The following is a 72,089-nucleotide window of genomic DNA, read 5'->3' as shown; positions in this document are numbered from 1 at the left end:
TAGTTGGAGAATGAAAAATCCATCATCTAGACAATATTCATATTTTTCCTCTCTCCATCAATCTTTCTCCAGAATTAACTTCTTTCTTGTAAGCAATTCACTCACCCAGCGCATCCAAGCAAACACAATCCATCCAATCATAATCAGTGATCATGCTCCAGTTTCCTTATCAATAAAAACTCAAACACATGTCAAGTCTCCCACAAGATGGCGCGTCAATACATCACTCTTGGAGGATCCAGATTTTATCACATTAATCCAGAGAGAGTGGACATCCTTTCTGGAGATGAATGACTCTCCAGAGAGCTCACCATCACTGGTGGGAAACAGGAAAAACAGGAAAAACAGTCATCAGAGGAATAATAATTTCATATTCATCACATAAGAAACAACAGCAAAAGGAACAAGAAACTAGCTTAGAAACAAAAATCAAACACCTAACACACCAACTAATCAGCAATCCCTGTGAACAAAAACAAAATGAATTAGCTCAACTTAAAACCTAATTGGAAAGCATCATATACAACAAAACACAATTCATTATTCAACAGCTGAAATATGAAAACTTTCAGTACAGTAATAAATCAAGTAAATATTTGGCTAATCTATTACAACCTCTCACTAATTAATACCGATCTCAAAATTATTACAAAAACATTGGCAACCAGAATAGAAACAGTCGTTCCACTTATAATCCATCCTGACCAGACAGGCTTCATCAAAAATAGACACGCTTCGGACAATATCCGTAGACCTTTTTATTTGATCAATACATCACAGCAAAAACACAACAAAACCATAATTGTATCACTGGACGCAGAAAAAGCATTTGACAAAGTAAACTGGACTTTTTTATTTTCCACCCTCCACAGGTTTGGCTTTGGAGAGTCATTCATCCACTGGATTAAAACACTGAACACTTCACCTTGGGCTACAGTTATCACAAATGGGATTACTTCACCAAGCTTCACACTCCACCAGGAAACTAGACAAGGATGTCCACTCTCTCCATCTCTATTTGCAGTTTTCATTGAACTACTCGCCACAGCCATACGACAAAACAATAAAATCAAAGGAATACAATATACTAATTCAGTACATAAGCTTGGCTTATATGTGGATGGTTTATTATTACACCTACAAGATCACATCATTACAAGAAACATTCAAAATAATCAACAACTTCTCCACAATCTCACACTATAAAATAAACTGGAACAAATCCACTGTTCTACCTTTAACTGAAAATGCCTGGGATTCTGCAGCCCAAGAGCCCTCTCTCCCACTCCACATTGGTAATATCAAATACTAAGGCATTAATATTTCCTCCAGGCTGTCAGAGTTGTTTAACCTCAACTACACCCCTCTGCTGAAAAACATAGAAGATGATTGGACCAAGTTACCACTTACTCTTATTGGACGCATTGCAACAGCTAAAATGAAAACCCTTCCACAAATTAATTACCTATTTTCATTACTTCCCATTACCCCCACTGACAACTGGTTTCAAACATTAACCTCTTTAACAACTCAACTCTACTGGAAAAATAAAAAAACACAAATCTCACTTTCAACATTGCAGAACACAAAATCACAGGGCGGCCTAGAAGCACCAAACTTCCTTCATTACTTCTTGTCAAATCAGCTACAATATTTACTCAAATGGATCCATAAAGATAATTACAGGATACCATGGTTACAGATGGAACCAAATTAATGTAAAACCACTTCACTCACAGACCTCCCATTCCTACCACAATCAATCAAGAAACAGGACTACTACAAGAACATCACAATTTCCTCAACTCTGACAGCCTGGTGGAAAGCCCACAAAATCACCAAATCATCACTGGCACCATGTAGGTTCACCCCGATTTGGCACAATCCGGACTTCCAACTGTAGAACACTTCTGTTCACTTTCCATCATGGCACCAAAAAGGAATCACTCACCTCCACCACTTATTTGAAAACAACCAGTTCATATCATTCAATACACTTATCCAGAGGTATGGGGTTGGGAGAGACCAATTCCTCCAATACCAACAACTAAAATCCATTATTAAATCTAAAATCAACATATCCAATAACACATTACAGCCTTCCCAATTAAGCGAAGAAATCTTTAAAATTACAAACCCAAAAAGAATAATTTCAAAAATGTATAAACTTCTTTCATTGTCAGACACCTCCATAACACTCTCAACCTCAAAATGGGAAAAGGACCTGGCTCTATCTCCCAACCCCAATTTCTGGCCACGTACATGACCACATATCAGACCACATATCCAACCAATAACAGACATTTTTTTTAATTTCATTCACTTTTCCATTCCTTTTTTTGGGGGGGCGGGGGGTTGTTTTTTGTTTTTTTGTTTTGCTTCTTCCCTCCCCACTCCCTCTCATTTCAGTGATACATATATATCATTAATGTATCATGATAGGCTAATTATTGTTGTTTAGAAACTAAATATCTTTATCATTATTGTTATTATTATTATTATTATTGTTATCACTATTATTGTTATTCCAGATATGATCAATTGCACTATTATTATTATTGTTGCTGTTGTTGTTATTATTATTATTATTATTTTACCCGAAAGGGTCTGAGAGTGGTCCAGCCACGAAGTGGACTAGGTTTGGGCCATCTCCAAAATGGACAAACAAACAAACAAACAAACAAAAAAAGACAGAGAGGGGGAGAAGGTGAAAGAAGCAAAACAAACAAATAGGAGGAATACCCCTTTGCTGGTCTCAGCTGGTCTGGTCCTTGGGCTGTGGCTGTGTTGCTGGGGGGGGCTAGCTGTCGTGTGGGAGGGTGATGGTGTCCTCCCTTCCTTGGACTCTGTGTGTTTGGCTCCACCCCCCATAGCCATTTTAATTTAATTTAATTAATATAAACTCAAATAGATATAAATTGATATAAATTAATATAAATATCTAATTATTTAACCCATTTTTCTGTTACTGTGGCTGCCTCTGCCGCTACTGCTGCCACAGTGTACTATAAAACAAGACTATTATCATTATTACTATATATTGTTGTATTGTTATTATTATCATTATTATTATTATAATAATTATTAACGCTCTCACTTTTTCTTTCTCCCCCTCCCTTTCTCCCCCTCCTCTCTCTCTCTCGCTCACTCACTCTCCTTTTCTCACTTTCATTCACTCACCCTTCCCTTTTCCCACAATCAATCCATATTGCTTAGTTGCTCTCTATGTTCAATCAATCAATCAATCAATTTTTATTTATATAGCGCCAAATCACAACAAAAGTCATCTCAGGGCACTTTTCACATAGAGCAGGTCAAGACCGTACTCTTTAATTTACACAATTCCCAACAATTCCCCCATGAGCAGGCACTTGGCGACAGTGGTAAGGAAAAACTCCCCTTTAACGGGTAGAAACCTCAAGCAGAACCCGGCTCTTGGTGGGCGGCTATCTGCTTTGACTGGTTGGGTTGAGAGAGAGAAAGAAAAAGGGGGGGGGGATGAAGACAGAAGAACAACAATCATAACAACAATGACAACAGCAGCAGCAACAGCATAGCCAAGGAAGGATGCCAACAGGACTGTGAAGGACCGCGAAGGCTCGGCCCGGAATCCAGGGTTTCCTGCGAGATGAGAAAGCACAAAAAAACTCCGGGGAAGAAGCAAAGTTGGTGACATGCATTGATGTTACATGAATGCATACAGATGGAGAGGAGGAGAGAGGAGCTCAGTGCATCATGGGAAGTCCCCCAGCAGTCTAGGCCTATAGCAGTATAACTAAGGGCTGATCCAAGGTGAGCCTGGTCGGCCCTAACTGTAAGCTTTATCAAAAAGGAAAGTTTTGAGCCCACTCTTAAACATAGAGAGGGTGTCTGCACCCCGGACTGAATCTGGAAGATGGTTCCACAGGAGAGGAGCCTGATAGCTGAAGGCTCTGCCTCCCATTCTACTTTTAAAGACTGTAGGGACCACCAGTAAGCCTGCATTCTGGGAGTGCAGTGTTCTAGTGGGATAATACGGTACTATGAGCTCTTCAAGATATGATGGTCCTTGACCATTAAGGGCTTCGTAAGTTAGGAGAAGGATTTTAAATTTTATTCTAGATTTTACAAGAAGCCAATGTAGCGAAGCTAAAATGGGATAAATGTGATCTCTTTTTCTAGTTTTAGTCAGTACACATGCAGCTGCATTCTGGACCAGCTGGAGTCTTTAGAGACTTGTTAGAGCAGCCAGATAGTAAGGAATTGCAATAATCCAGCCTAGAAGTAACAAATACATGGACTAGTTTTTCTGCATCTTTTTGGGACAGGATGTAATATTTGCGATATTACGCAAGTGAAAAAAGGCAGTCCTTGAGATTTGATTTATGTGGGAGTTAAAGGACATATCTTGATCAAAGATAACTCTCAGGTTCCTTATGGTGGTGCTGGAGGCCAGGGTAATGCCATCCAGAGTAGCTATATCATTAGATAATGTGTTTCTAAGGTGTTTAGGGCCAAGCACAATAACTTCAGTTTTATCTGAGTTTAGTTATAGAAAATTGCAGGTCATCCAGGTCTTTATGTCCTTAAGGCATGCTTGGAGTTTGTTTAACTGATTGGTTTCATCAGGCTTCATTGATAAATATAATTGGGTATCATCTGCATAACAATGAAAATTTATGGAGTGTTTCCTAATAATATTACCTAAAGGAAGCATATACAAGGTGAATAGAATTGGTCCAAGTACAGAACCTTGTGGAACACAGTGTCTAACTTTTGCCTTCATTGAGGATTCATCATTAACATGTACAAACTGAAATCGGTTAGATAAATAGGACTTAAACCAGCTTAATGCACTTCCTTTAATGCGAATTAAATGTTCCAATCTCTGCTAAAGGACTTGATGGTCAATTGTGTCGAATGCGGCACTAAGATCTAACAGGACAAGTATGGAGACAAATCCTTTGTCCGATGCAGTTAGGAGGTCATTTGTGACTTTCACCAGTGCTGTCTCTGTGCTATGATGCGCTCTAAATCCTGACTAAAAATCCTCAAATAAACTATTGTTATGTAGAAAGTCACATAACTGATTAGAGACTGCTTTCTCAAGGATATTAAAGAGAAATGGAAGGTTAGATATAGGTCTATAATTGGCTAAAATGCCTGAATCAAGAGTAGGCTTCTTAAGAAGAAGTTTAATTACAGCTACTTTAAAGGACTGTGGTACATAGCCTGTTAATAAAGACTGATTGATCATATCTAGTAAAGAAGTGCTAACTAAGGGTAAGGCTTCCTTAAGCAACCTAGTTGGGATGGGGTCTAAGAAACAAGTTGATGGTTTAGCTGAACAAATCATTGAAGTTAGTTCAGAAAAGTCGACTGGAGAAAAACAGTCCAAATGTATGTCAGGATTTACAGCTGTTTCTAAGGTGCCTGTGTTTGGGGAGAAAACGGTGCCTGTTGAGGGCAGGAGGTGGCTAATTTCGTCTCTAATAGTTAGAATTTTATCATTAAAGAAGCTCATAAAGTCATTACTACTGAGAGCTATAGGAATACATGGATCAATAGAGTTATGACTCTTTGTCAGCCTGGCCAAAGTGCTGAAAAGGAACCTAGGGCTGTTTTTATTCTCTTCTATTAATGCTGAGTAATAGGCGGCTCTGGCATTACAGAGGGTCTTCCTATATGTTTTAAAACTATCTTGCCAGACTAAGCGAGATTCTTCCACTATGGTGGAATGCCAAATCCTTTCCAATTTTCACGATGTTTGCTTTAATTTGCAGGCTTGGGAGTTATACCATGGAGCTAACCTCTTATGTTTTATTATCTTCCTTTTTAAGGGGGCGATGGAGTCGAGTGTTATTCATAATGAGCCTGCAGCACTATCAACAAGATTATCAATTTGGGAGGGACTAAAGTTAACATAAGAGTCCTCTGTCGTATTGAGACATGGCATTGAATTCAGTACTGATGGTATTACTTCCTTAAATTTATCTACAACACTATCAGATAGACATCTAGTGAGGACATTTTTGTCTAATGGTGTGTAATCCAGTGATAGGAATTCAAAAGTTATTAAAAAATGCTCTGATAAAATAGGATTTTGTGGAAAAAATATTAAATGTTAAATTTCATTCCCATAAGTCAGAACAAGGTCTAGGGTGTGGTTAAGACAGTGAGTGAGATTATTTACACACTGAGAGAAGCCAATTGAAGCCAATCTAATAATGAGATGCAGTACTGAGACTATCATTATCAACATCCACATGAATATTAAAATCACCTTCTATAATTACTTTATCTGTACTAAGGACTAAGTTTGATAAAAACTCTGAGAATTCAGATAGGAATTCAGAGTACAGGCCAGGAGGACGGTACACTACAACAAATAGAACTGGTTGTAAAGTTTTCCAGGTTGGCTGAGAGAGACTAAGAACAAGGCTTTCGAATGAGTTATAATTAAATTTAGGTCTAGGGTTGATGATTAAGCTTGAGTTGAAAATGGCTGCAACTCCTCCTCGTCGGCCAGTGTGAGTATTAATATGACGGGGGGTAGTGGATTCATTTAGGCTGACATATTCTTCATGACACAGCCAGGTTTCAGTAAGACAAAATAAATCAATACGATGATCTGAGATTAAATCGTTTAGTAATACAGCTTTAGATGTCAGAGATCTAATGTTCAAGAGTCCACATTTAATGATCTTATTTTGTTGTACTATTGCAGTAGTGGTTTTAATTTTTACTATTTTTACTAGATTTTTATAAATGACTCTTCTTTTGTTTACTTTGGATTTAATTGATTTAAGTGGTCAGGGGACACAGTCTCTATGTGGTTTTGGGTGGGTAACTGCTCTAATGGAAGCGCAGAGAAGCGTGTAGGACTGCAGTTCTGCTTCCTGGTCTCAACTCTGGGTTGTCATGGTTTTGGTCTACTAATAAAGTCAGCCATATTTCTAGATATGTCGTTGCCACCGACATGGATGACAATCGTACCATATTTACATTTAGTCTTAGCCAGCAGTTTTAAATTTGACTCAATGTCGCCCACTCTGGCCCCAGGAATACATTTAACTATGGCTGCTGGTGTCGCTAACTTCACGTTTCTGACTATGGAGCTGCCAATATTCAGAGTTGGTTTCTCAGCAGGTGTGTTACTGAGGGGGGAGAACCTGTTTGAAACGCAAACTGGTTGGTGGTGAACCGTGGGCTTCTGCTTAGGGCTATGCTTCCTTTGGACAGTCACCCAGCCACCCTGGCTTCCTGGCTGCACGGGAACTACCGGGGGAGTGGGAGCTACGCGGGGGCTGGCTAACTACATTAGCTACTGATTGTTTTTCCATGGTGCGGAGCAGCGCTTCCAATTCACTGAGCCTCGCCTGCAGCACTGCAAATAAACTACACTTATTACACATACCACTATCACTAAAGGAGGCAGAGGAATAACTAAACATTTGACACACCGAGCAAGATAGAGCAGGAGAATGAGAGGGAGAGAGAGAAGCCATTGCTAACTGCTTGGTTTAAGTTAGCTGCTAATGCTAGCTGCAGAGCTAAAATAACTAACAACTGTGCGATTGGCGAGAAAAGTTGCTAAGAGAAAAGCGCTGAGAGTGCTTGTGTAGAACTAGCGAAAGTTTAAATATACAGCAGGTATTAATCCACAGTAATGTGATATATAGTAAAATCAACTGAGCAGCAGCAACGCTATCAGTAGAGACAGTCGGTAACCGGAAATGACACAATATGGTTACTGTAGCACGTCAGCACCAGTCAGTTTCTGATGGGGTGTGTCTATCTTTTTCATTGTAATATAATGTTGTCATTGCTGTTGTTTGTCATTATTTTTGTTTGTTTGTCTATTTGCTTGATTTGTCTTTTATTATTTATTTATTTTTTCCTTTCCACTATGTCTCGTTAACAGTATCACCAATAAAAAAAAAAAATTAATTAAAAAAAAAAGTCTTCTTCAATGCATCATGATGTTCATTTTGTAAATTATGGCCCCTATTAGAGTAAAATAGATGATAAAGCAGTATATGCTTTAGGGCATGGCTAAATTGTGATTGAGAAGTTGCTACCATGGTGACAATGTTGATTACGTAACATAACCATGGCCTAACCCCAGATTCACAGAGTATAGGCGTAGCTGCTGTTATTTCACAGTGTGTTTTTAGTTCATTAGAGTTAATTATAACATTTTGGTAGCCTAAAAAAGTCTTGTCCAGTGTTTGGTTGTAATAAAAGGAACTCTAAGGAGTCGGATGTTCAGTTTTTCCGGTGAGCACATTTTGTTTTAAGTGTTTTAGACCTGTTTTTTGCTAGCGGAAATTAGAATTTGCATTAGCATTATCACTGTTAACCATAGATTGTAAATACACTATGCTAACCAAGCTAGCAGCTAGCGCTGGTCAGCATGGTCAGCTCCACCCTCTTGTCCAAATATGGTCACTTCTGGCTCCAAAAATCAAACATGGCGATGGTGAAGTCCAAGATAGCGATATTGGAAATTGCTCAACTCAAGGCTTCAGAACTGCAGTCCACAAACCAATGGGTGACATTATGGTGACTATGTCCATATTTTTTACAGTCTATGCTCTTTAAATAGGTTTTCTTTCCCAGCCTTTGCAGAATTGAAAGTGAGACAAAATTGCTGAGGCAGTTCATGATAAAACAGTGAAGAATCAAAAGGCTGCAATCAAATCACAACTTCAAGTTCAATCAAATGGCCTGACAGCACTGCCAGCAGAAAGTAACACCCTCTCCATCTTTTAAGCTTGCTGTCTCAAAGAGATGAAATATTTATATGTTATCACTGGAAGGTCAGGGATCTCTGCTTTCATAGCAGGATTGATGTACTTTATCACATCATGGCCTTTGGCCATTCACATAAGCTCACACAAATCACCAGATTCCCAGAAGCAGTCTTGTTAAATCCTCCTCCGTTAGACACACAGTTAACTTCAGATAGAGAGGATTTCCTTGAGAGCAAGTCATCAAAGCTCTGATCAGTCAAAGGAACTATTAGACTATAACTATTAGATTAGAATAAGACAAATAAATACACACTAGTTTTTTAAAACTCAATTCCACATACTGCACACTGCCCCACAGCTGGAATTCATGCCAGTTTTTATCTGACAATTGAGAAGAGTGATATTTGTCATGAAGGGTGATTAGGACACCACATTATGTTGGGAAATAGGTCACTTGAGCTTCATCAAGTGATGGAATTTGCCCATCAGTGAACTGTTAAACTGGTGTACAAACACTGTATGTTCCTGCTCCAGTCTACGGCTAGTGAAAAGTGAGTGGACAGGTTATTTTGGGGATGAATTAATAGCCACTTGGTTATGAACTTGCAGAGTGTGAAGAGATCACAGATTGTAGAAGCAACTTTCTTTGAGAAGGACCACAGAATGTACAGTATGTACAGACAGACTACCACATTTTTGGTTGTGTAGTGGTCCATTTGGAACATATGTAGTTAGGTTAGAAGGTGGTGCTCTTTAAGCTCTTAAATTTAAAAGCCTTAATGTCATCAAGATAACAAATTTCTGCAGTGTGTCCATCATTACAATTATGTTGTGCAGCCAAATATTGTTCAAAGTCAAAAACTTATTTTGAATTTTATATACAGCTGAAACATAAAAATTTCTGAGTAGTTACAGAAAATTAATGAATAATCTTAGTTGTGCTTTTTATTCTTGCTCATTTCTTGTTCTAGTATTATTATTACAATTATATATTATCGCTTTTTGATGTTTGGAACACTTGTAAAAGAGGGCTCTTGTTCTTTAAGGCCGAAACACACTGGAAGCGTCTAACGTGCGCGTATTGAAGTACACCTATTGTTCTTAATGGCTGAACACGCACTAAAAGTGTTATGAGGCGCGTCAAAATGTCTTGATGCCCCAACCCTGACCTTGTTTCAATTTTGGAGCATCAAGGCCTAAACGCAGTGGAAGCGATAATTGAGGCGCGTCAACTGATGCTCCTATGGCGCACTGCAGGCATCAGATTTGAAATTCCAACCACAGAACTGACACAGGTTTTTCATTTTGTTCTCTCTATTAACCGCTGCATTAGTTGGATGTAATGAATGAATGAAAATGAGAAATGCAGAGGAGGAATATGAAATTGAAACTAGTGTCTGCACCCACAGTAAATCATCTGTTGACTGTGTGATGGTTATTTATTTGTGCTTTAAAACGTAACTGCCGTGAATTAATCAGAACATAACCTCTGCATTTCTCTGTTTCATTCATCCAGCTAATGCAGCGGTTAATACAAAGAACAAAATGACAAACCTGTGTTGGTTCTGTGGTGTTGCAATTTCAAATCCTGCAGTGTGCCATAGGAGCATCAATTGACGCGCGTCAATTATCGCTTTCAGTGCGTTTGAGCCTTTAGTGTGCTCTTTTCAAGTACATATGTACTGTAGTACCATGAGGACACATTTTCTTCTACATGATGTAATTTAATGCTTTTCTGCTCTTGTCAATATTTTTGGTGTTCACAACAGATTTTCATAAAAAAAAATGTTCAGACAAAAGTGAGCTTTTTAAAACATATTGTATCATGATTGAACATTTCATTATATATACATACAGCATTTTAGTAATCTATTTGAAATGTTGTCTTTGCTGTTTATTGCCAAGAATGCTATGCCACCAAGCAGTCCAAACTGTTGCTGATGGGGAGCAGCTGTGAGTACTGCTGGACCTGGCAATCCCAACGAGGCTGAGGGGTCAAAAGAAAGCAGGTTTGTTTCAACCTTTTATGTCCTTTTCATTTTAAAACATGCCAGTTATTTCCCATTAGAATTCAGTGTAATGATGATGAGATACACAGTAAAAAAGATTCTCTAAAAGTGTAAGTACATTATCACCAAAATCCATTTTTATTGTGTACTCTAATCCAAACTTGTAGGACATACTTTAGCATTATATGGTGGTACACTGTGACAAAAGCCTCGAGTCCTGTTCCAGAAAAGTGGCTCTAGAACCTCAACCTGAAATCCAAGTTGACTCATTAGAGAGGGCAAAGCCAAGGGTTTGAGGTTCACGGTTTGGGGTTCAACAACAGGTGATGAAAATTCAATTAATTCTGAGTAAGTGGACTCTGAGTTAAGTGTGTCCATGGTGAATATAAAAGGCCATCATCAAAGGAGCAGCACTTATCATTGGCGTCACCACGGCAACAGAAAAAAAATGGCAGGTGGTCATACTGTTCTGAGATGGAGATAGAGATAGGCATGTGTGCTCATTGGCAACAGCCCCATCATGTCAACAGGTGCACTATACTGGTGTAATCCTACCAGTGTTGGGCAGTAATGCGTTACAGTAATATTGTTACTTTTTTCAGTACATTCATTACAATTTGAAATTCAATAATTATATTATAGTTACTAATCACAGTAATGCTACATTACTTTTACAATTGCTTTCTCGCTCTCTCACTGGGATTAACAGAGGGTTGATGTCAGTGTGGTCTCTGCCATGAGCTGACAGAAGCTCCAGAGGAGGAGAAGTGCACCTTGCAGTTATTACAAAGTTGTCTTATTCACATTTTGTGTGCTCCTAACTGGCTTGCTAATGTTAGTCACAGGTATGCCTACATTCAGGAGTCATCGCCTGCATTCAGGAGTCACCTGATGCTAGTTTAATTCAGAGTTGGAGGGTGAGTGAATTGTGCTGAGTTTGGGACTTGTGGAGTGCTTTGTGCAGTCACTGAGGCTAGACTAGCTGTTGGATGATCAGCAAATCTTTCCAAACTGTATCCTGCTGGATCACAAATGTCTTATTTTCTATTTCTACATGTTAAATACAAAAGATGCCATGTGTAAGTATGGAGGACTTTGAGCTGTTTAAAGGCAACATGACGGCTGAGTAAGAAAAGTAAAGTAAAGAGTAATATAACAAGTTTTTTGCTGTTGAGTAATAAATACAGTAATGTAATCACTAAGATAAGATACGATAACATAAATAAGATAAGATAAACCCTTATTGATCTCCAGAGAAAATTCAGGTGTCAAAGCAGCAACAGCAATGAGAATAAAACACAGGAGAGGTACAGGTAAGAGTAAGAGTCCAGAACAACTGTTTCTGTCTGTGGATGTCTGTAAAATTATGGTCTCATCCAGATAATTACATAAGATTAGTATGCTAGGCTAACAGTTCGAGAGGTGTGTGACTTTCTAGCCATGCTGTGACGTCTGTCAGAGCACACAAACACCGTAAACACATCTGTCACTTTCCCAGCACAGTGCTGTTAAACCGGAGACACCACAGCCACAACTTAATTTTATACAGTCTATACACACAGTACAGCATGGCTATGCTAATGATGCTAGCCATGCTAACTAGCTACTAGCTGCCATGTAAGGCTGGTAAAATGGATCTGTCACGTCTCTTTCTACCCGTGGGTCGGTGCTCCTGTCCGTGTTGGAACCTCCATGTTAGACACCTCAGTCAGTAAATGTGTGTTTTTAAAACTTATTTCGGGACTGCACTATGCTCAGAGCTGTAAACACCCTTGAGGACGTAATAGAAACTGCTCATGCTGGTTACTTTTGAAAGAGCCACGGCCAAATGGGAAACTCCAACACTGGGCCAGTTGACCAGTGGTGTAACTTAATGACTCAGTGCCTCAGTGATGGACAGACATTCAGGGTTATAGGGCTGGTCCATGGCTAGTCCAGCCAACAATGGCGAATGGCTTCATGCAAGTGTTGCTCTCTTTGTTGTCTACTTTGACAGCTTGTTTAGGGTTAAATATAGCAATCTCCTTGCAATATACTAAATTTCAGGAAGTCACTATGGAAACAGAAATTGTTTTATTATTTCTTCTTCGCTGGTTTTCTGTGGCTGACTTGCTTGTCTGTCCTCCGCCATTCCCAGTAGGAGGAGAATTACCCATTTTGGCATTTTAAAGTGGATGGAGGTATTTGCAGAAACAAGCTGAAACTCCTGCTGTGGATACATGTTGTTTTTGCACAAAAACAGCATTTTAGAATTTAGCTGGTGGGGATGATGTAAGGAAGGAAGGAAGGAAGAATATAAGGAAGGACTACTTAAGTCTTATTGTTATGATACATGGAGGACTGGACTACTAAAGATTTAGATGGTGGTGCGGAAGATCGAAAGATCTTTTCAGATGTGGTCTGGAGGAGACTTGTAGAGGTAAGGATTGCTTGGTGGAGGGCCCTGATCAACATGGGATACATGAGCATGAGCTTCCTCTGGTCCTGTTTTTGTGATCCTCTGGATACACTTTGTGAAGCTAATGGTGATCCAAATGAAAAGAAACTGTAAGTTCTCTTATTCTTTGGTTCCATTTTGTCTTTTTTGTTCATTGCTTTTGGAGACATTGCAGAAGTGTTTATCTTTGACACACATCCTATGCGTGAAGTGATGACTCACGGAGCATATAACAATTTTATCTGGAAAAGGGACCAAGAACAGTTCAAACTGATTTCCGCCCAGATTATTTGTCCCCACACATCAAACCTGTAATGTTTTCTTCTGTCAGTGGACACTACTCAAATTCAAAATACATGCTGAAACTCCCAGTGTTTCTTTTTTTCTGTTTTCCAAAATAATGATCTTAAAGATTAAACAAGATTACATTATTTGATACAATACAGAGAGATTTTCTGCAATGATCATGCAAACCTATAGAACACACCTTTACTAAACGGGAGTGAAATGTAAAACATCATGAATCCCTGGAAATTCTGTTGCTTTTCAAGTGAAAACCCAAAAGGCTTCCCTCTGAAGAAGAATTCTGGGTTTGTCTCCTAATACACTGAGGTACTGACTCTTTGAGGGAATCAGGATTACTGCCATGGGCTGTCAAAATTTGACTGTGGGATAGTGTTCTTTGTCCATCCTTGTCACATGTGTGTAAGCTCTTCTCTTTGAATATCTTTTGTCCTGCCCTGCCAACAGAGGACCACTAAAAGCAAAAAACAACAATAACAATGATATGTGTCTGTTTGTGTGTGAGTGTGTGTTGTTTTACTATTGTGTGTGTTGTTGATACTATTGTATCTGAAGGAATAGGCATAAGCACCGAATGGTCCACAGAGTGGACACAGGAAATGATAGTGATCTCCTACATGCAATGTCCAATATTCAGGAAAATGCGTATCTGTGTCTGGCGCACCCCAATGTGCACATAGGTGTGAGGGCCCAGTCATCCATGCTTGCAGCTTTAATTAACATTAGACCCTGGCTGATCCTGTTGGCATGTTGGGAGATTTAAATAATCAATGAAGATGATTAAAAGTACAATGCTGTGCCTTGTGTGTATGTGTGCACAGCGTCTCTCTCAATGGGGAGATGCACTTACCGTTTCTTCTGTGGTTAGAAGTATTTAATAAAGTCAAACATTTTTTGGGGAGAGGGTGTTTTAATAGTCAGCACCCCTGTACCTCCAATTGAAATCATGTTCTCGCGGCTATGGGTTCACCTACTGATTTATGTGTCATTTATGAACCACATTCACAGCCAAACTTGTATGTGTTTCCCTGCACAACCAGGAATGGAAAATCAATCATCACCGTGGTATGGATAGTTTTCTTGATAGAGTGTAACAATGCAGTTTTCTGTAAAATATGCAGGTTTAGTTTTTCGTGAGCTGACTGGTACTGAAGCAACAATGGCTGTAGGTTATAATGAATGCACCAGGGATATGTTAAATGTGCGGTTTCTGTCTAAGTTAACACCTCTGCTGTCTGGGTTTATGTTTAGTTGGAACTTTGTGCAATAAAACAGTTAATTAACAGTGCCTTGTGCTGTAGAGCTGATAAGATACCAGTCATGCCGGTGCAAATATACTGTATTTTAGACTGGAAAGGCTATAACAGACTGCCTTTTGTCTGTCCTTGTGTAAAGCCTGAGACAGTACCATGTATTGGAAAAATGGCTTAGACCCTCTTCCGTAACGACCCCCACTATCACAGCTAGAAAAGTCAGCTTTCACATATAAGCTATACAAATGCAAACCAGCCAATTAAAGTAACAGGGAAACTGTTATTCCTGTTCTACATTTAAGAGCTCCAAATATTTCAAATGTGGAAAACCAAGTCAAGTTTACTAATTTAATTTGGTTCATGTTTTTTAATCTTTTTTATTGCAGGGGTTGCTCATCCTCTTTCTAAGAGGTACTCACTCAATTTTAAAAGAATATCCCTAGTGATCACGCATAAGCAAATAGGTTCTGAGTTCTTCTCTGTAGCCTAACTATAACGGACCAAATTGAGGGAAAATACCACTGATCAAGTGTCTTTCATTTGTTTCCTCAATATTCAGTGCTAAACCAACTCCAAAACGCTCTGGATGTGTATCATTCACAGAAAACCTCCTGCGTCTCAGCATCATGTTTCACTCAGTAGAACTCTGTTTAATAAATCAGCATTACAAAAATATGTTAACTGAATCGTTAAGGAAGATGAGCATTATCTGGGAAATGTTTATTCACTTTACATGGAGGTAAAATTAATACTTAATTGTGTTAAATGTTTGTAGAATGACTTAGTGTCTGTTTATGAGAAATCAATTAATATGTATCAGAGATCATTATTAATGATAAAAAATAATAGAATTATTAATATGAATTAATAATTATGGGGCACCACCTGTAAACCGGGACCAATATCCAAGCAAGGTAGTATCATAAAAGAGTTCACCTAGAATGTTAATATCTGAGAGATATCAATATTCATGGGTGAACAAAGAAGGGTTGAATTTGAGCTCTGACTCCTTCAATCAGCCACTTTTCACAACATATTAAACACAATAATGACAAAAGAACTTCTCTTTAAAGAACAGTATTTATTAAACTTAGCAGAATTAACAAAGTTAACAATTGCTTCATTCAATAAACCACTGTCCCAAACACATAAACAACAGCTATGTACAGTGTTGAGCACATGCAGGGGAATGCATGTGTGTGTGTGTCAAGACGGCAACGCGATGTGATGACGTTGAGGGTTTAGACACGGACATGACTATGGGAGGAAGTCACATCACGCGAGGACCAAATGGCGGATGTGACGGTGGTGTCTTGGTGAGACAATAGCAAGATGGCGCCGCCTGGTGGTCGGCATCTTGCATTCACCCAATTCTGTGTAAAACACACGTGTGATGGCAGATAACGAGGGACGTGTACCACGTTAGCTGATCATCAGATGTGTAAAAAGGTGTGTGTATGTGCGTGTGTGTGTGGGTTGGTCAAGAGAGGAAAGAAAGAGGAGGGAAAGCGACTGTGAGGGGGAGAGAAGCGGTTACTTTGTCCACAGAGCGCATGCATATAGACAGCAGTCTGTAACACATGTTGTCTGGTTTCTGATCGACATAGCAACTTACTTTCTCATGGTTGCACAAACACAGCAGTAGTCCCAAGCAGGACAAACGCAAAACAGTCTAACATGGTGAACACAACTAAACAGGCAGCAAACTTTAAATACTCAGAGTATAGCAGTGTAGCGTCCTCAGTGATAACCAAAAATAGTAATAAGACACTAACATCTAACTAGGTCCCACAAGCGGTTGTCTAGAATAATTCAGGGAGTGAATTAATATAGGGTTGAACAGTGACAATTTATTGCCTCAAAACTTATTCACTTTTATACACAAGACTTTATATTTTAAAATAATGGAAAATAAAAATAAAATGAATAAATCAAATAAGAAAATCAACAGAAATAGTCCTTTATGGAGGTGGAAAACCTCCAATGAAATGTTCTTTAGTTTACTGATTGTTCCTTTAATCCACAGGTACTTTTAATGATTAAAGAGCTCAAGAGTTCAGTATAAAGTTGTTGTGTGTATCTGTTCCAAGTGTCTAATAATGTCACTACTATTACTACCCGGGTAGTATAATTAGTAAATGGTAAATGGAATGTACTTGTATAGCACCTTTCTAGTCTTCCGACCACTCAAAGTGCTTTTTACACTACAAGTCACATTCACCCATTCACACGCATTCATACACTGAATGGGTACAGGGGCTACCATGCAAGGCCCCAACCTGCCCATCAGAGGTAATCTAATCATTCACACACATTCACGGCACAGCCATCAGGAGCAATTTGGGGTTAAGTATCTTGCCCAAGGACACTTTGACATGCAGACTGGAGGAGCCGGGAATTGAACTGCCGATCTTCCGATTAGTGGACCCGCTCTACCTCCTGAGCCATAGCCGTGTGTGTCTTATCTGTAACTTAATGAAAATGGGTATCACTTTAAAACAGATGTCCTCTGTGGGCAGTTCCTACAGTTGGCCAACACTGTTTCTCCAACCGTCCACAGGGTCATGGGCTGGGCTCACCATCTTTGATTCTATCTGGTCACAAAAAACCAACCTACACAGATAGCGTGTAGTTTTTCGGTTCTCTTTATGTGTCTTAGATGAGAGCTCATTAAATTCTTTTCTCTCTCAGAATATCATACATCATATAACCAACAATTAAGGGTATACTTGTACTACAATGACCATATATTAACAACTGGTGATTTTAACATGACAATTTACCATAAATTTCTTTAAAACAGGTGTCTTTTTGCCTTTAACAATAAATTATTTACGATGAATTTTCCCTCTGTCACATCAACATTTGTATTCTTACAATAACAGATTGCTTATTATGAATTTCTTATGTCAAAACGATCAGTATTTTAACATTTACCTAAATTATTTGCTGTATTGTTACATTTTTATGCACCATTTTAATGTACTGTTAACTTAATCATGAAAATGAAATAAATTATCCTTCACGATTCACTTAACATGTACACTAGCAACCAAAATCAGTTAAATTACCATTTAATGGCTTTACAAAACATTTAAGTGCACGAATCCCATTAAAACATAATGATTTTAATGTTAGAAAACAGTGCCATGGTCCTTTAAAGTTTTGACTCGGTGTTGGTCGCTTCATCAGCCAGAGCTAGCGATTTGCTTAGCCATTTGGCAGCTAGCGATCTTTCAGACTATAAATACAATGATACAGTTGCACCAAAGCATGTAATAAACAGTAGACCACATTTTCACAATCACCGGTTGGTTTTTATGAAAAGTATCTTGACTCAACAGTAAGTTTAATGCAGCTTCCCTTCACAGTGGCTAACGACAACACACTAGCACACAAAGTGGCAACCACCACCATCACCAGTTTCTTAACATTAATAACTTGACAGAAGTTGTTTCCCTCTCACTCACAGTTGGACCTCCATTAAAGAGCAACTTAATAGCATTGTTGCATGGACATTAATCAGACTTTTATGACTATTTTGCGGTGTTTCATACCAGGAAATGCTCGTTGTTTTTTTTTTGTTTACATGCTCACACGTCTGCTGCGTTGGGAGTGCTGGAGTGTACATGCGCCCCCTTGCAGGCACAACATGTAATTACATCTCTAAATCACATATATGGGTTTTGTAGCCCTATAATCCATGTGGGTTACAGCAGCAAAAAGGGACTCGGTGGTCCGTCAATTCACACAACAAACATAGCAATAAAGCTTAAGAAGCTAAAAGCTAACAACAGCACTGATGCTGAAAATAACACACTACAACACTGCCTCTGCCCAGACTTAAGCCTCTTACTTGGTCGCTTTAGAAAGCGAGCAGGGTGTGTGTGTTAAGTCCATCTTTCGGTCCGGCTCGGTTCCTTGGCTCGAATGCTGACGGGGCCGTCCTCGCACTGTCGGTGGGGTTTCACAGCAGCTGACACAGCTGCCCTTTCCTGTTATCAGGCTTTGTGACTTGCATGCAGGCCTGCCTTTGTCTAATGTACATGTAGTATGAGGCCCAACACCAGTAAGCTTGGCTCCATTAAATTTAACAATATGTTAATGGAGGTTTTCCTCCAACAGTAGGTAAACAGTTGAAGATTTTAGCTGATGATATTTAACTACATTTAACAGATAAAAATATTTACTGCTACGTATGTTTTGAATGCAGAACTTTTACTATAATGAAGTTGTTTCACAACATGACACTTATCGTCACAAACTGAACTGGCTGACAGGACACTTATCATGATGCTAACAACATATTAATACAATGGGAAATCCCTTAGAAAAATGGCAAAGGAAGCAGAGTTAGTGGTACACTATTTAACTTAAAACAATTACTAGATGTGAACAAAGCACCATGATAATGCAGCAGTGAAGCAGACAAATGAAATGAGAGACATCTGTAGTTTGCTATTCTGCTAAGTGTTACTGCTAAGTTTATGTACATACAGTCTGTATTCTTTATTACTTGCCAGAAAGCAGAAGGGTGAACGGGCTGCGGCTGGGGTGGCTCTTGTCTTTTCGAATCCTTTGGGCTCTGCATTGGCACTTCATCTCATGATATCACTGATGCTCGGTAGATAATAATAAAAAATATTTATTTGTATAGCACTTTGTAACTCATCAAAAACAAGTTACAAAGTGCTTTACATTATAGTGAAACTGAATAATTAAAACAATAGAAAAAATGCCCAGCCAGAAAACATTAAAATAAGTTAAAATAAAAATAATAATAAAACATTCAGTTTACAGTTTACAACAATATGTATGTGATAAGACAATCACATCATATTAAAACAGTAAGTGCATAACAGAAACAATCATAAAATCAAGTTTAAAGCAATGAGTTTTCAACAGATGTGAACACAAGTGGGTCCACCTGCTGGGCATTTCTGCCTTACGCACCTCTGATGGTGCCATTTTTCCCACTTCAGGAGCATCAGCCAGGAGCCACCCTTCAATGATGTGTCGCTCTTTTAATCCTGGAACATCTCAAGGTGGTGGAGCAGCGGCAGGAACGTTTCCCTACCATCCCCTGCAGCCAGTCCTATGATCCTTGCTTTCCCCATACCTTGTCCTTTCTTCAGAGCTAGAGCCAGAAGCTCCTTTGTTCTGCTTCCTCTGCCAGGTCTTTGAGAGCCTTCCTCAGCTTGGAGCCTGTGATCCCAAGAGATTTCAGAAACCACTGGGTGGATGTTCCAGAGTAGCTTCTGAGACCAACTTCCACTGGATAGGTGAACGCCGTCCACACTGCTTGTGAGCACACAGCTGCTAGCTTTGTGTATTTTTCCTTCTTTCTTTTGAAGGCAGCCTCCATTCCCACTTCCCATAGAACAGTCAATTCAGCCATAATTACCATCCTAGTAGAGATGGACCAGAGCATGATATCTGGCCATAGGGAAGTTGTGGTGATCTCTTGTGGGAACTTCAACTGGCAGTCGAGGTCAGCTCTCATGTTCCACTTGCCTCTGGGTGACAGGAGGGACCATTGCATTCCACTTGCGTCCTGTACTAGCTTGAGCCTTGGTGTTTTGGACAGACAGGTTAGGTGAGTCTCTTAACTCAAACACAAGCCTCACCTCCTGTTTGTAGCCCAAGGTAATGGATTTTAATGGAAGCTTCAGGGTGTTTCTCCCAAACAGTGGTATGATGGAAAGACAATGAGGAAGGCTCAGCCATTTACGATGTAGTTGTTGGCTTTTGAGTCCATCTTCAGAGCTGTTGTTGAGGTGATGTCACACAGTTTCAGGGTTCGCATCAGATGTTGGTATTACGTATGTGCAGAGAGCCCAGTATTTATATTTGTATCTATATTTGTTGAGGCAGCAAAATTATTTGCATTTGTATTTGAATAAAAGTGGAAAGAGGCTTAAAAATCCTGTTTTTGTTTTTATCACACTTTTAATTTTAAAAAAATTAAAGTGTTACAATAAGCGTTCATGAATAAACTACCTTACAAAGGAGGTCCGCACACCAGGTCTCGAACTGAAGTCTCTCAGATCAGAGACAACTGTGCTGGTTACTGAGCTAAAACTTTAGTCATCGCCTCATTGCACACCTATACCTATTTATAAACCCATAACACAGAGACAGCACAGCGTGTAACGTGTAGGGAGGAACTTCAAAGGCAATTCTTGCTTTGCTCTTTTCATTTACCGCCTATTTTTTATAATCTAATTTTGTGGAAAGGAGAAGGGGAACAAAAGGTTATGGAGAGTCCCTTGGGAGCACTTCGCGTGTATCAGTAGCTCAGCTTTATCTCTGGGAACACCCCCAACTCCAAGAATGATTTCCAAATTAGGAAATGTGCATCATGTAGCAGGTGGATGTGACTCCCCTCATTGAGACCTGCTGATAGACATAACAGTGGAGCAGAGGAGAGAGACTGAGATAACAATGTAACTGATGTGCGTGCTGGTATTTGACATGTTTTTTTTCCTTCCCTAAAACATATATTTTTAAAATATTTGTATGAAACAAATATTCATATAAAAAACCCCACTATTTGTGCTTTGCAAAATAATTTATTTGTATTCGGGCACATCCCTAGTTGGTATAAGGTGAACTGGTAACACCAGACCTTGAATTTCCCTGGTAGGAAGCTTTGGTCAATCTTGCTTTTGTTGGACAGTTCAGCGGTGTAAAGCCTTCCAAGGCTTCGCAAAGGTTGGTCCACCAAAATCATGATTTTCTCGCCATCAACTGAGAGGGAGATGTTGTCGTTCCTGACTCCTTTTCCGGACCGAGAGACTGCAGGACTTGGCTGGTTTTATTTTCATCCAGGCCCATGTTAGCAGCTCCTCAAGCCTTTTCAGGAGTCTTGAGTGCATGCTGGTGTCTGAAGGAGGGTGGTGACATCATCCATGAAGGTTCCTCTCCTGAGGAAACTCGGAAATTCATGGAGGGGTTTCTCTGATCTGCTTCTCCCCATCCTGAAGGCCCCCACCCCACTCCCTCCATCATTGGATCTTCCACAAGATATATATGCATACACTCTTTCCTCCTCATCTCTCTAACTCGCATTTAGACTCATATTATTCCCCTTAAACTCACACACACAGTCTGATATTGAGACGTTTATCTCGAATTTGATGATACTGATTGATACTGAGACTCAACCTTGCAAGAAGACTCTGAAATATTCTTTTTGATATTTACTGGCTAAACCATATTAAGAAACCGGTCTTTAAGTTACTGGGCCAACTGATTGTATATATACTTTCTTTCATGTTTGTCACGCTGTATATAGATTCTATTAGGTCTCTGCCATCCACATGTTGCTAATTCTCTGTACATCTGTTTTGTGGATTGCAAATTTAATAATGTTAGGCTGTATCATATTTTTGATCTATTGTGAGTATACTGTGGTTTAAAAATGTTTTGCACTTTAATTTATCAGACATACAATTTAAAAAGTGTATCATTAAAGAATTAGTGGCCACATTACATTCCTGCTGAAAGAAGGAGACAGAGAAAGCCGAGGGACCATTTCTAATCTTAATCCTCAGGTTGTGTGTGTGTGTGCGCGCACACACACACTCACATGTCAGTGTTGCTTGTGTTTAGTGTCAGTGCTGTTTGTTGTACTAATGGTTAATAAGTGGCTGAGTGCTGCCCTGCCTGTCAGATAATCAGCTCCCATTAATGTGGGATGATTCATCATGTTATCTCTGGCAATTAGCCACAGCAATAGCGACATCCTCAAGGACAGCCCTGGCTTTATCAGCTGGGTCAGCTGTAGCCTAACTGTGTGTGTGTGTGTGTGTGTGTGTGTGTGAATTTGGTGCCTGTTAATGACCAGATGTAATGAGAGCAACTTCCTACATTCTATTACTGTAAAATAGTGCTTTGCTTATTGCACCATTAGCTGGGACTCACAGTGACATGTTTATTTATTCATCCAGCTAACATGAATGATAAAATCCATAATTATCTTATAAAATCTTCTATTTAACTTCCATCTTCTGTATTTGTTTTGCTGTGATGGCTTTTCTCCTGTCACATTTTGACCCCTAAGCCCCTGACCCTTGTGTAATGCAATCAGATCAAAATGTACCTTTGACACTTTAGTGCATGATAAAATACCTAGGTCAAAATGTCAATTTCTGTCAGGACACTCACGTCAAGGTTTTAACCATGTATTGCAACAATATGCATTTTAGTTTGGCGGTGTGGCTGTCATATGATGGACGCAGACAGTTCATAAAATGAAAGCCAGTTCATATGGACCACCTGTTGGAAATACATGATTGGAGGACTGGAACATATGACTGTATGTTCCAGTCACAAATGACTTCTGTGCCTGAACCAGAGTGATTAAAAATATATAGAGAGGAAACATCTCCATTGACTATAAGGCCAGTTTTCTTCATTAATGGTGGACTGTGGAGATGTTGAATAGTCCCAAACAGTACTCCTGTGTAGTAGTGACGCTGTAGGAATGTGGTCTTTTCAACACATTTTTTAAGGTAAGAAGTTGAAATCAGCTGCTGTTATGACTTCTATTGAATTTTTGATTTAGCAATATCTAATACAGGATATTAGCGCAATGTTTTACAGTGTTTAATCTCCATACCATATATTAAAGGAACAATTTAACTAACTAACATACATCTATGAAAACAGAAAAAAATATATAAAAAAATATATAAATATAAATATATATATATGGACTGTATATACAGTACTGTGCAAAAGTTCAGTTAGAACATACTTATCAGGCTATTACATCATCTGATCTAACTTATCTTCATATTTATTGTTTTGAATCGAGGATGAGCTGACAAATACCTTTTATGGAGATTTTTTTTTCTCCAAACTCTACCTTTAGTGTAGGCTATTCCAGTGAGCAGTGTCATTTTACACAGAATGGGATTCATTTCTCAGTCATCTTTTTTACTTTATCACAAAGAAAAACCAAAAAAACTTCTGGCTATGCAGGGGCTGGGTGTCCCCACTACCTGTGAGGATCACACTGATAGCTCCACTGTAGTGGAACAATGGGATGCTTTCTTGTCTAATGGGTTGGGTATTACTGCCTCTTCATCCACCTAAACTCGTTATTTTTGTGAAGATCTAAACTCACGCACTGCTGACTGAGACATCCATCAAATCTCTGTTTTATGATCATGAAGTCATCTAACAAAATCAGTGTGCATCATGACGCATCATGAGCACATAAAGGAAAGCTGGATTTCCACTGTGAGAGAGAAGGTATGAGCTGTGGATAAAGTGAAGTCACTCCTCAAACCATCCCACAGACCTTCCCTACAGGCAGCACTGAAAATTTCTGAGACAAAAGACACCCGCCCCTGGGTGTGAATGTGTGTCTCTTTGTCTCACACACGTTTTCGCCATGAATAAACAATGAGAAACAATGTCTCAGTTAATATACACTCACCAGCCACTGTATTAGGTACAACTGTGCAATCTAATGCAATCCAATACGACAGCTCTGCCATGTATGGTTTATAATGGTGTTCCTAATATTTTGTCCACTCCATTAACATACATGAAGAGGGCAAAATATTAGGAACACTTTTCAATATAATTCACTCCAGTACACCACCAGCACCCACTACGACCTAAATAATAAACTGTGAGAGATGCATGAATGTTACTGAATAAAATACTGAGGTTGAATTAAAAATATTTTATCCCTGGGGGGTAGGGGTGTGTATCTCTCCCTCTCAGATGATTCAATACAGTGCAGTAGTCCGTTTACCTGTTTAAAGCTGTGTGTAAATTGAGCGCCCCCTACTGACAGTATACGGTAACATATACTATGCTGCAGCATAAGATGTGTTGTAACCTTGGAGTTTTCATGAATCTGATAGGGTGGGCAAGCTGTCAGTCTGTCAGTCAGCAGATTGACAGCTTGCCCAACCTATCAGATTCATGAAAACTTCCTCTCTTACTGCACATGACTGAAGTTAGGCTACATCTCGCATGCGCTGTCACAACGCGGTTTCGTGTAGCTAGAAGCTAGATGAAAGTTGGAGACTAAGGCTTACCAGCTTAAAAAACATGTCCAGAGGATGAAGCATGTTTGGACCAGGTCATGCCTACAGTGAAGTCGCAGCAGAATGGTTGTGAGACGTCATGTCAACCAGCAACAGTGACCATACAGAACACACAACATTAAACAGCTGTGCGTGGCTGATGAGTGTGTGCCAAAGTTTTTGGTCTATATCTTTTTGTGATCTACACAATGGGATCACTTGCATGTCTACACAAGTAAAAGAAATTTTCAATCGCAGTATTGCTGATGTTATATAAGCCAGTGTTACTGCTCTTGGTGAACATTTGGACAGGTGTTTATCAAAGTAACAGGCTGGAGTAGGGTCTGACTTTTTCTCCGTCACTTGTCTTTCGTTAAATGGCTCTGCAGTTTATTTGTCACTAAACAGCATGGCTTTTAACTGACCAGGTTGGATTTTTTTTTTTATAGAACACACATGCTTTCCAGTGGCAGTTGAAATTGAGATCTCTGTCGGTGTGTATTGTCTCTGGTGCATAATCCTTGTCACCCTGTGTCTTGTATTTTACTGTACATCCAACATGCAGCCACTACTTAAAGAGTTCATACTGTAAATACAGAGAAATACTTTGTGGTTTATAGTTTTTACAAAACAAGCTTGTGTATCCAAATGCGCACACACCAGGCACACGGTGTGTACACATTTGGACATACAAGGAGGCTGACTGGTGAGTTGGTTAATTACAGATTGTGTCATGCTATCTGAAAATGAGCCAAACTGACCTGCTGATGCTGGTGTGGCAGAATATTTCACTCATTTCCCATATTAGCAGCATTGACCTTAGTGCTTTATTTTAATTGGCTGATGGCTGCTCATCACCTTAAATAATTGTAAATGATGTGTTACATTATTTCTTTCTTTTTACATGCACGTGCACACACACACACACACACACACACACACACACAGGTTTACTTAAATCACTTTTGGGGTATTTACATAGACTTTCATTCATTTCATTCACATTCATAAAAATCTGTGACACAGCTTAATATAAAATGTAAACATATTAGAGATGGCTTGACCGACAGATTAAAAGGTTACATAGGTTATATAGGTAAACAATATGAAACATCTTTATTGCACAAACAAACAACTCTACACATTTAGGAATTAAAATAATCTGTAATGCGGTGTGTGCTGGCAGTGGATTAAAATCTGTCTGTGTTTACTGTCACTGCACAATGAAACATGTGCCAAAAATGCTACAGTTTTCTCTGTAATACTCTATAATTACTTACTATGTAATATCATGTTCAAATCTATTTTTCATAATCCTGCAGTTTGACAGTTCAAAGACTATTCTCAGACAGAGACAGGTTACGAAAAGGTAAAAATTCCATATTTAGGCCAAATGAGCAATGAACTGAACATTCTTCATGACCACTGAGCCAACTTTTCATTGATGAAGGCCAAAAGATGAGTTTGAAAACTCAGGAAACAAATAAGATGACTTTTGAGCTTGATTATTTTGCTCCATATGAGCTTGGTAATGTTCATGTTTTCCTACAAAGTACAACTGCTGGTGATTTTCAGTATATTACTGCACTCCAGTATTAAAAGAAGATGAAATTGTTTAAAAAAAAAAAACCCAGAATAAGTGGGATGTCTTGTTGAACCTGAACATGATATGGCCTTATTTCACCTCATTTCACCAAAGAAATCAAATGAAAATTCACAAACTTGGCACAGCACATTTTTATTCCAATTCCTCTTATCATGGATCCTCTTATATTTCAGTGTTAATGAGATTCAGACCATGAGAGAAACACTGTATGGACCTAAAAGTGTACATTCATATTGATGTATATTCATGACGAGGGTTCAAGATGTTTTGAAGTAATGTACTGCCACATGCAGAGAAAATAATGTAGGCACTTAACAGACTTCTTTTATCCTGGCACTGGTGAGGCATGATGCCTATGACACTGTTAACACAGAATATAGGTTTGTGTTTGTGGGACATGTCAAATATTTTTTTTCTTGCTTTGACCTGTAGCATAAACTTGTAGCATGCAGAGGGGAGAAGTAAACAGATATATTAAGTACAATTTACGTACTATTATCATACTTGAGTAAATATTTGACTACAGTTGGATAACTACAGCTGTTATCTAATGGCTGTACTTTCAAAGAGTAAGATTTTACTTTAAATATGCAATATCTTATTGCTGTTCCCCAAGAAAAGAGCCAAACAGAGCCAGCTGGGGTCACATGATGAAAAAACAAACAAAAAAGTAACTATTGATGTGTAAATCCATGTGGACAGATTGCTAAAATCAAGCCAGGGGATTCATAAACCAAGAAAAAAGATGAAGATAAATCGAGCATAGAGATGGATAAACTTTGAGGAGGAAAATATTTTATTTATTTTTATCCACTGTATGAAAACACAGAGTAGTAATCGCTGTCAGAAAAATCTAATACTGTACTGAGGCATTTCCTGTGCACTGTGCTGTTCCTGCAAACTTATTATTTATGCATTATTTATATGTGAAGATAAACAAGGGCAAGGGCCAGGGTATGTATTTTGAGATATAATGAATGCTTTAACAATCAGCGAGGATTTGTATAATGGCTATCATGCTGTGACTTCTTGTTTTCAGTCCATTACTATGATATATTATTGTATTTTTTCTACCACCAGCAGTATTAGTCTGTGTTCTCGTTTAGCTGCTTTGGCAATCAAATACTGAATCACAGTACTTAAATCTAACTGAATCACAATTCCCAAATTTAGAGATGCATTTTTTCCCCTAAGCAATGAGATTAGCAATAGGTTTGCATGGTTTATCAATCCCTGTGCACAGTTTAGCAAACTGTTTGCTTATTACAGTGTGCACAGAGATTTCTATGGCAATATCTTTTTCTTCCACATGGCTATAAGAATCCCTGGTGGTCTCTGTAGAAATAAACCTTTAGAGATTAGAGAGTTTTCTCTCTCTATAGATGACCATGTAATCCTTCTGTCATTGTCCGACTGTGCCTCTCCCTCATTCCTAGTATTTCTGCTGTTTGCATCCCTACGGTGTTTCTTGTTGGTCCCCTGTTTTGTTCTCTCTCTCTCTGGGTGCTTTTCATTATGCTAACTCTATGCTTCCTCGCATCCTCTCTTCTCCATGACCCGGAAACCAATGTCCCTCCACCATCATGGAGGATCTTCATGAGAGAGGAGGCGCCCTGAGGAGCTCAGAGCAAGGAACCACAGATGCATCCTTTGTGGAAGTTTTTTACCTGATGGCAACACCCCTTTGATCCAATGTGTCTATTGATTGGTCAGCTTATCTGATGGGACAGTAAACAGTCGGGCTGTTGTTGTAATACAGCTGATTAGGAAAACCACCTGTGGAGCAGTATCTGAAAGCACCAAAAGAAGATGATCATATTTACTCATAAAATAAAAATTACTGAGTCATGAGTCAAACACAACAAACACTCTTGTTTTTTCTTAATAAGCCAAAAGGCTTCTTTTCTTCTTTTCTGTTTCAAGTGTGTCTCAGCTCCTTCAGGAAAATATGACATGAAAATATGAAAATATGACATCCTATAAAATCATCCTGAGCCTGAAAAGGACGTCGGACTGTCACAAACTAAATAAACAATATATTATATGTTATTTAAACATATTCTGAAGGCTGCAGCTGTTTTTATTGCTCCTGTACGTCGGTTCTGTTCTTTCAGTAATTAATGGATTTAAATAGTCTATTTGTGTCTTATTCCACAACAACCAAAACCTGCTATAGATCTATATCTATATCACATGATAAAACATTGCATCGGTTATTAGGTGTTTTTGTCCCAGCTATCACTATGTAGAAATGATTAACAGTTTAAAGAGTTAGTTATTGTACATGAATTTGAAGTTTAAACATGAGAGAGTTTAAACTGTTTAGAGTTTAAACTTAATAATTTCTACCTATTAATAGCTTACTTTTTGATATTTAACAGTTGAGGTGCTGTGCATCATGAGTAGTTGTCGTCTCCTCTAAATGACAATGGAGTGAAGACGTTCCGTTTGATGAATTAAATTCCTCCGTCCTTGAGTCTCGTCCTCTCATCTCTCTCTCATATCCTTGCTGGGAGGAGCTAAGATGCGAGTGAGGGAAGCAAGGAGACACATTAGCATAATGAAAAGCACCGTCTGTCTGTGTGTGTCTGGGTGTGATGCTCTGTTTCCCTGCTGCTGCCAAACAGTATTTATGAGCTCTCATCTGGTCACTGTGATTTTGTTTTGATAAAGGAAAAATCCCATCAGCAGCAAGAAAGAAGAGCAAATGTACTCATGATAGTGTCACAAGAGAGGGAGGCCAAGAATTTTAGAATTTTATTTAACTCCTAATTCATTTTTCAGATTGGATGGGAGGCGCAGAGGACTATGGCAGGGTTTTCTTTGCAAGATTTTATTGATACCAATGCCATTATTGATTCCTGATGAATTTTCTGAAAAAAAAATAGACCTACACAGGGTTTTAGTGTCAACGCAACTGTTATATTATCTCCACTGTTTATCAATGACCAATGAATGAATAGATAAAACATAACTGGTAGGTAAGATAAATGGTCTGCAACCAAAAGTTAAATTCATTAATAATGAATTAACTAATTTGAAAACATTGTACAGTCTCCTGTCTGTATGAGAATAACAATATGAGTAGGAGGAGGAGCTAATAACACAGTTATTACCATTATGTCTCCTGCAGTGGAGACACCATTAGCTCCGGGGAAAGCCTTTGATGTCCAAGATGATGAACAGGCACAGGGTTTTGAAGTTTTGAAACAGACTGAGCAGTTATTTTATTCTTATTTTCTATTCTCTTTTATTTTTCTCACCTCAGAATTGGTTTAAGTTGTTTAATGCTGCAGTGCGTGTTGGTCAGCCAGTGTCGTTTGTTACTGCTAATCACTGCTCTGCTTGTCTTTCTCTTAGAAAGTTCATAGTATACTTCACATTCATCTTGCAAAGGTAATTATTTACTCATTTAATCAAAAAATGCTTGCAACTGCTGCTTTTTTTGAAGATGAATCACAAGATAGCCCTTGCAGTTGAGTTTTACCTTTTTTCGTTCTGTCAACATCACATGCCTGTGCATTGTTAAGAGGAATTGATAAGTTCGGAGGCATACAATTCTGATGGATTGGACAACTTGGAACCGGTTCTTAACTGGAACCGGTTCTCAATTCCCATCCTTACTTTTCACCCACACGTCAGACCAATAAGGGCCATGAACACCTGAGAAAGCATTCCCCCCTTGAGAATAGGATAATGCCCCTTAAATTTACCTGTGCCTTCTATCTGACATGTTTGAAAAGCAAGGAAATATAAATGTATTTAGTCTGCAGGTGACACAAAAGGTGTCTCTAGTAGACAGCGTAGAGTCTGTCAAACCGCTCGCCAATGTCTTCGGCACAGCAGCCACTTTCGCCTCCCTCCAGTGTTGCCAGATTGGGCAGTTTTCCACCCATTTGGGCTACTTTTTATTTAATCTGGCAGGTAAGATTTGTTTTGGGCAAGTTGTGATGGTTTTGGCTACTTTTTGTACCATTTGGGAGGCTTCCATCGGCAAGAGTTAGATTATTTTCAAATAAAATGTCCCCACCTCTCTGGAGATGAGATTGACAGTGCGCTGGGTTCAGTAGGGCCAAGCACTTCCTCAGCTGACATATGCACATGTGTAACCTATTGGCTTGTTAAGACTGCAAGGAAGAGAGGGAAAGAAAGAGAGCAAGGATAGAGAAGGAGTGAGGGAAAGAGGCGGGGAAACAGTGAGAGCATAAGCAAGGGAAAAGGCATCCCATGTCCCCCGATCAACTTATTTCACTATTACTTATTTTGAACACACACACACACACACACACACACACACACACACACACATACACGGCCTTCATTTGGTGTTATGATATTAGTATTTGATTTTCACTTATGGACATGTCAACTGTATCACAATACAGATAACTGATGGAAATCCATCAATCCTTCAATCATCTATACCTGCCTCTCCTTTGCTGGGTCACGGGGCTAGAGCCTACACTTTCCAATATAATGCAATCCATTACATCACCGCTTACTATGGCCTTAGAAGTGACCAATATCCCCCCTTTTATACTCAGACTTTGACATGTGCTCCCGAGGAGTCAGGGCTGTCCAATTTGAATTCAGCAAGTATTCTCAGGTTGACTTTTTGAGCCCTTTATGCACACTTTCTGTAGGTCTGCAACTTTGCTGACTTTGCTCAAGGGAATAACTCACATTGCATAGCACTGTGGCATCAAAACAGCAATGATAGTGGAATTGTGTACAGCACAAAAAGAAACATGAGAAAAACATGGAAGGATTATGCAAGATGAAACAGCACCTCCCTCTCTCTCTGTCATCTACCTCACTCAATAGATATTGTGCTGCACTCATTAGATCTTCCTGCTGCTGAGTATTGGGTGATTTACATTTTGGGCATGTTCACTTTGTTTTTTAAATAAATTGATTTCAATAGTTATTTTGAACTTGTGTGATCGGCTGCTCGTATTACTTTTCCTTCTCAAGCATATTTATTCATATATTGCTTCTGCATCCCAGAAATAAGGTGATAAATAAAAAAACTTGCATTTTCCTTCAGTGACATTCACCATGACTAACCAATTTCTGTTGCTTAATTTGACTTAAACACTTTACAGGGTAATAAATTAACTGAAATTGAAAAGGTTTTGCTCATTCACATAGAGGTCAATTTTGATTCTATCTAATGTATCAATATCTAAAGGTATTGACAGTGTGACAACAACAACCAAACCATGTGTCGCACTAGTGTCAGCAGGACTATAAAGAGAACCTTAGCTGTAAATTACCAACAAAATACTGTTGCTGTTTTCATTCAGCTTGATAATCAGTTTACTTTACCATTCCATTAATTCAGTCTAACATTTTGTTCATGTTTGACTTACTTCAGCAATCTCTTTTAGACTGGTTGCCATGTTTGTAGCCATTTCTTGTTTTTTGTCTTGTCTGTCTTATGGCCTCAGTGAGTTTGCCAGGTTTGGTACCATTGTGCCTGTACAGAAACCAAAACCAAAACCTGTTTACTGACTGTATATGGCACCCCATGCTATGGCTGGAGATGCTGCACAGAAGTACTGGGCGGATGGATATGCTGCTGTTTGTCAAGAATAATTTCAGAGTGTAAGTCACAAATCGAGAATTCTACATCTCTGTTTCTGTATAGATTACGAAAGGTATTACAACATGTTAATTAGTGAGCATTACACAGTAGTGGAAGAAGTATTCAGATCCTTCCACTACTCTACTACAAGTTAAAGTTCTGCATCCTGCATTCAGAATTATAGGCAAATGTACAAGTATTAATGTGTAAGAATGTGTAAGAATTATTTTAATGTTGTAGCTGGTCAACGTGTTAAAGGATATGTCTGGTAATTTTCTATATTTTTCTCATTGTCAACAAATCTCATGTGCAGAGCCAAACCAATGATGAACTGATCTATTAACAAGTATTATGCGTTTATATCTTATTCCTCTTCGCCATAGACCTCCGTTGTTGTCCAAAAACTGACCCATCAGTTAGTCACATCGCTGCACTGGGTGACATGGTCTTTGGCCCAGAAGAGTTTGGTCATTTTACTTTGTTTAAAAATGGGTCCAAAGACTAATAACCGCAATCTCGTTTTCAGGTTCCAGAGTGGTTCTGTGTAAGGCATATGCCACTGAGCATGCGTGGGAATGCAGTTCTGTTTACAGAGCTTTGCTAGCTTGTTTTACTATATATCACAACTCCTTGACTTTATACCATATGATGTACAGTGTAGTACAAAATCAGGAAGTTGTGATATGTAGCACAACAAGCTAGCAAAGCTCTGCATGCTCAGTAGCGTCTGCTGTACATGGAACACAACACTCCTTTGGCTGCTGCCTGTGAAGTGGAATATACGTGACATCATTCTTACTCTAAATGTACAGAGCTCAAAAGAGATATTCCAGTGATAAACACACACACACACACACACACACACACCTGGGCCCAGGTGCATAAAGCTGTGTACGCACACAGACATAAACATGCATGCACATTTTTTTTGTCAGATTTCTAAATGTGAGTGTGTATGCATTGTTCTGTTTTATAAATCTCAATCATCACATGCACAGCCCAATTTCATCTCCCACAGTTAGTTATAAATGGATGTATTGACACCTTTTATTATGTTTGCATATGAATTCTTCTCACTCATTAGTCTTGTCAGTGAAAAGACTGTGACCAAAGAAGTGGAAGTTTACAGATTATGACACATCAGCAAGGTTCACCACAGCACCAACTGTCATCACATACGACTGTCCATTAGTTCATTGCATCTACCATGAATTTTGAAGCAAATCCCGCCTTGTAATTGGTGGTGAAGCAATCAGACATGAAGCACACGTTCAAAGTTTTTGCCAACTACAGTCATGGGAAAGTTTCCCTACAAAAAGAAATTTCAAGCCCTCCATCTTCACATATTCAGACACTGGGAGTATGTAAATTGCTTTTATGTTAGTCCTTACAGCCAACAACAGAAAAATTTACGTGCTTTGCTCTAATCTTGGACATCTTGCATTGACACCAAAGTAGACAGTAGCAAAGAAATAACAGTGTCAAGTGAGGTATTCTGAGGGCAGGGACATTCAGCCAGGAGGTGTTGCTATTCTAATCAGAGTCCTATACTGTCATATGGACCGGCAGATCTGAATGGCTTTTTGAAAGACTTACTTCCTGATACACGAATAAAGAGAAGGGGGGGGGGGTCTTTTCCCTTGATCTCATACTCATATTGGGGACAGCTATTTAGATATCTCACCACTGAAAAAAGCTAATTATAATATATGACCTTTATGATAATGTAGAAAAATTAATCTCATTAATCTCATGTGAATGATTGAAAATGTATCTTATTGATTCCAGATAAATAAAGGTGGTTGCATTATTATGCTACTTTTGAATTTCCAACAAACATTTTATTTAAAAGTGTATAAATGTCCCTATAATGCTCCTATAATTGAAACAGTGCCTCTGTCATCTTCCTCTTTTGAACATAGAAAAAACATAAGCTCAGTGCAGGCTATAAGCACATCATGGTGCCAGATCATCTAAGTGTTATGAGTCATGTTCTCATGTGTGCTCTTAGTCAGCCTATCTCTGACTGTAGAATACTGACAGCTTTCATATCTCCTGTTGGGAGAGATATGCCAACCTGAATAAATAAATGTATGTGTGTGTGTGTGTGTGTGTGTGTGTGTGTGTGCTTGTGCGTGATTTTATCACTGTGGTTGCCATAGTCAGCCAGCAAAGCTACCTGCTGCCCAGTGCTGATAGAGTGGTGGAAAATTTAATAGGCAGTACCAGCACTGGAGTGGGAACAACCTGTGGGCCTCAGTCCAGTTGCTGCTGGCTCAGAGCTTGCACAGTCCACTGGGACTTCCTTCTGAGCCCTGCAGCTGCAGCCAGAGTGCTTGGGTTGGAAATGGTGGGCTTTCACACTTTCTCTCTCTCACTAACACACACATATACACCCACACACACACACACACACACACAGCCAATACATGTGCTGACAGTATCTAGGGGAGTCAGCAACACCTATCTGATTAAGAACAAGACTTCTGACCACACAGCTAAGGTCATACTACAGCAGGGCCAATGGTTCACATGGGTGAATAATAGGGGTAGAGTAAGAGGTGTTGTCCGACAAAAATATTGATATTTGTTAAATGCATTTCCGATACAAATTCTACACTATTTTGTAGCCAGACTACACTTCACAAGGTCAGGATTTACCCATCTACACTCCAAGTATCTGGTACCTGGATAAAATCTAGATCTGATTGAATCCAATTTCATTTACACTCTGTTGGCCAGATCACAATTCTGATTGCGATCTGTCTTGGTTTTCTCGGGCTACATGCAAATCAGAGTCAGTGCTTCACCACTCTAGAAGGTGTTGGTAATGCACCAGAAGCAGAAACACCAGAAGAAGAATAACTTTAGCAGTTTAGTCACAACAATTAACAGTAGCTACCTGTAATGCACACAATGATATACACTTAGGGATGACTAGCATGAACATGTGATACTAAAGTTGAACTCACTCTGCTCTCTCACCCACAGTTATTCAGTGGTTGCACTGATTAGGGATCAGATAAACTCTGTGATAGTATGTTATACCATCTGATTGTATGTGTTGAAATAGCTGGAGCTGCTTTTTAACTAATGGCTAATTGCAGATTCACTTTAGCTGCTCGTGTCGCAAGGAAAGAAAAGCTCACTGATGTGGTTTCACCTGGGATGAATGAAGATTACATATCCTTTCAGAGATGGATAGTCCTTTACTTTTATAAAATCTGGCTGGAATGCATCTGGAATCACCTCCACGGGTGATCTGCTGATGGTTTCTGTGTACTCCAAATTTAATTTATTACCATCAAGCCAAAATTTAAGTTTTAGGGCATAATGTGGTCTGATAGATTTCCTGATGTCCACAGTGTATAGTAGCCTTTTCACTAGGCTCTGGTCTGTCTGCTAGAGACAGTTATTATAAACCAATGTCATTAGTAAATGATGGTTTCTAACAAGAGTTGCAATAGAACATCTCTCAGTAAAGCTGAATAATGTGTTGTTTGTGGGAGTTTAATCTTATCATTAAAATGTCTTTCCATTCATCCCTGAACTTGTGTCAGATCCCTCTCAAAGGCCAACTGGATCAGATGAGCATTCTGTTTGTGTAGCATATGTTGGCGTTTTGAACTGTGAAAATTAATGTTAGCACACAGCTGTTGAAGCTGTACATGTATCAAAGTTGTCATGACACTTGGCATTATCTGGAGTAGTGTTTGGAAAGTGGTAAGAATCTATTGTATTTCTGTGTTTTTAAACTCTGGTTTAAAATGATTTCTGATTTGCTTTCATACACAGTCAACTGCCAAAGGTGCTATACAAATAAAATTGACTTGACTATGTAAGTTTGCTTTTTTGGTGAGAATTATAAACTTAGCACAAAAAGTAAGGAAATTTGTGTAAGGAATTTGTGACTATTTCTTTGTTGTAACAATGCTTCTTGGCAATAAAACTTATACCATCGGAAAGCCTGTTTATTTCCTTTTTAAATGGTGCCATATTTGTAAGGAACATGCATTTGCATCAGGAGAGCTGAGTATGGGTTGCGCCCATGAAACATTTGCCAAATCTTCTCTGCCAATGCCAAACAGTTCATTCTGCCATTGACTCTTGTTTGGTGTTTGGTGGATTAGATGATTGAAGTTTGAAGAAACAAGACATATTGGCAATTTAACAATTTATTCATTTAACAAACAGGAGCCTCAGTAGCATGTGGAAGAACCATACACAGTCACAACAGCCTGGCTCCTCCTCCTCATGCTGGTCACCAGCCTGGTCACACACTGCTGTGGGATGGCATCCCATTCTTCAACCAGCATTTGTCGCAAGTCAGCCAAGTGGTTGTGTGGGTCACTCTGGCATGAACAGCATGCCCCAAGCTGATTCCACAAGTGTTCAATGGGGTTGAGGTCAGGACTGCTAGCAGGCCATTCCATCCTCTCCACTCCCAATTCTGGAGGTAGTCTCTGATAAACCCCGCTCTGTGGGGGCGAGCATTGTCATCTTGGAGGATAGAGTTCGGTCTAGGCCTGACGGTGAAGGGCAGTCATGACAGGCCTCCTGGCATCCCTATGAGACCGGAGATTGGCTGCGTGTAGTCTGTTCTGGATTGTCTAGGCAGAGAGCCATCGGCCATATCGTCCTGCAAACCTTGACTGCAAATCTGTAGAAGACAGCCTACGGTACCTAAGTGCTGACAGGGTGAGGAAATGGTCTTCTTGGGGTCATCTTCTTGGTATGCCCACTTTGTGTCTCTGACATCCCCCGTTATATGGAACTTGGCCTTCACTTTGGAGATGGTACTAGGGCTCACTCCAAATAATGCAGCAACTTGGTTTTGTGGAACACCAGCTTGAAGTTGCCCTATCGCACGGGCCCTATCCAGATCAGTCAAACGTGGCATGCCGATTCTTGGAGCAGACACCTACTGACCACTGTAGCATGGGAGTACCAGAAGCTCAAAACAAGAGTCAATAGCAACAGCAAAATAAGCTGTTTGGCATTGGCAGAGAAGATTTGGCAACTTTTTCATGGGCGCAACCCACATACTCAGCTTTGCTGCTCATCCCACAAATGCATGTTCCTCAAAAATGTGGCACCATTTAAAAGGGAAATAAACAGGCTTTCCAACAGTATGAGATTTATTGCCAAGAAGCATTGTAACAACAAAGAAATAATCTACCAAACACAAATTTCCTTACTTTTTGTGCTAAGTTTAGTTTAAATAGCCAAAACCTACTAGTACTGTTTATGTGTTATAATTTTTCAGGTGTATTTTTGCAGTCATTGATATTGTCAATACAGTTTATAAACTTGTTTATGGGACTTACTATATACTATGTTTCCTTATAATACATGGGAGTGGGAGCATGTCTAGATTAAAGTGTAATGAGGAACGCTGGAAAAAACATGAAGGACCCCAATCACCACAGCTTTCACTGCTACCATCAGGTAGGCAGAACAGAAGCATCAGAGCCATATCCAGCAGGCTCAGAGACAGCTTCTATCTGCAAGCCATCAGACTGTTGAACTCTGGGACTTTGTGAACATACATAACATACACACAGACACATACACACACTCTTCCCTTCAAGGCAATATTTATATATTTAACAAAAGTATTTATTTATCACGTATGCGCAATACCGCACTTGTGTATCTCACGCCGTATTTCCACATAGGAATAAATGGTAAGCGAAATCTAGTCTGACTGTTCCATCAGGTCAACAGTGAACTTGTCTCCACCTTCTTCCTTGTTCTTTCCTTGCTAGGTGTAGTGCTGATCACCTGAAAGGAAGTGATCTGTGTCTAAATCTGCTATTTAAGAAACATCTGTGCTGCATAATTGCGATACTGATGAGGGTCACCTGGCCAAAAATGTTTTCGACCAAACCTTTCATCGTTGAATGCCATCACCAGTTACTATAAAATCGATACCACACCAATCTCTGAATGCAGCAGGAACTCTGTATGTAGAAACTTGAACATAAACCACAAAAATAATGCACATGAAAACGTGAATACAGGCAGAGTTTGAGAATATTGACAGCTGATGGAGAAAATCAATAAATAAGCACACAAGAATCATCCCGGGAGTGTAAATGGGAGCGGAGAAGAAATACTAAAGGCATATTATGCTTTTTGTGACATTTTTTTTCTACGTTGTCAACAGCTGACATAAAAGCCTGTCCATTCCATAGCCTTGGTTGCTAAGGTGTTTCCATGTATATGGACATATGGACGTATTTATGAAGTTGACATTTTGTGTAAAGAATGAAAAAAAGTAGTGAAATCTCACTACTATAGTTTGTTTCATGGTTTGTTGATGTAGCCTCTGGAGATGGTCAATGTCTGCCAAGCCCGAGATTTAAAATATAGACATGGAAATGTGCATAATATGTCCCCATCAGTTGGGACAGATGAAGAGGAGGAGATGATGCCGCAGAGAATGAAATGCAGCAGTTTACAGTTATTACAGAAAGACAGAGATGCTAAGGGAGAGAAAATTAAGTTAGTCCACAGTTAGATGAGATGTCTCTCCGACGACTGCCATGAAGCTGAGCATAGGGAAGGAGAGGTGAGAAGAAAAGGAACATCAGCAGAAGGCAGGGGGAGAGGTATAGGACCTCAGATGGTAATTAGAAGGAAACTAGCCAGGAGCCATTCTATAGGAGGAGCGGATTAACCTTATTGACAACACAAGTGAATGCCACTAGAGAGCAATAGCAGGCAGCAGACAAAGTGCTGACAGCTTAAAAGAACAGTTTGTAATTATCTTGAGGGAAGGCACATTTTACAGGATACATACATACATATCCACATATTGGCTGCATCCTGTTCCAGGGACCTCTGAAATCTGCATTTCAGAATAGTCTAATAATCAGACCAAAAACCTTGTTTTTTGACATTTTGTTTCCAGTTTGAGTATTCAGTCTGACAATTGTGCTCATGTATGCTGTTTATGTTCAGGAGGGGTTATCTAGGCTAACTGATCAGGAGAGAGTGATGTATCCATCGTGCTGACATTGTTTTCAGTCAAGGACAATAGTAGACGTAAGTGGTGGCCTGTGCCAAACTATTTTTCTACTGCAGCAGCCCCACTGGGGATGCCATTTAGCAGCGCACCCACCTGTGGTACTGCCCCTCTCCCACCCACTGTGAGTTCCACTCACTTGTTGCCACAGTCTAAGGAGAGATCAAACTCATGCTGATACTGAGTTTTGCCAATGCAAAATAAAACCAAAGTCACTCCTGGCAGTATATTTACCAGAAAGACATTTTATTGACTGTGGTTTTAACTGTTTAATGAAAGGATCTATTTCAGTGAAAGTCGGGTTCGAGCATCCAGGCATAAAATAGCTACAGGCTTTCTGTGAGGGCTGGCGTCTACCCTGTAGGTAGGGTTAGAGAGAGCTCTTCCTCTATAAGGACAAGTGTGGGCAATTTTGTTTGAGGCTTGGTCTCATGTGTGCTTGGAATGGTTTGTCTGTGCAGGTAAGGGAAATTGGGGGTGAAGGTTGGTTGTATTTTTGGGAAGAGTTGTATTTTATTGGGAATAACTGGTTTTCTTGCATGTAGCACTGCGGTGCAGCTGTTTGCCAAGTGATCCAGTTTGGTGATTGTTCTGTAGCCCCATGCTGAAGAGGTAGGCCACCAATTTAATCTGGTCTTTGTGTAACTTCACTAGATTATTAGTGATGTGTTCAATCTAACCCTTTAAGAGGAGTCAGCTGTTGTCTATCCCCTATTGGAGCCACAGTACAGAGCCAATCTTTACCAGTGCTGGTTTTTAGTAGGACTTCCTATTGAAGGATAAACTGGTATGGTAATGTAGGAGGGTAATTCCCTCCGAGGTATTTTTGCCAGTGTTATAATTGTGTTAGATCTGAAAAAATGTTAACCTTTTTTCAGATTTAATGCCAGACTGCTGCTTCACCTGTGCCAATATAACCCAGCTGTTTGAAGTGCCTAACTGATGTTATCCGGTAGGACACCATCTCAGATTGTCACCAGCCTATTGTTTTATAATTTGACTGAGCAGTTTGACTTTTTTACTACTATGTGTAATTGTTTTGTTGGACTAATTTTTAAGTCTTTCTGCATCTGAGCCAACTGAACCTTTTTAAATATAGTATTTGATTTTGTTTCTTTCCTAGGCAGTGGGAAGACCTGCAGGGAGCAATCGTGAGGGTGGTGGTCACCTCAAGCAGTTTGCAGATTTACCCCAACTTGCAAGCAGTGTAGGTTGCAGTGTTGTAGAGGTCACGGTGTGGTGGTTTGTTAGGGTTCATGATAGAATCTCCCCGCATTAAGTACCCTGCCTAGCTTATTTTTTTGCCAGGCCGTATATTTTACACTCCTATATGTGTGTCCTATTTTAGATCAGAAGCTTGGATTACAACACACACAGAGGGAATGTGACTTCATTGTCTACTCAGGTCACCATTACTCCACTATAATTTTTACATAGCAAATAGTTGTGTGCTGACATCTGGGCTGAATGTCGCAAATTGCTCCTTTAGCTTACCGCATCCTGCAAGCTCTGTCTTGAGGACCACTGCCTGATTCTGCAACCACTTACAGTGCTGGGTCATCTCCTATACCAGGATGGGGAGCTCCTCTTGCAGCCGTGTTGTCAGCATGTCCTGGTCATGTAGCTTTTTCTTGATACCGATTGATACTAATAATCCAAAACAGTTACATGAAACTGTAGCATGACATTTTGTAATGCAAACATAATGGCAACAAAATTTGTCATTTTCTAAAATGCATATTTTATAATACAGCCACCAATATACTTAATATATATAATAATATATCATTGTCAGAATAATTCAGTATTCCAAATACTGTATGACATTTTTGAAGCATTGGACAAATGCATACCACTGCCATGGTCCTTCCATGGCCATATTGTACCAGTGCTCTGTCCAACAAGAGCTTGGTCCACCAGGGCCGCATCAATCTTTTTGGAGCAGTCTGCAGCAAGACCATTGTACTTTTCAATCTCCTGGAGAAGACGCTTTTTGTCTACTGTCAACTTTCTTTGGAGACAATGGCGAATTTTGTTGCTGTCTACAAAGACATATAAAAATAGGTTTTTAGGAGAAATTGTAATAATGCACTCTAATCACATATGCGGACATACATACTATGCACATGTTATATTAACACAATATACATACATTTTTCCATATATCAGATAATTAAAGAAAATGCCTACATACTACTCTGACAGTAGAGGGTTTGTTTCTACTGCTTCACACCCAGATGAAGACCCTCGAGACCCCTGGAGATTGAGCAGACCTGTTACTTGGGTCAACACAAATGTCTATAATAAGGAAAGAACTGCAAAAAGGCATGTACTGTATATTGTTTTGTCCTTACCACTCTCTGCCCATTCCTTGACTTCAGCAATCCACTGTACTTCCATTGCATCTGAGCACTGCAGCTCCCTCTTAAGATGTGACAGCCTCTCTAACTCTTCTTTTGCCCTTTTACATGTCTAAAATGTTTACAATACAATTAGAACTTAGTAAGCTTAACAGCTGGTTCAAAAACAGGTTCAAAATATATATGAATAATGACACAACAAACATGAATATGGAACATACCCTCCAATATCTCATGGAGTGAACCTTGTGTAGCGTCTCATCTTTGTGACGGTTCCAACTCATTGCATGCACAGTGAGCCGGTCTACACATGCTGGTATAAGAGGACTTACTTTATGGTCTGCAATCTGTAACAATATTAGATGATAGCACAAACTCCAAGACTTATTAAAGTGAGATAGCTTTTGACAAGTACTTTGTTGTCAGGGCACAACATGAGAGGTAGCTGTTTACTTACTCCACCTCCTCACCGGCAGTTGTGCCTGCTCCCTCCTGGTTCCAACCACTCCATTTTATCTTTTGCAAGGGTACATTAGAGCCAATGAAGCACTTAGACAATGTGGACAAATATTAGGGACATGGAACTCAGCTCAAGGCTGTCCATTCCCATAGTAACACATAGCATATTCAATTGAAAATAACAGATAAAAGACATAGCTCACACTTGGTAGCAAGAGCTCTTGCATGCATGATGCTCAGGAAGGGCTTCATTTCTGTAAGGCCCTTAAGAGCTGGACTGACAGTGGCAATTTTTTTGCAGGTATGGCCAGTATGTGCATGCCACATCCATAGCAAAAAAATGTACCTTGCTTGGGAGAAGCCCCTTGGGAGATACAGGGAATAAGCAAATATCCCCCACCAGTACATATTTAGGGCTTTTAGTAGGTAGCCATGCTGACACGTGGCAACCTCAATGCCTTCCTCATCTAGTTTGGTGGACCACCTTCATGTCACCCGTGCAGCTGCCCAGTGAGAGTCTCCACATGTGCCTCTCCCCTGTATCTGTGAATATAGTGCATTGAAAGATTTTTGATGCAAGTCACAACAAATCAAAACACTGCATCATTCTTGCCAGTTATTCACTCAATACAAGTTTTAAATAAATGTCTGACAATGTAAGCAGTAGGGAGTATAGACTACTTCTAGAGGTACAGGATAATGTAATGATTCTTTTAGTTAAAGAACTATTTTGTGAGTGTATAGTTTAAATTTAAATTCTTCATCCATCTGTATTGTATTGTCAAAATCTGATAACCTCACTGTCTTTGGCTAAAAATAGCCAAAGTAGTGTCATTAGATCTAGGGGAAAAAATATCACATCCATTTCCGACTCTTGCCAAATTTACCAAAGAGAACTTAAAGTACACCTTCCAGTATGGCCAGATTGAAATCTGCTGACACTGCTACCATTTCAGGTGTGCAGGCGGAGTAGGTGAGAGGGGCATCACAGCAAAGCTGTTTTTTTCTTAAAGGAGACATATGAAAACTCAAGGGAGCTCTGCTGCGGGGCTTTCCCGTTTATCTGTCCAGAACAGAACATATATCAGTTAAAAAAAAATAAAATTGTGATAGTCAAAGTATATGGAAATAATTTGCTGATAATAACTGGTTAGCATAATACATAGTATTTGTGGTCTCATACTTTTCCTGCACACAGTGTTTGATATTCCAGCAGCTTTGCAAAGGCTTGTCTGGAGAATCCAGGTGAGCTCACTTTGTACATAGATACACAATATTATTTGATTAATGATCCAACCTTATAGCAGGCTGGTGGAGAAGCAACACAATGGCTTGCCAACAGCCTCAGATTCCAAAAGGCATGTGAAGTGGTATGGCTGTGCTTCCTCCCAGTGGTCTGAGGCTTTCTGCTGCCGAACAGACCACTATGATGCTGAGCTTCTCTCAGGCTCAGCAGGACATGGACATGACTCTAGTATGGCAGAAAGCCTCTCCGTGTTTTGTTCTGCAAAGAAAATAGGACCAAACGATCTACATTCTATATACAGTATTTTGATTTCAGAATAAATCACTGTATATTTACCAAATATCTCTTGAGGATTTAGCTGTGCTCTGGGTAATGGCAAGGAATCCTTTGCAGGAAGTGCCAACACCTCAGTGCCCATACCTGTAAAACATGACAGTTTAACATATCAATGCATCCATTGTTTTTTTACATACATATTGATGGACCTTTCCTGAAATTACAAATGAGATATTTTATGTTTTTCAGTTTAATTTAGTAGCTGAAGATTTCCTCCACTATTGGACTACTCTACATAGCATCTGTATTACATTGGGCCATTGTTTGTCAGTGATCTAATCTTACTTTTGTACATAAACAAGGCCTCCACATCTCCCTCTGGCCCTGCCACGTCCACGGCAGCTCTTTTTGGTGGAGCTCATTGGTGAGTCTCCTCCAGACAGTGTCCATTTGTGCTCCTCCACAGCCTTCTGTGTGTTTAAGTCAAAAATCTTGTTTAGACTGAGTTGCTGAGGTTCTGAGGTTCATGTAAAAGGTGTTAACACCTTACCCTGGCTTCACCAAGGATTTGGTCATGTATCAACCCAATGGCAGGGTGTCTTCTTTCTTGGCACTAGAGATAAAGGGGGTAAAGTATGAATTGTTTGGCCATTGTAAGACAGACAAACAGATGGACAGACAGATATACACAAAGAGATAGATAGATTGAGCAGTAATAGGGATAGATAAATAGATAGATAGACAGATAGATAAATAGATAGATGACAGGGTGAGGTTGGCTCTTAAAAGTGCCTTTGAGGTTCAAATAGCTGCTGCACAGTAGATAGATGCTGCAAGGAGAAAAAGGAAATTATTCATTAATAAAAACTAACAACTAAGTATAAAATTATACCATGTCTGAACTGATCTTGGACTGTGTTGTAGTTTAATTTACTATAAGTAATTAAAGTCAACCTCTATTCAGCTTGCAGGGTAGTGAGCCGCCTGTTTATATTGCGCTGTGCATCTACTGGTGTAGTTATGGTACACAGCATTCAGTCAAATGTACTGACTCTGTGAGTCTATTGGTGTAATTACGGTACACAGCTATGGTATGCTAAACAGTGTTAGCTCTGTAGTGAACTTTGCTAGTTGCCATTTAAGCTGCTATGCACATATATAAGTCTACCCCCTCCAAAAAAAAAATTGATAGCAGAGGCTTGTACACGATCGCTCGACCTTACCTTGGATGTATCCTCCTTTTCTCTGATTTAATGGCGGATCACAAACCAATGTGTGTAGGTGCGTACCGTCACCTACTGTACTGGAGCGTGTAACATCAGGGCTTTACATACTTCAAGTTACATAAAAGTAAAGAAAAGTTTATAACAAAAGTATATCTTATGATCTAATCCTGTATCTATAAGAAAAATAAAGTGATTTTACCGCACAAACAGAGCAGCTCTGTTATAATGTATAAGATTGGAGGGCAGTGTGCGCATGCGTAAGTCCGAAATGGCTGCTAAGATTTATATTTTGTTCTATCAAGTACTCTATTCAATAGAGTAATTTTTGTGACTATGAGTACGAAATACTGTGACTTCAAAACAGTTGATGTAAACAATTAGACACAGAACTATATTACAGGCCTTGCATTCCCAGAGTGTAGTGAGGTTCCCAAATAGTGCAAATATAACATGTAAAGGTAACACTGAGATAAAATCTATAGAGAGCTATTTACAACAAAAAGCAAGGGTAGCCATAGGCGTTTTTTTCTCTTTCAGCACTCTTCAAAACAGTTGTGGGCGTCCTGCCTTGACACCTTCTCTGGTTATTATTGCTATTATTATTATTATTATTATTAGTCATATCTCTGTTATTATTATCACTGTTATTGTTATTATTGTTGCTATTATGCTTCTCTGTGTCTCTCTCCCCACTCCCCCCTCTCTCAAATGGTTGGGTTGAGAGAAAAAGCTCAACCCAACCAGTCAAGGCAGATGGCCTCCCACCTAGAGTCTGGTTCTGCTTGAGGTTTCTTCCTGTTAAAGGGGAGGTTTTTCCTTACCATTGTCACCAAGTACTGCTCATGGGGGAATTGTTGTGTCTCTCTTAATTAAAGAGTACGGTCTAGACCCGCTGGGCTGGGCTCCTGGAGATCTTGACCTCTTTTGGGTCCCTCTCCCACACACCCTCCTTGTGCTCCTTCTTGGGGTTGTGTCAGTCTGCTCACTGAACATGTACACAAACACACATACATATGTAAACATATACATATAAAGAGTTTACAAAGTTTACACACAGAGTAAAGAGCAAAAAAAAGCAATACATTTTCATATGAAATTTGTCTCACCTCTTGTCATCTCCCCCTCCCACGCCCCCTCCATGCAGGCATCTGTGTGCTGCTCGTTGGGCTTGTTGGCCTGGATGTTCCAGGTTGCTCATCATCTCTATACTTACTCTATATTTAGTTATGCTGCTATAGGCCTAGACTGCTGGGGGACTTCCCATGATGCACTGAGCTCCTCTCTCCTCCTCCTCCTCTCCATCTGTATGCATTCATGTAACATCAATGCATGTCAATAACTTTGCTTCTTCCCCGGAGTTTTTTGTGCTTTCTCATCTCACAGGAACCCCGGGTTCTGGGCCGAGCCTTCACGGTCCTTCACAGTCCCGATGGCATCCTTCCCTGGCTATTGATACTTATACTTATTGTTGTTGTTATGATTGTTGTTCTTCTGTCCCCCCTCCCCTTTCCCTCTCTCTTTCTCTCTCTCAACCCAACCGGTCAAAGCAGATGGCCGCCCACCAAGAGCCGGGGTCTGCTTGAGGTTTCTACCCGTTAAAGGGGAGTTTTTCCTTACCGCTGTCGCCAAGTGCTTGCTCATGGGGGAATTGTTGGGTCTCTGTAAATTAAAGAGTATGATCTTGACCTGCTCTATGTGAAAAATGCCTTGAGATGACTTTTGTTGTGATATGGCGCTATATAAATAAAAATTGATTGATTGATTGATTGATATACATGTACACATACACACATATGACGAAGATATAAAATAAATGATAAAGTCTGCACCATCCCATCTTGCATGCTTTTACGCACACGTAAATATTTTTTTTATATCGAATTTATATCATCCTATCTCAGTTTTTACGTGTCTGTCACACGTCTGTCAACATCAAGCGAAAACTACGTATACACATGTAAAAAGAGTTTACAAAGTCTACACAAAGAGTTATAAAGAAAACGAATGCATTGCATTTTCGTAAGAAGTTAGGCTTACCTCTCGTTGTGGGTGAAAAAAGACGGATTCCTCTTGAAAAAACAACTAAATGGCTTTATGGCTTGGCTTACGTTAAGCATTTGCTTTGTTTTTCCAACTGAAAAACTCAAAGTCTCCTGAAAATTATCTCAATATTTCCTCACGTGTCTCTGTTGTTCTCTCCCGCTTCCCTCTCTTGCCCGCTTCTCTCTTGCCTCTCTCACCCGCATTTCTGCTCTGTAGGTGCTCTTCGCAATTGGCAACCCTCCCTTCCTGAAATGTTCAATCTGTAGAGCACAATCAGCAGAATCGAGCATGTTTTTTCTATTCCGTCATATGACAAAAAACGACAAAGATATAAAATAAACTCGACGTCTGCCCCATCCCAGCTCGCACGCTTTTACGCATGAGTAAACATGATTTTTATATCAACATATCTCTGTTTTTACTTCGTCTATCAACACCAAACAAAAACTGGCATAGAGTTTTAAGCCAGCACTTTGGACAGAAGTTGACAGCAACACTTAATGTGACTTTGTTTTTATGCTACGATGTCCTGAAACAGACACGTCATTTGATCACGCCAGCGTGATTGGAAGTATATTGTGAACTTTCTACGCTGTCACTCAGCAACTGATGTTAACGGAGTGGAGCAGCAAGCTCCAGCAGAAATAAACGAGATGAGACCTGCATTTCTTGCATATATATATATATATATATACATATACACACATGCACACACACACACACACACACACAAAACACAGTGGTTGCAAAGTGCTTTAACGTACAAAGAGAACCGAATAGAAAAGTGAGAGAAAAGCAGAGTGTATAAAAACATTGTCAAAAAAAGCACACAAGAGCAAAGTCTTACAGCTGCTTTAAATGAAATACAACGACAACTTAGGTTAAGCACAGTTAAAAGGTCACTGAGTAAAAGTGACACTAGAAAACCTCAATAGAAGGGGAAAATGTAGGAGGAAGGGAATTTCATAGTTTTAGGGCTGCTACTGAGAAAGTCCTGTACACACTACCACAACACAGTTCTGTTTGTAAAGACTGTCCTCCCAAGAAAAATGACACAATAGGTCGTAATGTCAGTTGCCCAAAAACAACATAGAGTAACAGATGCCATCTAGTGGCCATTGAAATTATGACCGGAGCAGTGGTGCAGTTCAGATGACGCCTATACAAGGTGATAATTTGTGTGTGTGTGTGTGTGTGTGTGTGTGTGTGTGTGTGTGTGTGTGTGTGTGTGTGTGCGTGCGTGTGTGCATGTGTTTTGAAGGCTTAGAAACACCCTGAGGTTTGTTCTGCAAATGACACAACAGTTCTCCTAAAATGCACACAAACACACACATCAATCGACTCAGAACTGAAGATAAGTTTGATGTATTTCTATACTGACATTATCAGTGACATATTATGAAAGGTCTCAGACTGTCTTGCAGTGTTTTTTTTGTCCCCTGCTCTCTGAGACAGTGTTTTTTTTTTTTTTTTTTTTTTTAAATGTTGATGTTTTTTTGATGAGTCAGTGTGGACCTGTGGTGCCAGGAGGGTTTTGACAGGATTTAGGCAGCTCTCTTAATCTTAATCATCAGTACTATAGATGTGTGTGAATCACTGAAATGTGGATATCTTCAATGCTATTTGTTTTGCCATTTTTACTTTATCATACTGCATAATTTGAAGGACAAGTCTGGTGATATTCACTATTTTTTGTCTTGTCAATAAATCCCATGTGCAGACTTAAACCAACAATGAACTGATCTACTCACAAGTATTGTGTCTATATCCAAAGCCTGATAGATCTCATTCATTCATCATTAACAACACATCAATGAGCCACACTGTGACATGTTCCTTCATTACCATGAACACATACTTTGACAAATGCACTATTTTCTCCAGTTTGAGTAACATTTGTTAAAAACTACAGTGACCAGCTGTCTTAGGAAATTACTGAACCTTAAAAAATGAAACTATATATTTGTGAGTTGTTTTAAAGATCAACTGTAGACAGGAGAAGTCACAAAGTATCGAGGGAGAATAACATACTTTTGGGTCTGCACATGGGATTTGTCTTCTGTTAAGAAGAATAGAAATACTGTCAGAGCTAACCACTGGCTTGGACTCAAGACGCAGACTCAGAATCGGTTCAAAAATCCAGTCCTTTTAATAAGAATGAGGTCGGTACACAGGTGATCTGATATCAAGGCAACAGCGTCCAAATCGGCAGGCGAAAGGCTAGATCAAAAGGCAAAAAACAGGTCTTGTAACTATAGGGCTGAAAGAACTCACACAAGCAAAAAAGGCTGCAACGCTGTCACAGGGAACGAGACGAACTGGCACAGAAGGAAGGGAACACTGAGACTATATACTCTAGGGGAGGGGAGACAATGAGGCACAGAGTTGAGTATCAAAATAAAACAGGAAGTACAAGACAAAGAGCACTGGAAGAAACAAAAAGGTAACTCAATGTGACAAATACATTATATGGCATAAGTGTGTGTAGCTGTTCTTGCCTGTCACTAACTATATCTTTCTACAAAACCTGTACTGTGTGTGAATGGAATGGAGACAATGACCATAGCTCTCCTGAAAACTGGGGGGTTTATTCTCTCCACTAAATGAAATAAAATAAAGTCACTGCAGCAGCTTCATAAGGTGCTCTTCATTTGTTTTGTCCACAAAAATAACCCATTTTAAGTACAGATTTTCCTGCAGCATTATGGACTCTGATCTCTGCCTCTTAATTTTTCATCCCTACATTTTGATACATGCTCTATTTATTGTGTAATATTTTATGTTTGCCTATATATCGTGCTGTTGATACTGTGTACTGATTCTCTCCATGCTGTACCAAAAACCAATTCCACCCACTCTGTCTGCATGGCCTTTCAAGTAAAAGTAACAATTTCATGATTCACTGACAAATGTTGTCCTGCTGATAGGTGTATCTTAGAGACAGAGATGACCTATGTTGTAACTGAGTTTGAAGGACTTGTTCCCTCGATGATTGACTTTGATGTGTAAAATTGGTGGATTACCCCTTAAGCACAAAAGATACTCAATAGCACTCAGGTATTTTGGTGGCGGTGGTGAGGAGACAGGTGGCCTTTATTTCCATTTAAACACTTTCATCCTTACAGTTCTGAGCAAAACCCAGTGTGTTAAAGTGAACACAGTAAATGGGCCAGTCCCTTCTTCCACAGTGAGTCCTCTGATGTTATGCTTTAGTGATATTTCGTAGTACATATTTAAAACATCTGCAAAGAGCATCATTAAAATGTGTGAAATATACAGTACATACTACACATGCATATTTCACTTTGCTGCATGCATATTCATCACCTAAGGTACATACATGTATCCATGTTGTATATGGGTATATGTTATCCAGTATACATGTATCAATCAATCATCAATCAATCTTTATTTATATAGCGCCATATCACAACAGAAGTCATCTCAAGGCACTTTTCACATAGAGCAGGTCAAGACCGTACTCTTTAATTTACAGAGACCCAACAATTCCCCCATGAGCAAGCACTTGGCGACAGCGGTAAGGAAAAACTCCCCTTTAACGGGTAGAAACCTCAAGCAGACCCCAGCTCTTGGTAGGTGGCCATCTGCTTTGACCGGTTGGGTTGAGAGAGAGAAAGAGAGAGGGAAAGGGGGAGGGGGGACAGAAGAAAAACAATCACAACAACAACAACAACAACAACAACAACAACAACAACAAGCACAAGCAGCAACAGCCAGGGAAGGATGCCATCAGGACTGTGAAGGACCACGAAGGTTCGGCCCGGGGGTCAGGTTTTCCTGTGAGATGAGAAAGCACAAAAAACTCCGGGGAAGAAGCAAAGTTAGTGACATGCATTGATGTTACATGAATGCATACAGATGGAGAGGAGGAGGAGGAGAGAGGAGCTCAGTGCATCATGGGAAGTCCCCCAGCAGTCTAGGCCTATAGCAGCATAACTAAGGGCTGATCCAAGGCGAGCCTGGTCGGCCCTAACTATAAGCTTTATCAAAAAGGAAAGTTTTAAGCCTACTCTTAAACATGGAGAGGGTGTCTGCACCCCGGACTGAATCCGGTAGATGTTTCCATAGAAGAGGAGCCTGATAGCTGAAGGCTCTGCCTCCCATTCTACTTTTAAAGACTGTAGGGACCACCAGTAAGCCTGCATACTGGGAGCGCAGTGTTCTAGTGGGATAATACGGTATTATGAGCTCTTCAAGATATGATGGTGCCTGACCATTAAGGGCTTTGTAAGTTAGGAGAAGGATTTTAAATTCTATTCTAGATTTTACAGGAAGCCAATGCAGTGAAGCTAAAATGGGAGAAATGTGGTCTCTTTTTCTAGTTTTAGTCAATACACGTGCAGCTGCATTCTGGACCAGCTGGAGAGTCTTTAGAGACTTGTTAGGGCAGCCTGATAATAAAGAATTGCAATAATCCAGCCTAGAAGTAACAAATGCGTGAACTAGTTTTTCTGCATCTTTTTGGGAAAGGATGTGTCTGATTTTTGTGATATTACGTAAGTGAAAAAAGGCAGTCCTTGAGATTTGATTTATGTGGGAGTTAAAGGACATATCCTGATCAAAGATAACTCCCAGATTCCTTACGGTGGTGCTGGAGGCCAGGGTAATGCCATCCAGAGTAGCTTTATCATTAGATAATGTGTTTCTAAGGTGTTTAGGGCCAAGCACAATAACTTCAGTTTTATCTGAATTTAGTAGTAGAAAAAAGTATGTAGCATACTAAAGGATGAAAATTTTTGCATAAGTAGACATAAGTACTTATCTCATGTATAAAATGTAAGTTTTTGAATTTCTGACTATTAGGCATACAAAATGATGACCCTACCTTTTCCAATAATTTCCATTCCTGCATCCTATTAAACACTCATCATTGTTGTATTCAAATACTCAACTATGTATGTTTTTAAGCTCTATTTGTGCTGCTGCAGCCACCTCAAGGGCATCAGTAAAGTGTCTTCGTCTTTCTAATGTGTTGACACAAGGCTGTTATCATAAAGTGACAGAAGGTAAAAGAAAAGGTGAGTTTTAAGGTGTGCAGTATGTCCCTCTCCTTGCACTCTCTCTGACCTGAAAACCATCTAACCATCCGTGGCCATCTTTAATTCATGCTGTTATTCATCATTATTAAAGCCCACTATTCTGCTCTTATTATTATTGTCCTCTGCTGCTGAGGGTGTTTAATATCAGAAAAGTCTCATTATTCTGTGGCTGCACATTGAGCAATTACAAATACAATGTGTTCACTCCCCCCCCCCCCCCCCCCCCCCCCCCCCCCCCACCCTCGCATCCCCCCAGCCAATTACCTTTTATTATAGTGCCAGTGTTGGGGCTATTTTTTAAATGAGAAACATACTCAGCAGACCGACATGGCCCCTAGTGTGCATGATCCGTGTGTGTATGTGTGTGTGTTGGCAGCGGTGGTGATGGGGGCTTATAGCTGTTCTTCAGTTGAAGAACAGCAAAGAGGTGAAAGAGTTATTGCAGCTACAACACATAAACCTACACACACACACACACACACACACACACACACACACAGCTACTCATTTATTACCTTTTGTTATTTACCCTGATAAAATATATATTTCAATGATGTCTTTGTTTCACCACAGGCATTTCCTAAATCTTTATCTCGTCTTTTCTTGGCCATTATACAAAAGCTTTGCAATAATGTGTGAGGGAAATTATTGTATGAATATGTATAAATGCTTGTGTGAACTTGTGAAGGGTTAAAATGCTTAGTGATAGCCATGGACATCATGTTTGTGTGTCTGAATTGTATGTTCCTGTGTAAAATAAATGGAATCTAATTTGCAGTATTATTGTCATAGCAATTAAACTGACATCATCAGCCTGTTAAAGAGAGGTGAGGAGATTGTGCAATAGGTGAACTACGAAGGACTGCGCACCAGTGAACAGTCAGTGGTGTTAAGTAATAAATATAAATTGCATGTGAACTTGACAAAATAAATCAAACTGGTAAAGAGGATATATATAATGATGATTTGAGTTATAGATAAATATAGAATGAATAAGGTGCTAAGGAAGTAACCTGGAATAATCAAGTTTACAATTTAGAAATGTTGAAGGATGCCTCCAATTAAAATCTATTAGTTTAGGTGGCTGTGGCTCAGGAGGTAGAGCGGGTCGTCCACTAATTGGGATATCAGCAGTTCGATTCCTGGCTCCTCCAGTTCGCATGGCGAAGTGTCCTTGGGCAAGATACTGAAACCCAAATTGCTCCCGGTGGCTGTGCCATCAGTGTATGAATGTGTGTGAATGGTTAGATTCCTCTGATGGTCAGGTTGGGACCTTGCACGGTAGCCCCTGTGCCCATTCAGAGTATGAATGTGTGTGAATGGGTGAATGTGGCTTATAGTGTAAAAGCGCTTTGAGTGGTCGGAAGACTAGAAAGGCGCTATACAAGTACAGTCCATTTACCATTTACAATGCACTTAATAGAATTAATTTCATTTATTTAGAAAAGTATAAGATATAATTTCAAAGACATAGTGGCCTAAGTTTTGTCATGTTTTGTGGTATGTGAATAAAAGTTACAACCAAAGTACTTGTATATTTGATAAAGGCCAACAGGTTTTGTTTAAAAAATTGTAACATATGATCTCAAGGGGAAGGAGAGGGGTGTTATGCCCCACCCTTAGTCGGCCCTATGGGGTGAACACTCCACCATTTACCCAAAGTAAAACTCTAACACCTTTTAAAATACCCAAACCATGGGATTTATTAACATAAAGACATCCAAAACAACCAATTAGATTATTAAAGACTATAAACAACAGTAAAAAGACAACAGAAACACTAAATAAAATCCCAGGTTTAGAGGCAGCAAGAGCAGGAGTCCACAAACCAAAAGCCTCTCCCTGCTACAGGAACCAAGAGCATTTAACCACTTCCTTTCCTAGGCCAGGTGCACCTCAGTGAGGACTGATCAGGAGTGTCAGGAGTGATTTGAAACGGAAGGGTACCAGCAAGAGGGGTAGTGAGACCAGCTATGTATGACAAAAAGACAGGAGGTGGCAGAGTTGAAGATGCCAAGACTTTCATTGGAAGTAACGAGGATGGACAGGATTAGGAATGAGAATATTAGAGGGACAGCTTAGGTTGGACAGTTTGGAGACAAAGTGAGGAAGGCGAGATTTAGATGGTTTGGACATGCATAGAGGAGAGATGCTGGTTACATTGGGAGAAGGATGCTGAAGATGGAGCTGCCGGGCAACAGGAGAAGAAGAAGGCCAAAGAGGAGGTTTATGGATATGGTGAGGGAAGACATGCAAGTGGTTGGTATGACAAAGGAAAATGCAGAGGAGATGGAAATGGTTGATCCACCATGGCGACCCCTAATGGGAACAGCCAAAAGAAGTAACATATGATCTCAAACAAAACTTTTTGTTGTATTGTATTTTGTTGCAAATAAAATAATGGTAGAGTACTTGAAGGAGTTATGTTGTTTGTACAGTGTTTATACTGGAGAAGGAATTTGTCACAAAATAGAATACAACTCTAAGAAAAATTAAATTTATTTTACAACAGCTTCAAACAGCAATAAAGACAGCTAGAGCAATACAGAAAATGATGTGTGGATTTGTGTATATGAGTGTATGTATGTGTATATGTTTAAATGTAGTTGCTAACTTTAATTTGTGTTGCTCCAATATTGAATTTATCAAATGTAACAAAAAGAAAAACATAGATCTATGGTAAATGTCACATAAACTGCCCCAAAAAGGCCTTAAAATTGCCCATATAAACATACTGAGTCACAGGAATGAATTAACTTAAGTAGCAGATGTACTATTCACTAGCAAGAACCACACCACAACAATATGTTGTTTAAAGGTTTAATGGAATTCAGGAGGTATTGAATGTTGAGGACAGATGGCATGTGGATGAAGGTAGAAGGAAGATGTCGTCTGTTAGGCTGGCCTGGGACAATGTACTGAAGACCGGGTGGAGGGAGACTCAGTGTGGGGGTTCTGTCTCAGGCATATTTCCACCCAAGCTGATCACTGGCCCCCAAAAGAATCAGAATGAAATTGAACCGATTTGAATGTGAACTTTAGGGAGATCATTAAGATTGTTGCGGCTGTAGGAGTGATATGCTTGGGATGACCAATGGCCGAGGACCTGAATGGTTTGGTCTGAGATACCAGTCTGGCTGCTGTGGACGCTGCACCGATGTGGAAGGAGTGGCTAGAATAGAATTCTGAGGTATGCCTGAAATGCGGAGGACTTGGTGTAAGTGCTTCTGGAACCAGAATCGATCGCCATTTTTCCTATTTCAGTGAGACAGAGTGGGTGTTGAGGTGATGCCTTAGCAGCATACCTGGAGCTGATGTATTTGGTCAGTGGCTTGTATGGGCTGAGATAGGATTCGAGGCAGAATAAGTAGATATGGGAAGAAACTCCCAATTGATCTGTTTTGCTCCTTTGGAGCGCAAATATGAGTGAGTCAGCTGTGTGGATGGTTATGTTGGATAAACCAGGGTGACGAGAAGAATTATAGACCGATGAGGTCAGGGCAAATTTGGAGCACCTCAGGAATCCAAAAAAAGCCAGCAGAAACATGGATTCTAAGGTTAAGTCAACCATAGGGATACGTAGCCTGAACGTAGGGAGCGGATGCAGATGCTGAGAAGGTCAGAAGTGAGTGGCAAGCGTCTAGCTGGAAAAGCCAGTTCCTGTTTCTGCAAGCCTTTTTTTAACATGGTAACATGAGAATGGGAGGCTGAAGGACACTGGAAGCCAGTGACTAGTTTGATGAAGAAGTTGATTCCTGCTTAGTAGGTCTGGATGGTGGAGGACCGAATTTTGTGGATGGAATCAGCATGGGTGATGAAATTGCAGATGGCCATGACATCCAGAGAGGGAAAAGGCAGCTGGTAGGTGGAGTGATATGCCTTGAAACAATTCAAGCCAGTTAAGTAGGTGTGCTTGGGACGAGACTATGAAGGATAGCTTCTTATGAAGCATTAGAGAGGTTTGCCAGCTGTGGAGAAATCTGCGAATAATAAAAAGTGCTTTACAATAAAAGAAATTATATGCACCAAATGCCTCACTTGAAAAAACATAAGAACATTAATGTAACATAAGAAAAAAAATCCACTTAATAATATTAATGAAAATAAGACCCACTTGATAATATTAATGAAAATAAGATAAAATAAAGTAAAATAGAATACTTAGAATGTAACTTCAGTGGTGGTAATTTGAGACTTAATGAGCGAAAACTCAAGAGTATTTCGTCATGTGTACACAATCTATAAATCAGCACCTAGGTCTCTGAAGCCATGAGCTTAACAGAACCGCCCTTTTCCCAGTGGAAACAGACTTACCACCAATCTTTATTAACCTGTTGTGGTTTGCAATGTGGACCCAAGTGCAGACACAGACTGGAGTGAAGGTGAATGAAATAAGGCGTTATTGCCAGGGAATACAGTGGGGATGAAGCGGGCTGAGGCAGAGGACTGGATGGCTGAGATGAGTGAGGGAGAATGGCAAGCACTGGCAAAAGGGAACAGGTAGTAGTGGGCTGGAGAGCGGGCAAGCTGGCAGACAGGTAAGTGGTGGTCTAGGAGCACAGGAGAGAGAGAGAGAGAGAGAGAGAGAGAGAGAGAGAGAGAGAGAGAGAGAGAGAGAGAGAGAGAGAAGAGAGAGACAGGAGTGTAGAGATGGGAGCCAGGAGAGCCACGCCCAGGCCAACACACACACACCGCTACACACAAACAAAACATAAACACAGAGAGAGACAGACAGGGGAGCACTGGAAACACTAGGGAATCTTCAGGTACCATAACATAACCGATATAAGCCTCTTCCTGCTTACCCTAGAATGTCTTCCCATGGGTTTAACCTCACTGTGGGTCTTATCTATGTAGAAAACACCCTTTGTAGTGCTGTGGCGGTTAAAAAACACACACACCACAGTCTTTTTTTCTGAAACCAACCAACCACTGACTTCAGCATCTATGTAACATAACTTGATAATATTAATAAAAATAAGATAAAATAAAATAAAAGTGAAACTTACATACATAGAATGCATAACTTAAGGTGGACACTGACATAAAATAGAATACATACTGAAAAATAATAATAAGAAGAATTTAAAACATGGAATACATAGAATGTATAAAATAATGTAAAATACAACATTTTAAGTGCAGTAGTGCATAAGTGCAAAGCAGAAAAGCTAGGCTAAAGTGAAGAGACAAGTTTTCAGCTTTCTTTTAACAATGTAGCAAGCTGGCCTCCCTGATATCTATAGGTAGTGTGTTCCATAGTTTTGGGGTGTAATTGACAAAGGCTGCATCCCTGATTTTCTTTCAGCTCTTGCTGGGAATCTCCAATAAACCAGCAGCAGATGATCGCAGTGTTCTTGAAGGCAAATAGGTAACAAGGGAGTTAGCAATGTAGCTTGGTCATAGCCCATTAAGGGCTTTGTATGGAAGGAGGAAAACCTTAAAGTCATTTCCAAATGTTACAGGAAGCCAGTGCACAGAAGCTAAAACTGGACCAATGTGCTCTCTCTTCTTGGTTCTGATTAATAACCCAGCTGCAGAGTTTGAATGAGCTGAAGCCTGTCAAACTCATTCTATGCTTGCTTTGATATCCTGAAAAAAGAGTCAGCTGTAAAGTCTACTCCACCTCCAGAAGACCTGCCACTGTCAGTATCCACAGCCAATGTGAGAAGAATCCTGCTTAAAGTGAAAATGAATAAAGCTGCTGGGCATGATAACATCTCTGGCTGTGTACTTAAAACATGTGCCAACCATCGAGCTGCTGTTATTACTGACATTTTTAACATATCACTGTCACAGGAGAGATTTCCCACCTGCTTCAAGACAGTCACCATCATACTTGTACCTAAAAGGTCTGCAGTGTCTAGACTAAACGACTACCACCGTGTGGTACTCACTCCCATTCTGATGAAGTGTTTTGAAAAACCGGTTCTCCAGCACATCAAAGACAACATACCAGCCAGCCTGGACCCTCTCCGGTTTGCATACAGAACCAACGGATCCACAGAGGATGCCATCTACAATGTCCTCCTTCACACACCTGAAAATAACAACACTTACATCAGAATGCTGTTTGTTGATTTCAGCTCAGCATTTAATACAATCTCCCCCATGAAACTGATTGGAAAACTTAGCACTCTGGCTTGAGTACCACACTCTGCAGCTGGATATTGGAGCTCCTCACAAACAGGCCCTAGACAGTTTGGATTGGTGGTCACACCTCCTCCACTCTAGTGCTCAACACCGGAGTCCCCCAGGGTTGTGTGCTCAGCCCCCTCTTACTCCCACTGTACACCCATGACTACAACCCCCAACATGGAGAGAAATCGTGAAATTTGCAGATGACACCACCATCATTGGCTGGATTTCAAACAATGATGAGAGTTCATATTGGGAGGAAAGCAACAATCTTGCAGAATGGTGCACAGGGAACAACCTACTGCTCAATGTCAACAAAACCAAGGAGCTGATTGTTGATTTTAGAAAAAAGGAGGCAAAGACACACACCCCTGTCTACATCAGTGGAGCTGATGTGGAGCAGGTGAACAGTTTTAAGTTCCTGGAAATCAGCATCACAGAGAACCTGTCATGGACATCACACATCACCCTAGTGAAAAGATCTCAGAAATGACTGTATTTTATAAGGAAACTTAGAAAGGCAAAATTCCCATTCCAAATTCTTGTTGACTTTTAGAGAGGAACAATAGAAAACATCCTGGCTGGAAACATGGTATGGGATCTGCAACAGATGATTAAAACTGCCCAGAACATCATCAGTACCCATCTACTGAGCATCAGTGATATTGGTGAGGTGAGGAGCCCTCACAGAGCCCAAAGGATACTAAAAGACAAAACCCACCCCAACCACAGCCTGTTCACCCTGCTGCCGTCTGGCAAGAGATACAGAAGTATCCGCTGTTGTCCAATCATCTTTGACTGAAAATGGCCCCATTCACTAGTAACAGCTAATACTGTGACATCCATGTTTATCAGCCCAGCTCTGCTGGCCAGGAGAGAGCGTGGACAAACAGAGGAAGAGAGCAGCACTAATGGCTAAGCTAAGGCTAACTCCTCATCGGCTATCTCTACCCAGCATTTTTCTCACCAATGTACAGTCTGTGGTGAACAAAATGAATGAACTGTGACTGCGGCTCACCACTCATAAAAGGATTATGGACTGCAACTTCATGATTTTTATGGAAACATGGCTTACAGCAGGGTCCCCGATAGAGCCATTGAGGATACAACAGCTAATGACTCTGGTAAGACGAGAGGGGCATGGAGGACTGTGCATATATAGTAACAAAGCTTGGTGCATGAACAATGCCATTCTTGAGAGCCACTTCTCTGCTAACCTAGAATATCTAGAACATCTATCCTAGAATAGTTAAATGTAGACCTTTCTATCTGCCCAGAGAGTCTACATGTACTGTTGTGACTGCAGCATACATCAAATGCTAATGCTAAGCTTGCAATGAAAGCATTGCACACTACCATTAGCAGACAACAGACTACACTCCAAGCCGAAGCCTATGCACTCTAGATCTTATATAGTGTTGGGCGGGGGGGGCACTTCCTTAATTTCACAAAAAAGTTTTTACGCTTGCTTGAGGTGGATTTTGGAAATGTTGAAAAAGAGTTTGTGCACAAAATGGGGAATGGAAACACCATTTGTCGAATAAATAATAATGTAACTAACGTTTACCTCACATGACTGATGCTGTTTCCACTCTCGGTGTCTTCCGGCTTCTCCAGACAGCATGAAGTATGGCCAATACTAGCTGGCATGAAAGAACAATGACAACTTTTGACTTTTCCATTTTTCTCTTGTCAAGGAAATATAACTATTTGTTTTGCTTCTGGTTGGCAACCTTTACTTACTTCTACTCTGTTTACTGACGGATTATTTAAGCCAACCAAGTATTGCCTAGTAGCCTAGTTTATTCGCTTCAAAGCTGTTGATGGAAACATACCTAATTTGCATTTTCTTTTTTGTGACATTTCAAAAATTAGCTTAAAATTATCTTGCGCATCCAATGGAAACACAGCTTATATCACAATGCAGCCATTTTAGACACACCCAACAAAACCAGAAACACAGAAATGATGAAAAACAGTTTAATGGCCTAACTCCACAATTCAGTACCACATAGTTCTTAATCTTTTCAGAGGTCTTCAGCAATTATTTTCTAACAACGTGTTTCAAAAGAAATCTCTGATTTTCCTTTACAGGAACTTTGAGATCACTGGTCTGTTAAAGATATAATATGTAATTATTCTGCATTAAAATGTCTAAAAACAACTAGACCTATGTTATATACTTTGTTGAGTTGTGTACTTTCATCATCCCAAATGTTTCCCACAATTTTCAAACCTAGATAAATCCATAATTTTAGATCTTCTTTTAGGTTGTTTTTAACTGTATCTTTTAACCAGATGAAGGCTTTTAGCCATCAGACAACTGGATCTTAAGTTATCAGAGAAACAAACTGAGCAAACATTAGCAGCAGCTCAGCTATCAGCCCCTCCCAAACGTCCTCTTTCTACGTCAGAAAAACACTGATTTTGTTAGCCCTGTAAAGCCCAAATATAGAAAAAAAAATGAGCGAAATTTTTTTTCACCTTTCAAATGTTGTTGTAGGAGACCTCTGATGCAGAACTTAAAGGGTTTTCAATTTTTTTTTTACGTTTTAGTAAGTTTTTAGGGAAATGTTGTAATATTGCAAAGTTGGCCCCAGTTGAGAGCAGAATTTTTGTATTTGTACTTGCATTCTCTGAGAAAATATGCAACAACTAAGGGTTAATTTGCAGGGTTGATTGCTCATTTAGTCCCATAACAGTATATATCATGAATAATAATCACACAGCAGTCATTTATTAATTTAAAAAACAAGATAAAATTGTATTTACAAAACTGAGTTTTGTCTTCGTCCCAGTGTTCAGCCATGTTCATTTGCAATGACAGTCCCAAAGATGAACATCAGACTTGCTGCATAGCATGCTGGTTTATCCTTTACTGCAGTGTCTGCAGCATCCTATCTTTGTCTTCATTGGGAAATGTGCAATTTTTCAGCCAGGGATACCTTGTCACGAGGCATGGTGTGTTTGTTTGGTTTGGGCTTTATGTCCATATAATCACTGGCTGGGAAGTCATAGGGTTGTTGGTTTTTTTCATCTACTTCACTGGCAGTGTTGTCTGATTCCCTTTCAAAAATCACTCTACATTTTGGATGGCAACAATAACATCTTGTATAGACCGTATAGACTAATCACCACTGTATTTTAAGACCTCTCTTTGCTGGTTGCATTCTCAAATGGAAAAATAAAAAATAATTAATTATTAAGTATTATTACAAGTATTATATTGTAGTAATAACCCGAAGGAAGTGTTTTCCAGGATAAATAATATCAATGCAAATAAATCCTAATCCTATTTACACATCCTACTAAATTCATTCAATACTATCTGACTAGCCTATTTTGCTCTCTCCTTATCATACTTAAAAGGAATACTTGCATCCCCCCCAGAACACTTACATCCCCACATTCAGGACCATTCTCACCTGTCCCTGAACAATGCAACGACCGTCCTACAAAACATTCAGAACCTGTTTCTGCCTAATGCAACAGGCAGCTATTTGGGCAAACAAACAAAGCCCAGAAAAAAGCCCAGGATCAGTTAAACTTACATTAGTTCTACTCAAGCACTCTTAGCTCTCTCCTTCTTTTAATGCGAATCCCACAGTTGTTAGTTACTTTAGCTCACCAGTTAGCTTAGCAGCTAACTTAGCTTAGCAGTAGCAGTGGCTTCTCTTTCTTGCATTCTTCTCTTTCTTGCTCGGAGTGTCATATTTTTACTTATTCCTTTGCCTCCTTTAATGATAATGGTACATGTAATAAATGTAGTTTATTTGCAGTGTTGGAGGCAAGGCTCACTGAATTGGAAGCACAAAACCAATTGTTAGTGACTGTAGTTAGCCAGCCCCCAGTAGCCGGTGCAGACCAACCTTGTGTAGCTCCTGCTCCTCCGGTAATCCCCAAGCAGCCAGAAAGCCAGGGTGGCTGGGTGACTGTCTGAAGGAAGCATAGCCCTAAGTAGAAACCAGCGGTTCACCACCAACCAGTTCATGTTTTTAACAGGTTTTCCCCACTCAGAGACACACCAGCTGAGAAACCAACTCTGATTAGCAGCTCCATAGTGAGAAATGTCAAGTTAACAATACCAGTGGTCATAGTCAAATGTATTCCTTGGGCCAGAGCAGGCAACATGGAATCTCATTTAAAACTGCTGGCTAATGATGAGCATAAATATGTTAAAATCATTATACACAGTAGTAATGACTCCCGATTACATCAATTGTTGGATCAGTTGGTGTATACATATGCAAAGACAATGGGCCTCATTCACCAACCGTTGTTAGGAAGAAATTTGTTCTTTGTTCTCAATTATTTCTTATTTGGACTTCTTGTGAGGTAAGAACAGAATGTACACACACTCAAGAGCACACTTGCTGACATGTTTGTGCAAAATAATTGGTTATTGCGTTTTCTTCAATTCTACAGTTGTATAATGTTATAGGATTTAAATTAGAATTATATCTTCATCATTTATAATTGTCATTAATTACCTTCATTATTTTACTGTAACTAGGTAAATTTGATGATCCCGAATAGAGTGAGACACACAAAGAAGCATAAGTTTGAATACAGCTTTATTTTCCTGTCACATGCAAATACAATGAACAACAAGCAAACTGAGCTGGGATCTTTTATACCTTGCCATGTCTTCAACATATGTTTTCCGTTATCAATGGTTTTCTCCTTAGTATGAGGATATGTACCTGTCAACCTGTCAGACATCTTGGCGCCATTCCTATCAAGCTAATGAATTTACATCTATGGGCCCCACACTAGATGTTATTCCACATTTGTCTTTATGACACATGAACATAGTGCCTCAACTAAAGGTTTCTTACATTCCTTAAGATGCATGCAACACAAAGAAAATACCTAATATCATTTACAAAGCATTATGGTCTTTTAAAAAAAGAAAAAAAATCAATAATGTTAATTGGGAACAATGACATTCAATATTAAGTGATTGATCACGCTATTTATAGGCCCAACATTTCTGCACCTGCCTACTCGCACAACAACATATTTACTGCTGCTGCAAGATATTGCAGATCGTGCCCTGAGGAGGGAATGCATCTTCCAGCACCATGTGGATTTTTTTGCAGAGATTGGCAAGTACCTCTTGGGATGCTTTAGGCTACCAAGAGCTGTCCTCATGGAGCTTTGTATTAGTTAGAGCTAGCACTGCGGAGCCATACCAGATGGTCTAACCCTGTAGCACCACACGTGTAGGTACTGTTGGGACTACATGTGGACCACAGTTTACCACATGCTTCAAGACTCCAAGAAACCTGAGATCTGGGGGGTTCGCACCCAAAGTGTGAAGCTCCACCCATGGATCCAGGTTATCAAAACCAGAGATTACCCTCCTATCCCTCTCTTTTCTCCACGAGCTGCAGCAGGAGCAGCTCCTTGCTCTCTTTCTCCTTCAGCTGCAGGAGCAGCTGCTTGGTCTTTCACACCTCCAGCAGCTGCTGGAGCAGCTCTCTGATTTCTTGTGTGGCCTGCTCACAGCAGACACACACAGTCTTCTTTACGGCAGAAGACGCAAGAGCCTGACTAAGACTTAGAAACTAAGTTTCCTTGTGCCAGCAGCTAACACACAAGTCTGCTGGCCAGTTTAACAAATACAGGAGCTGCGAAATGGAGTTAGCTTGCCACTAACTCTACACAAAGGAGTGACCTGGGCCCTCTGCACGACTGGAGTGCTGTCTCCCCAGCAACGCCTGCATCTTTCAGCTTCAGAGCCAAAGCCTTCTCAGCCTGACTCACCCACGGATTCACCAGCTACAAAGCAGGACACCACAAAGCATCTCTTCTTTTATGGACTGGTAACAACTGGGCATAGCCTAGCAACGCAGTGAAGCATAGTACGGCTAAGCAAGAATGTTTAACTCAAACAATGTACTGTACATGTATTGATTTGGTTAAGGTTATACATTGAACTGTTGTTGTGATGTCCTTGTTGCCTATAGTCAGGTTACTGTATAGCCACACCGCTAGGTAAATGTTAGCATGCTTAACACATGTTACATCCAGTAACTAGACCTTGCATGCAACTAACCTCATTTTAACCTGGCACCAATTGGCCTTGAATAGAGAACCACACAGTTAAGAGGTTAAAACCTAGTTTGGCGAACTTTGGTTCAGGCAGCACATGTGGTTCAAGACACCACATGGTATGGCCTTTTATCTCTGTAGTTCCCTTTATCAGCCAAATTGTCGGCATTCCATGTGCTGAGTCACCAGGTGACTGCAGCCATCTTGCTATTGTCTTCCCCACACACACACACACACACACACTCACACTTGTATATAGGTACACTTAGCTAGATTAGTATTGTGTGTTGCTTTTACCCTTTTGTTAAATAAATGCTTTTGGATATACCTGTTGTCTGTTTTAATGTTGCACAAGAATGAGTTTTGCCAACCTCTGCTCGGTAAAGAAGTCCAAATCCTTCAACCTTAGTACACTTTGAGACTGAATTGGCTATCTTTTTCCCTGAGTCCAGGGTGGTACCCCGTTATTATTAATTCTTAATAATTTTATTGATTTTAATAATTAACAATTATCTTTAATAATCATTAATTATTGCTGATAGCCAAACCTGTAGCCACGGCTCAACAGTACTCTTCACCTTGGGCTTTTAAGCCACTAGGACATTTCAGAGTTACCTAGGAAACAGGGTGGGCATATCACTGGCATCCATCCGCCATGCTCTCGATTTATGGAATATATCAGCTGGCCACACAATACATAAAATTCCCCTATACAGCAGAAGATCAGGTCCCAGTCAAGAGAGGATTTCATTCCATTTTCGGTCTACCCAAACCATCAATGCAACAGACTTCACGCACATGCGCATTAAGGCACCCTCCCCAGATCCGTTCCCATATCTCAACCATAAACAATACCACTCCATAAATGCACAACTCATCTGTGACTACCAGAACCACCTTCTGAATGTGGTTCCCTGCTTCACAGGAGATGCACACGACATAACATTTTACAGAACAGTTCTGTGGGAATGCGCCTCAAACAAGGAGCTGCTGGAGACACATGCTCATTGGTATGTATCTGTGAGTAATTATAAATTCCAGCAACAGCGGGCTTCTTTTCATGTAATGACTTGTTTCATTAGGAGATCGAGGATATACCCTGGCCCCCTTACTCACTAGACTCCACTAATCCGTCTTCTCCTGCGCCCAGAGGCCTGTACTACAAAGCAGGATTTGGGGTTAGCGAGGTAACTTCAGGTTTAACCCTGGGTTTTCAGTCCTACGACGCTGGTTCACTGCCTACCGGGGTTCATCACCATGGTAACTTACGCTGAACAGCTAACTTGCTCCAGAGCAGGTTAACTTCAGAGGAGCGGATCACAACCTGTCAACACTCCGACCACTGAACAATCAGATCACTGGAAAAAAAAAAGAGCTATCATTCTTACAAGATCCTGACATGGACAAAAGTCCTAAGTTTACAATAAAGTGACAAATAAAAAAAAGAGCAATATATATTTCTATAGGTCAGTGGAAACATTTTATTGTTCCAGACGTTTTATTTCCCTTCTGGTTTTAAAACAGAGCTTCTTACAAATGGAGAGATCATTTACAACACTAAACACATAATGATTTTAGCTGCATTTTAATAGTATAAAATTTATTTATCCCCGGAGTGAAGCTGACAGTGTGGATGATTTTACACTCTGATTCCATCACTGCAGCTCAGAATAACATGAGACAACTGTGTGATGATAACTGGAAATGAAAACAAAATATTGTCTTTTATCAGAAAAATAATCCACACACTGTTAATTGGCTCCCATGATGTTAAATGCAACAATGAGGTCAGATAGACCTCATCAGTCATTTACTACTTTTCCACTCTTTGCCTCAGGAGCAGAAACAGTCTGACATTACTTTTAAGTTTCTTTTTTTGTGACATATTCACAATGGTTTCTTCATCATTCAACTAAATAGCAAAAAATACTCACTCTATATTTAAGTCATATATAATAATTCCTACATGTATTTTAAGCCGTAGCCTACTTTTAATATGCGTAAATTATTTCTAGTGTTTTCTTCTTATTCTGTTGTATGATTACAGGCTTGTTTACATTTCACATGGTTGAATATGACTTTTTGTTGTCTCTTAAACAGAGGTTTTCCGCAGCTACTTGGTATCCATATTTCATGTCTTATCATATGAAGTACTTCATTCATGTTTCTGATGATGTCACTCGTAATTAACAACCCCGTCTCTTTCACATGAACGCACTCATAGCTGGATAGGAAAACCCCGGGTTGACTGAGCTAGTTGATAACCAGCTTTGTAGCCAGATGAAGCCAGATAACGAAAAGATATCCTGGGTATGTTGAACTTGCTTCGTAGTACAGGCCTCAGGTCTCCAGTGTCAACCTGTCCACCTGGTCGGTCATCTGTTGTTCTTCAGCTATAAGCCCATTCTCCAGTCACAGCACGCCAAGTGCACCCAGCCACCTGCCTCTCTCTGCCACACAACCCCTCTCCAGCCTGCCTGCCCTTTGCCAGCGCCAGCGACCCTCCCTTCTACCCTCTATAACCAAAGGTTGCTCATTAAACCATCTTTTCTCATCCATCCCTCTGTAATTCTGTGTCTGCTTTTGGGTCCAAGGCAAATGGTGTACTTCAATGGAAATTATTCAAAGGTTGAACATGTGAAACATGGAGTGCCTAAAGAAAGTTGTCTTTGGCTGCTCCTGTACACAATTTTCACTAATGATCTTCCTGTAGTGTTAAAAAAAGCATGTGTCTCAATGCATGCTGATGATTCTGCCACATATATGTCATAAGCAACAATTAGTGATTTAAATACAAATCTTGATCCGGAGTTGAAATGAGTTGTGGACTGGATTAACAGTAATAAACTTATTTTGAATGTCTAAAACAACTAGCTATTCTGTATGTTCAAAACCAAAGTTTGATCTTAGGTTAAATAAAATGTTAATAAAGCAGGTCGAAGAAGCCAAACTTCTGGGAGTTACAATAGACAATAAATTATCATGGGACAAACACAAAGTTGCAACTAATGTTACTAATGTTGCAACTGATCCAAAGTGAGCCTGGCCGGCCCTAACTATAAGCTTCATCAAAAGGGAAAGTTTTAAGCCTACTCTTAAATGTAGAGAGGGTGTCTGCCCCCATGGATCAAATCTGGAAGATGGTTCCACAGGAGAGGAGCCTGATAGCTGAAGGCTCTGCCTCCCATTCTACTTTTAAAGACTGTAGGAACCACCAGTAAGCCTGCGTTCTGGGAGCGCAGTGTTCTAGTGGGGTAATACGATACTATGAGTTCTTCAAGATATGATGGTGCCTGACCATTAAGGGCTTTATAAGTTAGGAGAAGGATTTAAAATTCTAGATTTTACAGGGAGCCAATGTAGCAAAGCTAAAAGTACATCTGTAATAACGGTGACGGCACCAGAGTTTTCACATTTTCAGAAATTATTTTCTAACATGTATAATGTGTTTCAAAAGAAATCTCTGATTTTCCTTTCAAACAGACTTTAAACAACAAATATATATGGTTTTTCAAAAGTGCTAAAAGAGCATTAATTTTGTAATTAATAAATATTATTTTGGTGTGAAAGGGTTTCATGGGCATTCTATATTAAATGGTGATACTTAAAGCTATGTTACATCATGATAGATTCTGTCAGACTTTTTTCTTTGTTTGTGTTGTTTAAATTGTGTCATTTGTCATTGTTTTATTTACAGTAGACGTGCATTATGATGTGTTGTCATGTTAGTGTGAATGTTAATTTTTGGGGTATTTTTGTAATGTCACCTTGTAAACTATGTGGACCCCAGGAAGAATAGCTGCTGCTATACAGAAGCTAATGGGGATCTTAATATACAAACAAACAATACAGCTAAGGTATTGGCTCTGTAATGTTAGTTTGTAAGCGAGTCCTTAGCTTCTCCTATCGCAAAACTGTGATGCCATTTGCATGTCAGACTAGCCTTGATGAAACTGCCCATATACCCAATCAGACTAGAGTTCTGCACAGGCCTAAAACCAAGATCTAAATCTGGCCCATACCTCCACCTTTAAGACCCAACATGATTGAACCCAACTGGTCCCGCAGAATTTGAGACCTGAACCCAATCAGAGACACAAAGCTATATTTTTCTTATTACTAGTATTATCCTCCTTGAAAGACAAAGTTATATGCTTGCTTTGGGAAGGCTTTCTCTCTCACATACACAAAAAAACTTTTGATCTGACAACAGCAACAGACCAACACATAAGGCCTGGCATCCCACTGACACAAAACATATATTGTTATATCTTCTGCCAGCTGATTAGTCACAAGTTTAGTGGTACTACACATACTGCAGTCAGCTACCAGCATGTAACACTGCAGCATCTCAAAATAACAAATTATCCTCCTAACTGATTGGTAGATCAACATTGCCTTTTCTGAATACCAGCCAAATGAATGTGGCTAGTAAACTCAAGACATCTTACCCAGCTGAATTTGACAACAGTCCAAACTGCTATAATCCAAAACAGAACTTTGTACAGGTGATTGCGATGGTCTGTAAGAGTAGGAGTTGTAGAGGAAGGTTGGAGATTTTTATCTGTTGTCACAGTGTGGGGCCTCAAACCACGAGGTCATACAGAGAAGGCCTACATGTAACCTGTGAAGCCTGACCATGAGGTGCTCTTTCCTCTGTCCCCCTGAGACAAAGGAACAGCACCAAAAATGCTGCTTACAGACAATGGGAGTCCATTGCAAACTCCATTTCCAGTGATGCTTTGCAATTTTCACACATCAGCAGGGAACAGTCTCTCATTGGCGGAGACACTCCTGCACAGCGGAGTATCCTGATGACACAGCCATGACATCACCGCCCCTTTTAAATCAGAGCACACCCTGAAAAATATGCCTTTATTGTGAACTGAGCTAGGAGGAACGCCGTCCTCCTGAGTCAGCTTCACTAACGTAGGTACCCCACGCACGTGTTTTTCCCTCACCAGATGAGACGAGACTTTGCCCATGTTCACCCAAACACCATCCCACCATCCCCTGCAGGAGGAAAAAACGAAGTTTCTTCAGGAAGACGTGGAACTTCTTTGCCCCGCTCTTCTTCACCGAATCGACTTGTTTTCTCTGCTGCGCTGCTGAGATTCAGCTACCGTTAAGCCCGCCGACAGCGGCACGGCCACCGTCTGCATCCAAGCTGAGGACAGAGCCGGACAGAGCCGATAGCTGCTCGCTATCTGAAGCAACCAAGTAAGAGGCATAAGTCTGGGCAGAGGCAGTGTTATTGTGTGTTAGTTTCAGCATCAGCACTGTTGTTTAGCATTTAGTTTTTTAGCTTTATTGCTATTGTTTGTTGTGTGGATCAACGGACTGCTGAGTCCATTTTCTCTGCTTTACTCTTAGGAATATTTTAAGTTTGCTGCCTGTTTAGTTGTGTTCACCACGCTACTGTTTTGTGTTTGTCCCACTTCGGACTAATGCTGTGTTTGTGCCACCGTGAGTGAGTAAGTAAGTTGCTTTGTCGATCAGAAACTAGACAACATGAGTTACAGACTGCCGTCCGTACGCATGCTACCTGTGGACAAAGGAACTGCTTCTCTTCTCTTCACAATCGCTTTCCCTCCTTCTTCTCCTTCTCTTGCGACTAACAAACATACAAACACACATACACGCACCAACATCTTTTTACACATCTGATGGTCAGATAACGGTAGATACAGCGCTGCTCTATCTTTCCTTATCTGCCATTAGACACGTGTGTTTTTCACAGAACTGGGTGAGTGCAAGACGCCGACCACCAGGCAGCGCCATGTTACTGTTGCCTAACCACCTCACAATTTACATTAAGTGAGAATGCAGGAAGTATTGCGTCTTTTATGTAGCGAGACGGAAAATAAAGGAGTGGAGGTCAGGGTGATGGAAGAGTGCATAGCACATCAAGCATACTGTACTCACTGTGTGCAGATACTGTAGAATAATTATAATGTTTATTTATATAGATCTATTAAAAAGTGCTGCACATGGGCAGGCATAAAAGAACAAAGAACAGAATAAAATACCTAATACACATACATATCCACTTACTGTATATAACAAACATTTTTAAATAATGAAAAAAGGCATAAAAAATCTTTATCATTTAATGTAATCTAGGGCCATAGAGCATAATCCAGATTTCCAGATTTATATGAATAAACTAAAAAAAGTCAGCTGAACCACGTACCAAGACTCCTTCCTGAGTTTATTGTACACTATATATACACACACACACAAACACAGCACCAACAGCTATAAAGTAAATGGGTTGCTAATTAGTATAAAGTAACAAAATAATAAAATGAGATCAATATGAGATAAAACAGGCAAATAATGTCCAAAATGTTCTTACAGGAGAACAGACTTAACAAAATATCAAAGGAATATGAAAACAATCATCAAATATCACTGTGACACATTAAAGACCTCTTTTTGTATTTATTTGTACTTGTAATTTGCTTTTTATTGTAATGGTAATGTAATTGTAATATCTCATCTTCAGTTATAAAATGAAAGTCAAGTGAAATAATTATCATTCACATTTCCACCATTTAAATAAAATATCTCCATGTTACAATTCTTAGACTGATAAGTATTCTCTCTCACTTTTCACTATTCTGTTCTTTTGTTCAGTAACTCTTTCGTTTTCTATCACAGACTGACACCACAGCTGCACATATTCAATGCAGAGGTTCATAAATTATGCAGTTTGATCAGTATATTGCATGGAGGTCTGAGAGTCACTGCAGCTCCGCCTATCACTGTGCCTACCTTACTACACACACACACACACATACGCAATGCTGTTTGAAGAAGGAATGACACTAGTAATGGCTGACAGAAAGGCATGTGAAGAGAAGGGAAGGAAAAGTGAACCTGAATAAGCCCCTGCATATTTTGCCATTTGGTCCCTTCTCCAACCGCTGTTTCCATTACTGTCACACTCTGTCGCCTAAGTGAGGGTAGTTTAGCCAAATATTAACTGGAAAAAGTTCAAAAACTGTTTCTTAAAGAATAGCAGGCTGAAACAATGCCCATTAGTGAAATGATGTATTTATTGTGAAAAGCACTTGTTGAAAGGTCATTTACAAGACATCAGAAAACTGGACTTACTCTTATAGCAGTCTGCTCTAACCTGACACACCAGATAGTTTGTTACACAGAACCATCTGAGTAGTCACCCTTAGAAACTGTTTGGAAAAGGGCAGGCACTTTCAAAAAACACTTGGCAGGTGATTGGATGAACCATCTGTCTAATACTGCTTCTTGCTGTTGTCACACCTAAATCACGCCCATAGCTGCCAGTAGTCCTAGGATGCTGATTTGTTGGCCACAAGCACATAACTTGAAGCCTGGCAAGATGGATTCTCGTGTGATCTCATGGTCTCATGCATCCAGCTGCCTTGTAAGGTTAAGTCTGCTCAGCACCACACTTCAACACAGAATGCCCCCTCCTTATATACAGGGTTGGCTCCTCCCACTGGATCATACCACCATACTTCAATAATTAACACTGAAACACTATGATATGACCACTGTTGTCCAGCACACATAATAAAAACACTTGAACATATTCATAACATATTTATGCCAAGCAATATATTTAAAAGAAAATACCATAAACATTTCAGAAATCTTAATTAGAAAACAAATTGCTCTCACTTGGGTGCTCTACTCACATAAAAAGACAGAATTTTCCTGTGATCAGGTCCTTTTTCCCAGACCAGGAAGTACTACAGGAGTAAGAACAAATTTGAACATAATATGTTGCACTAACATTAAAGTACAGAAAATAATTCAAGAACATAAATTAATTTCTCCAAGTTAAATGTTTGTGACTCTTACTTGGTGATGGGAAAAAAAAGATGACATATAGTTCAGGATATTGCTTGATGTGAAATATTAGACCGCTCAAATGTGTGCACTCACCAGACTAACCATAGTATACTTTCTGGAGGAGTCTGTCACATTACTTTCCCCCCTCTCCTGGCGCAGCTGTGGTGGGAAACCTGGACAAGTAGTCTGCCAGAGTTGTGCCAGTCTTTCTGGCTTTGTGATGGATTCAGAAACTGAAAAGTTGTAAAGCAAGATACCATCTTGTAATCCTGGCATTGTGGTCTTTCATGGTTTTGATCCACTGAAGAGCTCTGTGGTCTGTTTCTAGGTCACACTCCCTCCAACGAGGTAGTATCTTAGGCTATACAGGGCC

At 39.8% G+C, this 72,089-nt stretch overlaps 1 long non-coding RNA gene across 4 annotated transcripts; it reads right to left on the bottom strand.

Annotated features, from left to right (window-relative positions):
* Window positions 1–26,072: 26,072 nt before the first annotated feature.
* On the bottom strand, window positions 26,073–44,875 carry LOC137185570 (uncharacterized). 4 transcript variants are annotated; one of them, XR_010928884.1, is made up of 11 exons: window positions 43,912–44,875; window positions 43,411–43,494; window positions 42,737–43,332; window positions 41,827–41,885; window positions 41,591–41,716; window positions 41,364–41,481; window positions 41,204–41,265; window positions 40,863–41,051; window positions 40,558–40,656; window positions 28,757–28,911; window positions 26,073–28,182 (listed from the first exon to the last, which is right to left on the bottom strand). It is a non-coding gene; the product is annotated as an uncharacterized lncRNA (long non-coding RNA). The 4 variants fall into 4 exon arrangements; XR_010928886.1 differs by having other exon boundaries at window positions 41,591–41,885; window positions 42,737–42,891; window positions 43,126–43,332; XR_010928885.1 differs by having other exon boundaries at window positions 41,200–41,265; window positions 41,591–41,885.
* Between the last annotated feature and the right edge of the window lie 27,214 nt (window positions 44,876–72,089).

Source organism: Thunnus thynnus, chromosome 7 (assembly GCF_963924715.1).
Source record: "Thunnus thynnus chromosome 7, fThuThy2.1, whole genome shotgun sequence".
Taxonomy (NCBI): Eukaryota; Metazoa; Chordata; class Actinopteri; order Scombriformes; family Scombridae; genus Thunnus; species Thunnus thynnus.
This window is presented reverse-complemented; position numbering and strand designations above follow the sequence as displayed.